Source organism: Miniopterus natalensis, chromosome 8 (assembly GCF_054644295.1).
Source record: "Miniopterus natalensis isolate mMinNat1 chromosome 8, mMinNat1.hap1, whole genome shotgun sequence".
In the NCBI taxonomy this organism is placed as follows: domain Eukaryota; kingdom Metazoa; phylum Chordata; class Mammalia; order Chiroptera; family Miniopteridae; genus Miniopterus; species Miniopterus natalensis.
Window position 1 is genome coordinate 60,424,600 of NC_142088.1, and position 72,089 is coordinate 60,496,688.

General features: G+C 36.8%; 2 pseudogenes; one reads left to right on the top strand and one right to left on the bottom strand.

Annotated features, from left to right (window-relative positions):
• Nucleotides 1-36,105: 36,105 nt before the first annotated feature.
• On the bottom strand, nucleotides 36,106-37,316 carry LOC107524584 (AN1-type zinc finger protein 6 pseudogene; annotated as a pseudogene).
• An 898-nt stretch (nucleotides 37,317-38,214) lies between these two features.
• On the top strand, nucleotides 38,215-38,853 carry LOC107524583 (dnaJ homolog subfamily A member 1 pseudogene; annotated as a pseudogene).
• Nucleotides 38,854-72,089: the final 33,236 nt, after the last annotated feature.

A 72,089-nucleotide genomic window follows, 5' to 3' on the forward strand; every position in this document is an offset into this window, starting at 1 on the left:
CCCCAAGTTATAAAATTGTGCAGCCAGGACTAGGAACCACTGGAATTTGGACCAAATTGCTAGTATTACTAATTTCCAGCTTATGATCATCACCTGTAAGCAGAAGGTAGTCATCATCAAGCATCCCTTTCCAGCAATAATCCAAGTAGACCAAATATTTCGGTCACACTAACTTTACAAGAGTGGGCATATTTATTAGGATAGACTTAATAAAGACTCGCCATCTGAGTCAGCTTATTTAACAAACACACATTGAGGCCCACTTTGTGTAGGCAATATCCTCTCACTGAGAATGTGGGGAAGAGCAAGGTAGAGGTCCCTACTGTAATGGAAGAGAGACTATTCTCCCCATGCCAAAGTGCTCAAGACTGACACACAAATCAGTGTGTAAGGGGAATATCTGATCTAGATTAGGGACTCAGGACAAGCTTCCTTGAGGGAAAATTGTAAATTGGAGGGACAGGGTCAGAGAGAGCATCGTAGGCAGAGGGAATGTATATGAAAAAGACCAAGAGTGACAGAGCTTTTGAGGTTGAGGAACTGAAAGCAGGTCATTGTGGTTGGAGCATAATGAGTAGAGGGGCAGACTGGTTTCAGCTGAAACTGGTGAGGCACGTTTGCTCAGATCATTAGAATGGGGATCTATTATATTCGAAAGATTTAACCTCCTGAACAATGTCAATTCTGTCCAATTTTCCCATTCTCTCCATTCAATTAGCTCTATATCCCCTGTCACCAGACTAGTCAAAGCCAATACATTTTTATCTTTGTTGCTCCGTTTTGTCCTTACTGAAACCAACATAATTCTTTAAAAGTAAATAAAATCCTGATTGTCATGCTAGTACTTAAAACTTTGAAAAAATTTCTCATTGACCATGAAAATGTCCCCAGCTCACACTCACACTCTCTTGTATGCTCTCTCTCTCAGATCATGTCATTGTTTGTCTCTCTCCCACCTTGCTTAAGCCCCATTAAATTTCCTTTTTTACTTCTTCCAGTTTGCAAGACCCTGCCATAGGTTTTTAATCCTTTGCCTGTTTGTCACCTGTGATTTAACCTGGTTATCTGAGAACTCAGATATATAACTGTTTATTTTTTGGTCCCTAATTAGATGATAATCCAACTTGTATGCTAAGCCCCTAGAACACAGCCTGGTTCATATTTATTGAATTAATCTATAAGAGAAAGGGTAATTACACTGAGATCCTCTACTAAAAAGTTCTGTGCCCATCAAATAAGTTTTCTTCAAATAGTTTCCATCAGAAAACTGTAGTTTATAATAGCAGCACATGGTAGTTTTTATTCCACATGTAACAATCATTTTTTAATAAAATAGCTGGTGATATTGTTGAGTCAAAAAAATGAGGGACTTTTTCTAAGCTTCAGAGGAGATCAGAAACAGATGGGTAAAAAGTGGAGCACCCTTCACACAGCTCTGTGAGCACAGAACTAGTCATTTACCACTCGCAACACTTAGCCACTTCCACAACTCACTCTGACAAATCTTACCACAAAACCACATGCTCCTCCAATTGCTTGACAGAAGTTCAACTTGAAAGGTTTCCTTCAGTGTAGATTTTCTTTATGTTTCCAGTTAGAGAAAAAAGTAAAGCCTGTCACAACCTGTGCGGGCTTGGCACTCAAGATACTTGGGGACCCAAATAAAGGACCACTGGAGACTTGGGAGATGGGAATAAAAGAAACCATCAGGAGCCAGAAAATAGAATAGCCCCTCTGGCTGTTCCCTGTGATGCAGTTTCAGTTATCCTTGGAGAACCTATTAGCATCCTATATGGTCTCTTTTCCAAGGGGAACGATCTGGTAGGTTGGACAGGAAATTTGCTAAGCTGCAGAAATGCTCAAAACTTTTGATTTGAGGTGGACCATGTTCTGAGGTGGTTAGTTTGGAGCTAGATTGGATTCCTGGTAGCTGTAATCTATGGGAAGAGGTGAGGGAGCAGAAAAAGGCTGTGTGAACCTTTGAAAGATATCTGGACCAGTTAAGTGGGGAAGTTCTTCAAAGCAATGCTTCATTTCCACAGGGATGAGAGGACTGGAATGTGGTTGGAAATCAGCTGCAATCCTAAAGAATGTGCGAGCCTAGTAGGGAAGGGTGGTGTCAGGTGAAGATCCAGCTCCATAGGCTGACATTCTCTGCACATAACAACTAATATTCTTAGGGATAAAAACTCAAGTTTTCCTCCAGTTGGTGATACAGGTGAAGCTGCGCTCAATTACCAGGCTAGCTTGGGATTGTAGCATAGAACCAGAGATGACCGTCTGTTGCCTGGAAGAATTTCAACAGGCGTTAAGGCCAATCATGGAAGTAACAATGGGTTAGGGAAAGACCTTTATCAGTGCTTCTCATTTGATTTTGCTGCCTCAGTGCATTATTCTGGCTGCCTAGCTTGACTTCCCTCAAGTCAGTCGGTTCTCCACCATAGCACATCGTATGTCTCATGCATCCTCTCTACTGAAATAGGCATTCAACAGATGTCTCTTGGCCATATTTTTAAAGTGATGACACTAAAAAAAATGCAGTTTCTCTGACAAGTAACACAGAAGGAAAAGCTTTGGAAAAGAGGTAGCATCATGGTAAGAACACAGCTTCTGCAGTAAGATTGCCTAGGTGTGTATGCTTACTAACTGTAGTATCCTGTTAACCTCCATGTTAACTTCTTTTTCTGTAAAATGGGAACAATAAAAATATTTCTTACAGGATGCACTTCTCTTTAGATAGAGCTAAGCCTACAATAATGACCTGAAGATAAAAGCAGTTATTCCTAAAGCCTAGAGGAATCTATCTTGTCTCTTGTCTTCCCTTTGACTTTATAGTACTTGAAAAAAAAAAATTTATAATTTATTTTTCTTAATTTGGTCAGCATTTTTTCTCTTCCCTTCCCATCTCCCCAAGTGATAGCTTGAATGGGACTTTCTCTATGTGTGTGATGAATTCAAATTATAATTCGATAAGATGTGCCCAGTAAAAGGTAAAGGGTTTTCATAATTAGACTTAAATAAAACAGAATAAGCAATAAGTAGATGAATAAAAGAACCCAGCTTTTTAATTGTTTTCACTAGGTATTTGCACAATAAGATCTGAAATAATTTTAAAACCAATCACATCTTAAAACTGCAGCCTGCTCATTTTTGCATTGATATAATATGCCAAATGTTTTTTCTTTCCTTTTCTTTTTTTTTTGAACATGGATTCTGGAATCAAATCTCACATCTATCATTTACTGTGTGATAGGCAAATCACTTAAGTTCTCTGTGCAGTAGTTACACCAGGAGTCTTGAGAGGAAAATAAAATTACTTCCCTTTTAGGTCATTTTAAATAGAATGTGAATTAATGTTAATAAAACACTTAGAAGAGTATTTCACATACAGTAAGAGCTATATAAATGTTTGGTTATTATACAGTAATCAGGTAAATTTAAATAATGTATGCTTTATACAGTAAAGACAAACTGATAAAATTGTAAATTTGTTTTCTGAGTTACCATGGACTCAAAAGAGAGAGCCAGAGATGATAGTGTGTTTCTGTGCAAGCCTAGATGTATGCATGTGTGTATGTGTGTCTATTTTGGCTTCTTATTTAATATAGCAACTCTAGTTCACACTCCATTTAGCTAAATGAAAGATGTTTACACTTCTTTTAAGGCTGTTTCTCTTCCAGTCCCTCTGGCAGCAGATATAAGAGAATAACATCCTGCTTTGTGTGGCCAAAGGTACCTCAGCTGCAAAAACCTTCTACTGAATGAGTCTGAGGAAATAAATGGTAGGCTGCTCTCACAGAGACTGCCATGTTCAAGAACAGCTTAGTCTTTACCTTTCAATCTTCCGTGCAGTTAGGTACTATCCTGAAACATTCCTGGACTTCCAGAGTGCAGCCAACAGCATCATTAGGAACTGAAAAAAAAGGTGTAAGCTCCAACTGAGGGGTTTCATCCTGTGGATCCCTGGTTCCAGAAGACACATGTAGGTTTGGGTGACAACTGGGAAATTTTGATTTTGTATTTTAAATGAAAATCTCATTAGTCATTTTAATGTATATGTAGATTGTAACAATTTCACAGAAGAGATATCTAAGAGGGTTTTGTAAAATTATAAACTCACTAGTTGACTTATCCCAACTTTTTTCCGTTCCTCAGTGATTTAGCATTAAGGACAGTAAAACTTCTAGTATTTTCAGTAGGGATATAGAAGTCAAGCTTCCCTGGTCTGGTCTCAACTTTTTGCACAATTTTTGTGAAGGAGAGAAGGGAAAAGGAAAGCTATATCTACCAGTTAGTTCTTTCCCCAGTAATTCTGTATTAAAACCATCTCTAACCCAGCAACTTATTTCTCAGTCACAATCTGTAGGTCTGTAAAATTGGGCTGATTTCAGCCAAGCTCAGTTGGACTTGGCTGCAGTATATGGGTTGGGTTCAGATCTCCACATCTTTTTCTTTGGACCAGCAGTAATTCATAGTTAAGGCATGTTCTTCTCATACTGAAATACATGAGTGAAAAACCACAAGCCTGACAATGTAAGCATATTTCAAGGATCACAGCATGCTGTCCTCTAATATCTAATTTGTCAAACAAGTCAAGGATTGGGAAAGTATATTCTGTCTACCATGAGACCATAGAACCAAGTTGGGGGTGGGGATACGAAGGAAGTGAATATTTGCTGAAAAATGATTTAAATGACTATATGAGAAAAACCTGTGGACAACCAATTCAATTTTTAAAATAAGTGCCAAGGTGATTGTTTCAGGGGACTTGATATTGGTCTTTAAGAAGCATAGACACATGTACTTAGGGTCCTTTTGTGCATTCAGACAGAAAATGAGAAAATCATTTCTCACAGGGCCCTTGGCCCACTCCCTCTTTGCCTAAATAGAAGCATCTTTTTTTTTTTGCCAGAAAAATCATCCTTGATTCGTGCCTCAGGTCATATAAACTGAAAGGCTACAGTTTCTGCTCTTCTCTACATATATACTCTTCCATCTTCTGGCTTCTTTTCACCATCCTTATACCATGAAACCACAATTCATATGATTACCAGGAATTTCTAAATTGCCAAATCTAAAGTAATAGTGCTGTTCTAAATCTGTAAAGTCAAGAAAGTTTTAATAACTATTACTTTGTGAACCATAAACTGTGATAGATGGTCAAGATGCAAGACTGACAAAACCATCATGATCCCTGTTCTTGTGGGAAATAAATATAGTTGGGCACACAAACAGACTATTATATAACACCTTATGAAAACTTCTGTGATAACAAATGAACAGAGCATGATAAATAATGGAAGAGAGGCATCTAAGAGGAGAATTGCGGTTCTGGCTTTAGAAAGTGGTATCTAAATTGGTAGCCAAAAGATGGGTGAGACAAAGGATGGGGTGTATATGTGAGTGGTTAGGGTTCTGTAAGCCAGAGACCTTCACATGTATTGAAGTCAATAAATATTGAATGCTTGAATAGATGAAAAATATAATGAATTTATTAAATCAACTTATTCTTTATTTAACAAATATTTTCTGGGTTTCTACAATGTTCTAGACATGTTTCTAGGTGCTGGTATTCAGACAGACAAAACACAAAACAAAATATTGAGTGTGTGAGATAGTAACACATCCTTCAGAGAAAATTCAAATAGGAAGGGTAGTTTAAAATGTCAGGGTGAAAGATTTCATTTTAAACACATTGGTCAAGGAAAGCCACACCAAGAAAGTGACAAAAAAAGATGAGGGAACAGGCATACAAAGAATTAGGAGAGAAGCACTCCAGGTATTGGAAAGAGCAATAGAAAGGATTGAAGGAATAATGGCTGGTGCTTTTCCAGAATAGCTAAGAGACTAATTGTGTGACTGCAGTAAAGTAAGTGAGCAAAAGAATGATGTAATCTGACCTATGTTTTAACAGGATCACTCTGATACTTTGGTGGAGAAATGTATCAGGTAGTACAAATGTTGTAACAAACAACCTTCAAATCTCAGGGGTTAATAAAATATTTATTGGTTGTTCACACAAAACCCAATGTGGATGGGCAGCTCTCTTGGATTATTCTCGTCTAATTAGTGACACATGGTCCACACTCCCTCCATCCTGTGTCTTCCACAACAGGTGTCCATGGTTCTGGGGAAAAGGAAGAGAGCATGAGAAATGAGTGCTGCATAATTAACAACATCAGCCTAAAAATGTCATCCAGCCATCTTCCTCCCATTGGTTATAATCATCCACATGGCTCTTCCTATACGCTGGGTGGGTGGTGTGGGAATTTAGTCCTTGGCTGGGAATTCACCATCAAGTAAAGCCACACACATAAATCTAGCAATTTCTACCATAGAAAACAAGAACAAAGGCAGGAAAACTAGTTTGGATTCTTTTGCAATAATATATATGAGAACAGATAGGGGTTAGAAGTCTAATAATGGAAATGACTGTAATCTGAACATATTTTGAATATGGTACTGATAGGGTATATTGATGGATTAAATGTGGAGAAAAAAGGGGGTGGGAGTGGGGGAAAGAAGCAAGATTGACTGCAAGATATTTGGCCTAGGCAATAGGAAGAACTAAATGCCCATGACAGAAATGAGGAATAGGGTTGAAGAAGGTTTTGTGGTGACCATGAGGAATTCTATTTGGGTATGTTAAATTTGATTTGTCAATTAGATATTTAAGAACAGATAACCACTATGCAGTTGGACTTATGAGTCTGCACTGCAGTACATTGACAGGTCTTGAATGAATATTAACACTTGGTGAAATATAGCTTGCTTATTGGTATTAGAAGCCCTATCCTTGAGAAAGCCACTAGAGAAGTTTAAAAAGTCTGGGATGCCCGGCTGGCATGGCTAAGTGGTTGAGCATCGACTTATGATCCAGGAGATCACCGTTGGATTCCCGGTCAGGGCACATGCCCAGATTGTGGGCCCTATCCAATCAATGACTCTCATCATTGATGTTTCTATCTCTCCCTCTCCCTTCCTCTCTCTCTGAAATCAATATATATATATTAAAAAGTCTAGGAGAAGATGAAGAAAAACATAGTAAACAGAAGAAAAATAACTATTGAGGTAGGAGAAAAACTAGGAAATCTGATGTTCTTGGATCCAAGTGAAAGTGCTTCAAGGAAAACATACTCAGTCATGTTCATTGCCACAGATTGGCTCAAAAAAATGAGCTCTGGGAATTAGATGACAGATTTAGCTATGCGAAGGTGATTGATGTCAAATTCTGGTAGAATGGGGGATGTAAAAACCTATACAATGTGGGTTCAAAAGAAAAAGAGGAACACTGGAGACAGTGAATATAAACAACTGTTTTGATGAGTTTTGCTGTAAAGGGAAATAGCAAAAGGTACTAGTGGTTAGAGGACCAAAAAAAGTGTTTCCTTGTTCTTAGGTATAGGGCAAATAAGTGCATGTTTGTATGTTGTTAGAAATGATCCAGAATGTGGAAGAAAAGTTAATGATTGAAAAGAGTGAGGAGAAATTGATGAAGTGAGACCTTTCATTACACTAGGGGGTATGAGATCTGATACATAAGCAAAGGGTTTGACCTTAGCCAAGAGCACAAAAAGTTCATTCATAGAAAGACAGGGAAAGGTTGAGGCTGAGTGAATGAATATGGCAGTGGAGTCCATAGAAGTTCTTCTCTTATTGCTCCAGTTTCACAATAAAATAGGAAGAAAGTGTATTATATATGAGTGATGATGGGAGATCAGGTGTTGAAAGGTGAGCAAAAAGGAGGTCATAAACAGTCACTGAGGAATGTGAGAGAATGGAAACACTGGAGGAAAGTAGTGTGATTGCCTGACAATATTGGAGTTTAAATTTGAGGCTTTGCCAAGTAAGTGCCATGAGAAGAGAAAAGGGCAAGAGAAATGAGGGTGTATGTAAGGGAATGATTTTGATAATGGGACATGGAATTAACCTGGATAAGATAATAAGTTAGGATTTAGGGGAGTGTGGAAAAGTAAAAACATGGTGAGATGTTTGAATGTGTGTCTGAAGAACTGTTGGAATTGAGAAGCTAGCTATAAGCCTAGGTCGCAGTGCTACAGAGAGGCTTTACAATGATATTATGGAAGGAAATGAGTTATTGGTAATGACAAGGTCCAGCATCTGACATTGAGAGTGGGTGACTGAAGAAAGGCAGAGGCCAAAATCGTGAAGATAGAAGGCCAAGGAGTGGAGAGGCTAGGGTAGCAGAAGGACCCGTGACTGTGGATATTGATATCCTCAGGAAAGTTTTTAGGACTATTGTTGAAGAACATTACAGGAAGCTTACAAAATCAACTTTCAAGCAATAAGGGAGAGAGACCCAGGACATCTATAAAGGACTACAACTGAGATGGGTACTGGGTGGGATAGTCACATGACCTGAGACTCAAAGTTGGGGGATTTCTGGGAGGGAGAAAGGGAAAACAGGCCAGTAGTAGAACAAGGAAAATATGTACCATACCTCATGCCCAGCGATGGAAGGAATATGGGAGAGAAATCAGGTACCACTTGAGAAGGCTAAAGAGGAGAATGGCCCTTAGGAGAGCCCTGAAGTTTCTTCATAACAAGAAGGGAGGAGGGTCATTTAGAGAAGATTAGGGTAGATCTATAGGAAGGGTTACACAAGACTGTCCATGAGTTAAAGAGGGCCCAGTAGAAGGATTTCAGGAGTCAGGGAGGTAGAAATGGGGCAGATATGCAGGCATATATAGAAAGGAGAGCATCAAAACCTGGCCTTATTATGGTAACTGACATAAACATGATTAAGGAGTACAAGTAGATTAGTCCTGGTGGTCTCAAGGTACAATGTAGTGGTGAGCCCCTCAGGGGTGAAGGTTATGAAGGGTCACAGGTCTTTCTAGAACAGTCAGTGTACTGAGGCTCCTTGACTCCTGCCAGTGGCTGGGAAGAAGTGGAGAACCTGAAGACCAATTAGCAAAAATGAAGAGGGGAAAAAGTAGAGAAAACCTACCACATTCTAGAAGGGAATTCACTCAATTCTCATTTCTAAGGGAAGCAACTGAACTCTCTTCCTTCTGATGAATCTAGGAGCCACAGAGAATGTTAGTCTCTTTTGCCACTAATTTTTAATTTTTTCATGTTAGTATGTTGCTATGTATGCCTGTGTCAACATAATCACATGAGCATAACACCACAGTTGAGGGAGTAAGACATCATGCCCTCAAAGACCAGTCCTATTAGTGGCCAGCAACTGACTTAACCACTCATGTTTCAGCCCCCCTTGCAAGTAAAAGTGAGGTAATAATAATAGTACAGAGCTCAAGGTTGTTGTGAGGACTTTGTTAATTATGTAAAGCCAGTGAAACAAATGCAATGCAATGCAAATTAACATACACAATATTATTTAAGGGTTCTCAAACATTTTAATAGTTTAACATACATTGTGAGTTTTCAAGAGGGAGATGTATTACCCATAAAGATTTAAATTTACACAGATACACAATTGAATTCTACCTCAGCTTCTTACCAGTTATGCAATATTGGATAAGTTAATTAACCTTTTAAAAATAGGTGCACATATATTTTATAGAGATGATGTGAGGAGGCCTAGAACACAGATGCTAGTTCTTGTTTTATATGTAAGATCAGTAAATTTGTCACTTAATGATGTTTATTATAACATATAAAGCATGTGTTTTAATTATTAGATACTACAATACAATTATTAAAAGAATAATATAGCAGCTTACATGGGACCCCCAGTGGGAACATACATGGCCATGGTGGAACATAAAAATAGTGATTAAACATGATTGTTTTGAATGTTATCACAAAAGCATTTGAAGCTAAAATCATTCTTATCTAAATTAGATGAGCCATAAGTCCGGTCCTTTTCTGCTTGGGATCTTACTACCGAAAAGAAAAAAATATCTATCTACTGTGAAACTCCTTTTTTTATATTCCTTTATTCATGTGCCTCAATAGTTAATGACATAATACAGAAAACAAAACTTATTTTAATAAATGTAAATTCATCTTTTGTCTGGATTAAATCCTTGTGGACTCTGAGATGAACTGTTTTCTTTCTTCTGAAAAAGAGCTTTGTCCTAAAAGTGTCCATCAGTCTGTTTGCCTTGTAGCCACTCCTCCATCTCCTCTGAGCAGTGCTTCTGACCCCGAACATGACAGAAACACTTTCTTATTTGGGAATCAACTGTTATGGCTTTGAAGGCTCCAGCGTCCAGGGATGTTTATGAGGAGATATTTGACAGGACACTCAGCCTTGGCCCCTAGTGTGGCAGAGTTGTATGAATCTGTCCTTGTTTTTGTATGGAAACTTCACCAACACTCTGTATTTGAGGGAAGACTGGGAACTCTTTAGTTTTATTTCATGAAGTAACAGGAATAATTGTCATGACAAAAATATAATGGCTACAAAAAACAACTTGAAGCCATTCTGAAGAAAGAGTTTTCCTCTTCAATAAAATAATCCTAGAAAGATGAGAGGTGAATCCTTTAAGGACACAGATGTTTCTCGCTCTTATTATCGCTTTGTAATTTAACTATCCTCCTTGGAACCACACAAAGATGATTTGCAATATGGGTAATGTATATCTTTAGTGTTCAATAATCACATTTATTATCAGATAATACATAATATTATTTGTGCTTTATATTTTAATGTGGCATAGAAAGTACTGAGTAAAGAAATTTATCAGAAGTGTTGACAAGATTTTTAATTCCTTCTGTTTCCTTTGATATTTTTCTTTAATAGAATATGTAAGCAATGCAACCCATACATAAAACACATCTCAGTTTGTTTATTCTGCGTTTTTATTGCACATTTGAAAATTAATAATTCAATGTTCTAATATTAGCTGTCATCTTAGCTGTGATAAAATTAATAATTCATCAAAGTGATATCAAACAAATGATGCCTTTTTTGTTCTAGATGAGAAATAGTCTTTTCAGCTTTGAGAAACTACAATTGGTGAATTTATTTCTTTTATTTTAGGTCAAATAATATTTAAACATTCAAGTTATGATTTTAATGTCTTCATTTTAAATACAGAAATCTGTATATATCACAATTGGTGCTAAGAAAGCCACCTTCCTCTTGTTATAGTTGGTTGTTCCTACTGTTGCTCATTTCCTGGCAGATGTGTGTCCTTCAGAAAAACCACAATTAAAGAGTCACATTTTGGAAAAGTGGAATATAAATAAAATGATTTCTTCTTTGCTTCTCGTCAATCTTCTATTCTTCCTTTTACAGGTTAGAATTCGCCATCATGAATGATGGGTGCAATTGCCAGAGACTGAAAAATGTTTCTGAGAATAATATATTTTCCTTAAAACTATTTGAATGCATTTTAAGTTAAAATAATGTGATCCTAAATAGTTATTTTCAGTTAAAAATGTGACCTTAAAACACCTGTTTTCAATAGTCTTTATATTTTCCCTTATTTTTTTAAGGACAAAAGCTTTGTCTCTTTTTGATTTATAGTTATTGTTTCAGAGTTCCCAGGGTTGGGAGTGGGAGTGATACCAAAGCAGTTTATTTAAATTCCACAATTTCATTCTCATATTTTTTCTTGGATGAGTCACTGGGAGGCATTTCTGGTATAGAGCAAAAGTACTGCAGTTTGTATGAAGGCCCCAGCTCTCATCTATACTCAGCCGTATTTTATGGCCCATATTTATAAAATAGGGGATTTATAAAACACCAATATGTTTGAGGCCCATTATAAAATTCTGCATCATAAATCTGGCAAATCTTACTGAATCATGAGTCTGCCATGTCCAGGTATAGTAAGGAGTATAATTGTTCTGGGCAAGTACAAAGTTTTACGACCTGCCTCCATGTTGAGTTCACTCTTTCCTGACCTATTGCTTCAACTCCAATTTTCCCAGCATGAATGTACATCAGTACCATCTGGGGTATCTGTTAAAATGCCGAATCGAGCCCAGTCTTACTATTTTATTTTTTTAATTGATTTTTGAGAGAGGGAGAGGGAGAGAAAGAGAGAAACATTAATCAGTTGCTTCCTTCACACACCCCGACTGGGGATCAAGCTTGTAACCAGGGTAGGTGCCTTGACCAGGAATCGAATCGGTGACCTTTTGGTGTACAAGATGCTCAACCAACTGAGCCACACCAGCCAGAGTCCTGTCCAGTTTTAAAGATTCTGTCTGATGATGCAGGAATATTAGAGCCCAGAATTCACATTTTAAAATAAGGATACCAGAAAATTCTAATACAAGTGGTCCACTCAGGGTAATGATCCAAGATCTTCCCAGCATTACTCTTAATACTAACAGTAAACACATTAAGAGTACCTCATTTATCTCTTGAAAGTGTTTAGGTTTGAATGATAGATGGTTTGGTCGCCCTTCCCATAGACCACACTTTGAGCACAATCTTTGCCTCCCAGTGAAGCATAATTTCCAAGTTTGAAAAAAGCACTTTGACATTGTGCACTAGAATTAGTTGTCAGGTTAACAATGAACATCTATACCATGAAATACTTGCCTTCTTCCTGGCCCTTCTTTTCCCTGATGAAACTTACCAGTGTCTAATTGTGTTCCTTTTTAAAATGTTTTAGAGAGAGAGAGAAACATCAATATGAGAGAGGAACATCGATCAGCTGCCTCCTGTATGCACCCAGATGGCATAGAACCTGCAACCTGGGCATGTGCCCCGAGGGGGAATTGAGCGGGTGACCTTTGAGTACACGGGACCACGCTCCACCCCACACCAGCCAGGGCTGTGTTCCTTCTTTTTAAATATGCATTCAAACACCACTAGTTTGTGTTTGGATTATTCAAATAAGCATATCTTTCAAAGTTACTAGTATTCACACTGAAGTGTAGATTGTTTCACTGAGCCTGTAAATCTAAAATAATTTTGTTTATGGACCTGACAGTAAATCAGCTGTGTACAAAAGACCCTGATGAATTTGTCAATAGGAACAAAATAAAAGAGAACATATTAAAAGCAGAGGAGTTTATAGTCTTCTATTTTTTCCTCCTACTTTTCACAATTTAAGTAGGTGTCTTCAGAGCAAAGAGAAACAGTCCTAAAAGTTTTCTCTCCTCATTTAACTGAATTTGTTTCATTACAATAACTCATTTATCATAGCTTCTATTTACGGATTCTATTTCAATGGAGATAGTCCCCACTATATCAAGCCCTACAGATGCCATCTTGCTCATGGTTTCCTTCACAGTGCAGAATCTTTATAATTTGAGGAAGCCCGTGTTTATTTTTGCTTATGTTGTTTTCCTGCAGGGGCATATCCAAAAAGACATTGCTAAGAGCCATGACAAAGAGTTTACTGCCTAAGTTGATTTTTTCCCCCCTAGGAGTTTTATGGTTCCAGGCCTTACATATAAGTCTTTAATTCATTTGAGTTTATTTTTGTATATGGTCTAAGAGTGGTGCAGTTTTCATCTTTTTATATGTATTTGTCCAGTTTTCTCAACACCATTTATTAAGAAGACTGTCTTTACCCCATTGTATATTCTTACCTTCTTTGTCATAGATTAATTGACCATATAAGCAAGGGTTTACTTCTGGGCTCTCTAGTCTATTCCATTGAACTATGCATGTGCTTTTGTGCCAGTACTATGCTGTTTTGACTGTTATAGCTTCTTAGCATAGATTGAAATCAGAGAGCATTATATCTCTTTGGTCTTCTTTCTCAATATTGGTTTGGCTATGGGAGGTCTTGTGTGTTTTCATATAAATTTAATATTCTAGTTCTGAGAAGAATGGCATTATTTTGATACATATTGCATTGAATCTATAGGTTGCTTTGGATAGTATAGACATTTTAATAATATTAATGCTTCTAATCCATGAATACAGTATAACTTTCTATTTGTGCCCTCTTCAATTTCTTTAATGTCTTACAGTTTCCAGAGTATAGATCTTTCAACTTCTTGGTTAAATTTACTTCTTGGTACTTTATTTTTTTAATCTTCATTGATTTCAGAGAGAAGAAGGGAGAGGGAGAGGGAAAGGGAGAAACATCAATGATGAGAGAGTTGTCAGCGATGGGCTGTGTCCTGCATGCTCCTGACCGGGGATGGAGCCTGCAACCCGGGCATATGCCGGTACTTTATTCTTTTTGATGCAATTGTAAATGGGACTGTATTTTTAATTTCTCCTGATAACTTGCTATAAGTGTATAGAAACACAACAGAAATCTGTATAGGGATTGTGTATCCTGCAACTATACTGCGTTCATTCTAATGGGTTTTTTTACCTTTTTTATAAATTATATATTGGTTTTGGGTGTTCAGCTTAGTGGTTAGACAATCATATACTTTACGTACTGTTTCGCTTGATATTTCCAGTGCCCCATTGGGCCCCTTATATAGTTATCCCAATATTATTGACTATATTTCCTATGCTTTTGTTACTTCACCATGACTTTTATAGCTGCCAATATGTGCTGCTTAATCCCTTCACCTCTTTCACCTGGCTCTGCAACCACCAGTCCTCTGTGTCTGTTTTAATTCTGTGTGTTCATTTATTTTGTTCTTTAGATTCCACATATAAGTAAAATCACATGATATTTGTCTTTCTCTGACTGACTTAGAGCATAAGAGTTTTGGTGGAGTCTAGGCTTTTCTTTATATAGCATCATGTCATTTGCAAATAGTGACACTTTTACTTTTCAAATATAGATGATTTTTCTTTTTCTTGTGTGACTGCTGTGGCTAGTACTCCCATTACTATGTTGAACAAAAGTGGTGAGGGGACACATCCTTGTCTTGTTCCTAATCTGAGAGGAAAGGCTTTGTTTTTCACCATTGAGTACAATGCCAGCCATAGGTTTGTCATATAGAGCCTTTATTATGTTGATGTATATTCCATCTATGTTCACTTTGTTGAGAGTTCTTATCATAAATGAAAGTTGAACTTTGTGAAAACCTCATTCTGCATCTATTGAGATGATCATATGATTTTTATCCTCAGTTTTGTTGATGTGATATATCATGTTGATTGATTTTTGGACATTAAGCCACCCTTGCATCTTTGGAATAAATTCCATTTAATCATGATGTATAATTCTTTAAATGTATTGTTTAATTTAGTTTGCTAATATTTTGTGAAGATTTTGCATCTGTGGTCATCAGAGATATTGTCCTGTAATTTTTTTTATTTTTTGTTGTCTTTGGGTTTGGTATCAGTTAATGCCGGCCTTGTAGAATGAGTTTGGAAGCATTCCTTCCTCTTAAATTTTTCAAATAGCTTGAGTAGGGTAGGTATTAATTCTTCTTTTTATGTTTGGTAGAATTTACTTTTGAAGCTGTGTGGTCCTGGACGTTTGTTTGTTGGGAGTTTTTAAAATTTTATTACTGTTACATTTTTGTTGCTGGTTACTTGTCTGTTCAGATTTTCTGTTTCTTGTTGTCTTAGAAGGTTGTATGTTTCTAGAAATTCATTTTTTCAAATTTGTTCAATGTTTTTGCATATAATTGTTTATACTATTCTTTAATGACCATTTGTATTTCTGTGGTGTCAGCTGTAACCCTTTTTTATTCCTGATTTTATTTAGTTGGGTTCACTTTTTATCTTGATGAGTCTGACAAAAGGTTTGTCAATTCTATCTTTTATCTTTTCAAAAAAAAACAGCTCTTAGTTTCATCTATGTGTCCTATTTTTCAGTCTCTTAAAAACAAAGCACCCTGACCCCACTTCACTCCCAGACAACCAGGGCACCACAACACATGCACTGGGCCACCCCACCTGGAGCCCACTCCAGCATAAATAACCAGAATAGGCACTGCAGCATGCATGCAGTTTGTCTTCCTGTGTTTGTGTTTCCTCCAGTTTTCTTTTTCCTTTGGATAAAATATTATTACATTTATTTATTATTTTTTTAAGTTTATCTTTGTTGAAAATATTAGATGTCCCCTTTTTATCCCCACTGATCCCCTCCACCCTGCATCCATCCCACCCCCAGGCTTTCCCTAGACCAGTGTCTGTGTCCATGGGTTATGCTTATAAACATGTAACTGCTTTGATTAATCTTTCCCCACCTCCTCCCCCTCCCCTTTCCCCACCTTCCCTCTGAGATCCCTCGGTCTGTTCCATGCTTCTATGTCTCTGGATCTATTTTGTTCGTTTATTTTGTTTATTGTATTCCACATATAAGTGAGGTCATGTGGTACTTGTCTTTCTTTGACTGGCTTATTTCACTTAGTATAATACTCTCCAGTTCCATCCACGCTGTGCCAAAGGATAAAATATCTTTCTTCTTTACAGCTGCGTAGTATTCCATGGTATAAATGTGCCACAATTTTTTTACCCACTAATCTACTGATGGGCACTTGGGCTGTTTCCAGATCTTAGCTATTACAAATTGTGCTGCTATGAACATAGGGGTGCATAAGTTCTTTGTGATTGGCGTTTCGGGTTCCTTAGGATATATTCCTAGAAGTGGGATCACTGGGTCAAATGGCAGGTAGATTTTTAATCTTTTAAGGAACCTCCATACTATTTTCCATAGTGGCTGCACCAGTTTGCATTCCCATCAGCAGTGTGCTAGGGTCCCCCTTTCTCCACACCCTCGCCAGCACTTGTCATTTGTTGATTTGTTGATGGTGTCATTCTGACAGGTGTGAAGTGATACCTCATTGTGGTTTTAATTTGCATCTCTCTGATGATTAGCGATGTTGAGCATTTTTTCATGTCTCTTAGTCATCTGTATGTCCTCTTTGGAGAAGTGTCTGTTTAGGTCCTTTGCCCATTTTTTTAATTTTGAGTTTTCTTTTTGTATTTGATTTTTAAGTTTATACCCTTGTTGGAAAATGTGCTTGATATGATTTCAAACTTCTTGAACTTATTGAGCTGTTATGTGTACTTGTAAAGAACGCCTATGCTGCCATTATTGGATAAAATGTTCTGCAAATATCTACTAATTCGATCTGGTCTAACTTGATGGGGAAGGCCATTGTTTCCATATTCAGATTCTGCCTGGGTGATCTATCCATTGATGTTAAAGGAACATTAATTTTCCCTATTATTGTATTTCTGTAAATTTATCCCTTTGTCTGTTACTATTTTCTTTATATATTTACGTAATCCTATGTTGGGTGCATAGATATTTATGTTTGCTATATGTTCTTCTTGGTTTTTCCCCTTTATCTTTATATGATGTTCTTTTTGTCTCTTTATGGTTTTTGTTTTAAAGTCTATTTTGTCTGATAGGAGTATTGCTACCCCAGCTTCCTTTTTCTTTCTTTTGCATGAAATGCCTTTTTCTATCTATTGACTTTCAGTCTATGTTTTCTTTTGATCTGAAGGGTATCTGTCTCCTGTAGATGATACATGGATGGGTCTTTTTTTGTTTAAATCCATTCAGCCATCCTGTCTTTTGATTAGAGCATTTTGTCCATTTACATTTAAAGTAATTATTGATAGGTATGTAATTTATAGCTATTTTGTTAATTGCTTTTTTTGGTGGTTTTTATAGTTCTTTCTTCTCCTACCAATTTCTTTCCTTGTGGTTTGCTTGTTTACTTCAGTGTTTGTAGGTTTTGGTTATAACCATGAGGTTCATATGCCTATATCTATAGTAGTCTCTTTTCAGCTGATAAGTGTTTAAGTTCTAACACCTTCTAAAAACACTACATTTTTATTCCCCCTCCATGTTTTGTTTTTGATGTCATATTTTAAATCTTTTTGTTTTGTATACCCCTACTTATTGCAGTTATAGTTAATTTTAGTATGTTTGTCCTTTCCCAACCATATTAACTTTTTAGTTGTCTGAGTCACTGTATTCATTATATATTTCTTTACCAGTGAGATTTTTTGTAATATTTATTTATTTAAATTTCTGGTTGTGACCTTTTCTGCTTAAAGAAGACTCTTTAACACTTACTTTAAAGCTGGTTCAGTGGTAATGAACTCCTTTAGTTTCTGCTTGTCTGGGAAATTCTTCATCTCTCCTTCAATTCTGAATGATACTCTTACTGGGCAGAGTATTCTAGGTAGTAAGTTCCTTTCTTTCAGAACTTTAAATATAGCCTGCCTTCCCTCTGGCCCAATAGTCTCATGGGGTTTCCATTGTAATGAGACTAATTGTTTTCTTCTTACTGCTTTTAAGATTGTCTCTTTATCTTAACTTTTGCCATCTTAATTACAATATGTTTTCATTTTGGCTTCTTTGGGTTCATCTTGTTTGGAACTCTCTGTGCTTCCTGAACCTAGAAGTCTGTTTTTGTCCCCAGTTTAGGAAAGTTTTCAACCATTATTTCTTCAAACAAACTTTCTGCCCTTTCCTCTCTCATCTGTGCACCTGAGATCCCTATAATGTGAATGCTAGTGTGCTTAATGTTGTTCCAGAGATCCCTTAAACTATTCTTGTTTTTCTGATTGTGTGATTGCCACCCTTCTGTCCCCCTAATTTAGTCTTCTGTATTATCTAATCTGCTGTTGATGACTTATAGTGCATTTTTAATTACAAACTCTTTGTTGATGTTCTCCAAGTTCCCTTATGCTACTCTCAAGTGTGGTGACCATCCTTATCACCATTTTTCTTCTTTATCAAGAGAATAATTTATCTACATTTATTTTGTGTTTTTTTCTGAGTTTTTCTTGTTCCTTCATTTGGAATATATTTCATTGTCTTCTCATTTTGCTTGACTTTCCACATATGTTCCTATGAATTAGATGAAATAGCTATGTCCCTCAATCTTAAAAATGAGGCCTTGTGTAGAAATGACCTCTGTGTAGACTGTGTGGTAGGCTGGTTGGTGTTGGGGTGGGCATGTACCGTACCTGGGGTTAACTGGCTGGTGCCGAAGTGGGCTCAGGGTATAGCAACCTGGTGCATGTCCACTCGGGCTTCCTATTGGGCTGGCTTTCAGGGACCAGAGTAGATTCCAGGTGGGCCATCTGGTGCATGCATGCTGCAATACCTTGTTGTTCCAGTTATTTGTGCTGGATTTGGATTCAGGTGGTATGGCCTAGTGCATGTGTGGTGGTGCCCTGGTTGTCTGGGGTTGAAGAGGGCTCAGGGTTGTGGCCAGGAATATGCTATAACAGCTTTGTGTGTCAACCAGAGCACCTTGATAGAGCTCTCACCTATACAATCTAGGTGGATGGGGGGTCTAAATTATGATTTTCACTAATGCCTGGGATCCCAAGGAGTTCTTAGAGCTCTGTTTTTCCAGCATTCTCTCTGCAGTCTCTCTCTCATTTCTTGTGCAGAAGCTTCTCAATTAGCATTCAGTTTTCTCTCCGGAGGAATTGTTCTATATATGTAGGTGTATATTCTTTTAAGTGGGATAGTTTAGCATCCTCCACTGTTGCCATCTTGAACCCCCTCTCTGATTTACACCTCAGCTTAGATTTTTAAAATAAGATCTTGCAGATTTGTCTGCAAGCATTTTTCTATAATAATTTCTAACCAAAATATTTATTTCATAAAAGTGTTCTGACAAAGATAATATGACTCATTAATCTCTGTACTCTTGGGTTTTGTTTGTTCATTTGTCAGAGACTGAAATATAGGTCTACTCCCTATTCAGTAATTCATTTTATTTAAAACCCCCAAAATCTTTCCTGATATGACCACATTTCATATCTCTGGGTCTCATACACTTATTTTTCAATGTAACAGTTCCTATTGAACTACACAATGCTTTCTAAACACTGTTTAATGTCTGGTAGGCCCTGTTATCCCACATTAGATGAGGCAAGAACCTAGAAAGCAGAGACCGTATGTTTGTGAATTTTTCTTCTATATATCCTTATAGATATTGGGCCAACTTTCTGTTATCTGGAACTGATTTGAGGGATTAAGGAGTCTCAAGAATCTGATGTCAGGAATTATGGAAAAATAAAAAATCTGTTCACTAATTACAGACGTTTGTGTTACAGTATGCCAATGCTATGTTTTTATGTTTATGTTCCCTCCAAATTCATATGTTGAAAGACTAATGCCCAATGTGATGACATTAGTAGATAGAGCTTTGGGAGATGATTAATGTCCTTATAAAAGATACCACAGAAAGCCCCCTTGCCCACTTCCACCATGTAAGGATACAATGAAAAGGCACTCACCCAACCATGCTGGCATTTGGATAGCAGACCTCTAGCCTCCAGGACTGTGAGAAATAATTTATGTTCTTTATAAGCTTCCCAGCCTGTGCCATTTTGTTATAGCAGCCTGAACAGGACAAGACAGTCAGATATCTTGGGGCACACAGAGCTATAAAGAAGAACAGGATACAAGTAGGCCGAGCAATTATATCTCATTCTTAGGAACCACATCTCAAGTGGCACTGGGTTAAAAATTAAACAAAATTTTGCTTCTGTATAAAACATTCTCTCATTTGTTTCTTTCTCTTCTCAGACAGATAAATAATAGCTAAAATGGGGAAAGAACTTTAATAACTAATAATACAATATCATTGAAAAACATTTGTCTTATGGAGACAGGAAAATTGCACACGTCTATTACATAGTTTAGGTTCTCAAGACTATTATTCAGAATTATTTTTTCCTGTATACCCTTAGGGTATGTAATATTCCATAATATTTTAAACTGCCAAGTCAAATTTGCTTAAGAAATTTCAAAATTACAAACTTTTGATCAGATTTTTTTCTCTTCCTCTCAATCACATACATTTATTGAGCTTCATTTTTTGTTAGTATCAAAATTCATTGATTCACAAGATAAATATTGACCTGACCTTGCCTTCACCTCAGTTTATATCTACTTCTTAAGTCAATAAATTTAGAAACTGATCTGACAGCAGTCAATATTAGTTTAAAAGTCTTAAAATAGCAGCTTTGCTGTAAGGTAATAATAATTCAGTATTTTATAGATTCTGCCAAAAAAAAAAAGCAGTGTAATTTACCAATTTGCTAGATAAAACTATCTCTGTCATTTGGTTTCAAATATAAGGATCCCACTCATGTCAAAAGACATCTCTAATTCCAATATGTTTTCTAATCACTGGCCCAAAGTATTTCAAATGCTTCCTCCCTTTTGCTGGTGGCAATTGAACACCAGTGTCTTGCTTTGATTCTAATTGTTATATTATACACGATTATATAATGAATATTTTTGTCCAAATTACTGGTGCTTCTACTGGGCTCAGTACCCTCTGGACTGAATTTTACCTGCAGGTATAATAAATATAGTCAACAGCCATACTAAACTTTGGAAGTTAGAGGCAATAATAGATTTGTTACCTCATTAATCAGCTTGTTTTTATCTTTTCAAAGTCTAGGAGGTATAAAACTACAGGTCAAGATTTGCATATATTTACTATAGATAAAAGAGGTAAGCTTAGGGGCTTGGTCATAATCAAAGCAATGTATTGTACAATTTATTGCTTTTTTTAAGGCCATAGCACTCATCTTTTACTCACATTATTTCATAGTGCTTTGGGGGATGGATGACATAGTCATACTTCTGAATTCTATAATGAAATCTCTGAAAAATGCATTTAAAAAAACTTTAATTTTCTTGTAAGTAACTAATAAGAAAATTTTGGTTTTGAAAATAACCTGTACCCAGTTATGTTCTAGAGAAATGATAATTAAAGTGTATTTAATCAGACAACCATTTAGAGGTTAAGTCAAAATGTCATGAAAATAGATAACTGCATAACATGTTTTGTTTTGTTTGTTTTGACTTATTTCATCAATTAATAGCATCCTGCTTATAGGATATTTCAAGGTGTAATGTGCAACAAGAGTTATTAATATTATTAAACATTTAATGCATTTCTTAGTAAATGTCCATCTAACTAGAGAGCAATGCAAATTGGCTAACCCATGCTAAGGAGATACAAATGCTTCAGGAAGCTGCCCAGTTGTCCATCGGTAGATAAGTGATAAAAAAGCTGGTTTGTTTACACAATGGAATACTATTTGGCTGTAAAAAATAAGGAAATCTTACCTTTTTGACAGCATGGAACTGGAGAGCATTATGCTAAGTGAAATAAGCCAGTCAGAGAAAGACAAGTACCTAATGAACAAAATAAACAAAAAAAAACAGAAACTGACTCCTAGAGAACAGACTGACAGCTGTCAGAGGGGAGGGGCTGAGTGAAAAATGTGAATAAATTAAGAAGAAAAAAAACTCAGACACAGATAACAGTATGGCGATTACCAGAGGAAAAGGGATGGGGGAGGATATAGGGGGGTAAAACTGATAGAAGGAGACTTGACAGGGCGGTGACCACACAATACAATATACAGATGATACATCATAGAACTGTACACCTGAAACCTATATATTAAAAGAATGCTTCAGGAAATACTGTTACCTCACTTGAAATCACTTTAGAAAACTTTGAGTACAAAGTTAATAATCCTTCAGGTATATTTTAAAGTTTTTGAGGGCAGTTTCCATACATCGTTTATATTCACATGTTTACATGTATGTATGTGTAACATGCTTTACATATACGTGGATCCCAAATTCATATGCTTGCTGTAAACTTATGCAAATGGTTTTTATTCTGTCTTTATTAACCATATTTCATATTACTTAGTCTCTTCTAAATCTAGGTTTAGTATTTAACTTAGTAAATATATAGTTAACTGTAAGTCTTGACCATGATATGACATGTTTTGCCACATAATATGGTCAGAGCCAGGGCCATGAAGAAAAACCCCACAGGTAAATATTAGAATGGCAAGGTTAGTATTTTTCATTCATTAACTTCTAATCCCACTGCTTTTACAAGTTGCTATTTCTTTTTATCCTGTACTATTTCTTATAATCTATTCCACATCCATGATTGCATTTTTATACTGAATTTAGCATTATAAGATATATTATATTGCCTAATTGAAGAGTTTAGACAATGTATTCTGAAATTATCAAAATGCAATTCATAATGATTATGTAACTAAGTTTTGATAAGATTATTTTATATTTTCTTTACTTTTTATATGACTAACTCTTGTCCAAAAGGATTAAAGAGAAGTTCAAGGGAACTCCTCATCCAATTATTGAGCTCTCTCTCTCTTCCTATATATCTAAGAAACTGAAAATGGTTAGAAGAGATATTCCCAGAGAACTGGCATTTGAAATTCAACAAAATGAATTCTCCTCTTACCTCAAATTTTTTATATTTTTTGTACTTAGTTTTGGTTAAGAGAGAGTGCTGCTTACAGTATCTCTCATTTGTGTAAGTGAAAAATAACTATGTTTTTATTACTTAAAATATTACAAAAAGGGACAATATGCTAAAAATATGCAGTGAACAAATATCATCTGTACAGACTGGAAGAGAACCTTCATAAATTAACCTTATTAGTGCATTACTGTAAGCGAATGCCAAAAAAGCTCCTAATTTGCATTAAGATAGATTTTTCAGGTTGGCTGCATGATTTAATTAAAGAAAAGATTAAGAATCATTAAACAAGCTGCTCTACCTTGCAATAACAGAATTCATATCTGATTCAGGTTAACAAAAACACAGATGGTGATTCAGTAACTGTTGAGTTGCTGTAACAGAATGAAAATGATCCCATTAGTTCTCTGGAAATGTGAGGGAATTTGGAAATTAGTATGCAGATACATTGTATGGTGCTAGACAGCTTGGTCTGCTCGGATCATCGCTGATTATACTTTGTTTGGGTTGGCAACACTGAACTTAATAAATGAAAAAATGTTCCAGTGTACCACAGTTGGAAACTGTTCAAGGTTGAAATAGGTGTGCAGGCTTTCAAAAGGAGAGAGTTAAGTAAACAAATGTCAATCAATTTAGAGCTGGCAACTTTTTCCCCCCCTTTAAAGAATATGTCTGTTCTTGAGAAGCAAGTGTCATAAAAATGGAAACCGTTTACTGGATACATATGTCCTTGTGGTATTTATTATTACAAAAGTATTTTAAATGCATGGTATCAGTTTGAGGAAGACAGGCAAGTGTTTTAATAGCTTTTTTTTTCCCTGGCAGAAATAGAAAAATTCAGTCTCTATGAGGATGATTATATTTTTCACAAAAAGAAATCAATATAATTCTGATGGAAAATGCTATGACAGGATAAAAAAAAAGTGTAAGTATAATGGCTATTGAAAGTTTAAAGGTGTCACTAAGAACCACAAAGTAATCCTCAAGGAGCCTTCTGGGAAAGAACAACTTAAACAAGTAGCATAGTCAATCAAGGCAGTTGACAGAAATAGCCGTCGTGTTCAGGGGCTCAGCTCCACAAGCAGCCTCCGTTTTTAACACCTGGTTCATGCCATGGGTCTGAGTGCTCAGCGTCTGACCCTTTGGAGGGAATTTTAGTGGCTGTGCAAAAGATCCATCTGGACAGAGGTCCTCAAAGGCAGCCGGTAAATGACCCTGTTCAGTTGTCACAATAAAGCAGATACAATGCACAGTTTAAAGTTGATTTTGGTCCTGTAATTTCCTAGCAACTATTGAAGGCCAGAATATTGTTCATGTGGAGTACAATATAAATGGAGGAGAGACATTCTAGATTAAAATGTTCCCTGTTTATCATGTGTGTGTCTTTCCAGAATATTGTGCTACATCAAGGATTTTATCCACATGCAAACCACCTTATAACATGAAAAAACTGACATGCATATTGTCTTGGACAACCTACACATTCAACGTGATCATACTAATCTCATAGAAAACATAACCCCCTATTAAGAATTAGCACCAAAAGGATTTAAGCAGGTTGGCTTTTCTATGGCCATTACTAATCATTTTACTAAACTTTTATGCAGAGATCTATATAACCTTTTTTCTAAAACACTGAAGATTGCAGTCTACAGTGCATACGAGCTTTAACACCTGGCAACATTTAAAAGTATACATTATTTTATACATTAATGTCTTACTTACAAATGACAGCCCGGAGTTCCTCTATTATAAGACCTTTTTATGGTTTTCAAACTGCATAGATCTCTAAGGAAATTAAACTATTGAGAAGAAATGCTACAAAACACTTTCTACACAGTACAGGATAGACACAGTATCATTATAAAAGTCTTGGTATACCTCCATTCCTTTTAACCACAACTTTATGTGCTCTGTCTTCTTAAAAAAAAAAAAAAATGTTTTTCATTAATTTCCCTAAGCACTGTATCATCAAGAAAGACACTGGGTGTTTGAATTGTACATGCAATATACAGTACTATTTTAAGTTGAGATGCTTAAGAAATTAAATCAAGTTATTTGCCATTACAGTATAGCATTGCCTCTGCTACAGAACCAATGGAGCCACCTTCACACTAAATGCTCAGTGACCTTTTTTAACTACATTTAATTGTGATTATCTGAAGATCTGCCGCTATTCTCCTACCCCAATGTTCAGTGATTTCAACTAGACATTTTTCATTTTGTATGCCAGTTTTATTTATTATTTCTGTCTAAATATTCTCTAGAAAGGTTTGAACCAATAGAATCAAAATATTGGAAAGAGTAATGATACAGAGAATTTTAATGCTTAGTTACTTAACCCATTTTCTTTAAAACAAGAAATCATGCTGTGGCAAATTTGTAGTTTACTGTGGTGCAGTTGTTTGTATGTCTTGCAGTATTAGCTATGCATTAACTTGGAGAAAAGTTGATCCATAAAAGTAAATTATATATATATACACACATATATGTATGAAAGAAATGGATAATGGGCTTATTTATTTTATAAAAAGCTTCACCATATAATTCTTTACTATAAAAGGTAAATTCCTGGTGGCTATAGCTTACTTTACAGAGTAACTTTCCTATATATAAAGTTGGGCAAATATAGAATAAACCAAATTTCACAATGTTACATTATGTATAAAAAGGCCATTACATTTAAGACACAATTCTAATATATATCAAATATGTGAAAAAGAATGTAGGCTTGATATTGCCTTTAGTTGATTTGCATTTACCTATCATTCCTTAAGTCAATATTTTAAAATTGTCTACTATATTCCACATGATGCATTATCAAATATAACAAGATTTACATTACTTATCAGTACTACCCAATAATTTTTCATTTCAGATTATGAAATTGAAATTTAAGTTTAAACTCTTCATAGCTAAATGGGATTTGAACAAGGTGTTTCTAATGTCAAATTTAGTTACCTTTCCTTCAATAAATGTTAACCCTAACAATTGCAACTCTTACAACCCTTGCTATAGTTCTGATTCAAAACTGCCATTTAGTGGTAAGCACTACAGGTAGGGGGCAGTTCTGGGTTCAATTTGATTTTCATTGGGCCAAATTGATTTCTGCGTGTTGACATTGTTGCTTTGCAAAATGTTCTGTAACTTGTCTCTCACTTGTGTGGTCTGTTTCAGCCATGCAGAGGACTGACCTGGATCACCACTGTGCCCAGGATGGGGAATGAGTGCCTCTGCCACAAGCATTTAAATCCACACACAAGACTAACTCAAGTCTCCATTGGAGAGAGCCTTTGTTTACTTATTTACAACCAATACATTAAATGTTTGTTTATCATTCACTTATTTGAACAAACTGTTTCCATAAATCTGTGGGGAAGAATAATTACCCCAAATTCCTGGAGGAAAGCCAAGTCTCTATTCAGAGAAAAGAAGTTCCTGAGCTGCCAGCTATTCAGCAACCAAGTTCTTCTGCCTACCTGCCTTCGAAGGCATGCTGTTCTCCACGCTCTGCTTAAGGCTGACTGGCTCTTAAAAAGGAATTACATCTACTGAGTGGGCAAAGTTTAAAAATAAGCTAGTGAAGCCCTGCCAGGCATGACTCAGCGGTTGAGCATCAACCTAGGATCTGGGAGATCATGGTTCAGTTCGGGGTGGGGGCACATGCCCGGTGCAGGCCCCATCCCCAGTCAGGGGCATGCAGGAGGCAGCTGATCAATGACTCTCCCATTGATGTTTCTATCTCCCTCCCTCCCTCTGAAATCAAAGATATATTTAATAAATAAATTAGTGGGTTAGGGAGAGAAAGTGTTCAAAATACGAATTATGCTATGTTTTATATTAGATAAATTGAAGCAGGGGAAGGGAAGGAGCTTAAGGGGAAGGGGGGAGGAACGCTAAGGGGGAAAAGAGGGAAAACAAGAAAGATCAAGGTGAAAACAAAAAACTGAAAACAGGGAGGGGGAAAACTGATGATTCATATGCCAAAACTAAGTTGTAAATGCAGAGGTTGAGTTTTCTCCCCAGTCAATATCCTGCCCCTTTCACCTACCTTCTCATGGGCACTCCATCCCTGACAGGCTCTCAGTTACTCTCCTGGCCCCTGTGACAACAGCCTTGGTCCATGACATTGTCCAGTAGACAAGGGACAATGAAAAAAGTGGCAGTAAACCTTATAAACAGATTACATTAGAGGTACATCAAGGTGGTTCTGTGAAATCTGGATATCTAAACTCAACAAAGTTAACAAATTTCTCAGTATTTGTTATTTAGGTCACTCTAACCTTCATAACTATAGTTCAGAGGTCAAAACTATGTAAACTGAAGGCAACTCCAGCAAAAGTGAGTTTTTCTTTTCGCAAGTATTTTAGGTTTCTTCTGTGGGTAGCATCCCACAGGGCCTACCAAAGCTTCAGTAGCCCTATCCCCTGCTGTATTACGTGTCTTTCTCACAGCTACTGACCAGTAACTCCTGGCTGCCACAACTTTCTTTAAAATAGAGAATCCATAGATGCAGTTTCTCGGTGAAAATAAGATGGGTTGCAATCTCACAGCCCAATGCTGTGCTGATTGCTTTGCCATACATACTGGTTAGGTTGTATAAATGTGGCATCAAACTGAGAAAAACAAGAATGAGTTTAAACACAGTGTGGAATTAATAAAATCCACTGTAATATCTCCCTTAAAATGCTATTGTAAGAATTAAAAATATTAAGCACTCAATACCTATTAGGTATCATTAGTTTTATTATGAAATTTGTTAGACAGGTGCATGATATGAGGAATTTCATGTGGATCAGTGTGTTAAAAAGGAAATTTTAGACATGAAAAACCCTTTCTGTAACAACAGCCATCTTTATAATCTCCCAAGAGTACATCTGAATAGCAAGTGGAGAATTTTCAAAATATAAAGTGGGAAAACGGTTATATCCCCTAAGGCATGCTTTACACTGGAGAGAATAGAGGTGAATTTAACTGGATCAGTCATATTCCTAGGATGGAAATGGAGATAGTGTTTGTTGAAAATGAATCCTAATTTCAAACTATTTCATTATTTGGTTCTCCTTACTATGTACCATGGCAATACATACAAGATTTAAAAAATTGGGAAAGTTGGAAAAATACTTCCTAGAGATATTGATTGAATTGGAGAATTACTGTTTTAAGTTCATAGGCACCTTTATAAATCTAAGATACACCTGAAAAAAAAAAAAAGAATTAGCAACTTCTAGTGACATCTATAGTTACTGAAGACAATTGTATGCATGTCCTAAAGGTTTTCAGAGACTTTTGGGAATCTGATCGTTACACTTCCAAGTGAGATGTATCCTACTAGTGCCAGATGCTTTAAGAGCAGGTTAATTTGTTCTAATACACACATGGGAATGTAGAAATTGATAGGTTTAAAAAAAAAAAAAAAAGATTGAAAGAGGTAGATTAAGCTGTACAGTGCCACTCACATGCTCTAATATCGCTAGGTCTATGGCAGGTACTCAGTAAATATTAAAATACTACACATACTTTAAAATTCCTAAATGAGCCTAATAAGAAAATGAATTTTTTTAAAAAAATTTTATTGATTTCAGGGAGGGGGAGAGAAAAACATCAATGATGAGAGTCATTGATCAACTGCCTCCTGCACGCCCCATGCTGGGGATCAGGCCCAAAACTAGTGCATATGCCCCGACCAGGAATTGAACTGTGACCTTCTGGTTCATAAGTCAATGCTCAACCACCCAGCCATGCCAGCCAGGCTATAATTCTCTTAATTAATAGAAAAAATACCGGAGGGTGTCAATGCCTGTGGACAACGGCACCTGCCACAGGAGGCTGTAATCTTTCCCACAATCTCTTACACCCTTGAGCCTGGCCTATAGGGAGTGAGAAGTCACTGAGGGATAGAGAAAAGGAAATGGAGAGCAGGGAAAACCAGAAAAGTCCACACTGCCCTGCCTTCTCAGACTGCCCCAAGTAGACCCCAGTCTGGCGGGGGGGGGACTTAGTCCCAGATCAAGTTGGGAATTAGGATTATTACAAAGGTAAATGTTCTGTTTCTGAAGTTAGACTGAGTTTGTAACTTAAAGCAGCCTGAGGGCTTTTATTATCAATGAATGCCCAGAAGAGAGATGGACCTGCTGAAGCTTCATCTAGTGTTTGGGAATAGTGGCAGCCAAAAATAAAATTGTATTTTGCTTGTGTTTCAAAAATCCTGCATGAGCTTACAGAACTATTCACTAATGCAGAAACTAAGTGTATAGAAAGCACATATATAACACATTGATATTATGGTATTAAATCATAAAATGTTTCCAAAATAATTAAATACATTTTGCTATGCGACTAGACACCTATTTTTAGGTTCTTCTATCCTTATAGCCTGTAGAAATAGATATATCCATGGTTATATTTATTTCTAATTTTCATTTTGGACTATGAAGCTCTTTTGAATTATAGTTGCTAGGAGGGGGTCAAAATGCTTGCATAGATAAATGCAGTATGGGCATTCTACTTCAAAATTACAATTAAACTACAGAACCACCGCCAGAACCACCTGAAATCTAGGTGAACAGAGGTCCTAAACTATGGGTATAAAGAAGCCATATTCAGACTAGTAGGAAGGACAGAGACGTGGAACAGACTGGCCCCATACCCCTGTGCAGCAGATCAAAATCAGGAGGAATATCTCAGATGTGGAGGTACCCCCTAAAGAGCAAGTGTCCCAGCCCCACACCAAGGCCCCTAGTTCAGGGTTCTAGTACCAGGAAGAGAAGTCCCCATACCTTCTGGCTGTAAAAACTGGTGGGGACTGTGGTTCAGGGAGTCTGAGGGCTGCTGGAGTCCCAGGCAGTTCCTGTTAAAGGACCCACATGTGGCTTTATTTGAACTCACTCTAAGCTCCAGCACTGGAACAGCAGCTCAAAAGGCACCAGGGACATACAGGGAGGGACAGAATATTATGGCATCAGGGTAAGAGCTGGAGAGGAACCTTTCTCCCAAACAGAAGTGCTGGCAGAAGCCACTGTTCCTTTTCTGAGTCCTCCTGCCACAGAGTCATCAGGTGGACACCATATTTGAGTCTCCATTAACCTGGCTAATACTGGCCCCAACCTGGTGATTCCCTGAGCTCCAGCAAAATTTCAGGACCATCCAAGTTCTAATGGCTTTTCCATATGAATTGTCTGTCTTGGTTCATGCTTCAGACCTTCCTAAAATCTCTCAAGTAGCATCTGGCCTCAGCATGATCTGCACCTCTTGCTGAGTGACCCCAGGCCTGGCATTAGCAACAGTTGGCCTTGGTTCACAGTTTGACTTGTCCTGGGCATCTCCAAGCCCAACACAAGGAATAGCCATCTGAAGATCACTCTGTAGCTCATTCCCAGTGGCCCCAGGCAGAACACAGGTCAAGTGGTGGCTGACCTTGGCCTGCACCTCCTGGCATCCTCAGAGCCAGTGCACCTGGTAGACAGCTTAAGACCATATTGAAGCACCACCCAACAATCTCCATTAGCAACACACTCAAGGGGCAGACTCAGCAGGCACTAGAGCCCTGCTGAAGTAAGTCCTGCTCCTTTGGGTGGTCTTCTTCACAGCTAATCCTTCACAGTGGTTGCAACCAGTCCTCCTAAACAATCAGCTTGGAGTAAATCCCTCCCATTGATGTCCCAACAGCAATCAAGGCTCATCTACAACAGGTGGGTGCACCTGGAGTGCCCAGCTTGGGTGATAGAGAAGGCCATGCCACTGGACCTTACAGAACCCCTACTACATAAGGTCAGCCTACCAAGACCTGGACATGTAGCAGCTGTTCCTAATACATAGTAACAGACACAGTGAACCTGCCAAAATGAGGAGACAAAGAAACATGCCCCAAATAAAAGGACAGAACAAAACTCCAGAAATAGAACTAAACAAAATGGAGATAAACAATCTATTAGATGCAGGGTTCAAAACACTGGTTGTAAGGATGTTTGATGAACTTAGCTGATGAGTAGGTGAACTTACTGAGAACTTCCACAAAAAGATAGGAAACAAACACAGAACTAGAAAACAGAAGAAAGAACGAGTAAGAAATGAATATATTAACTAAAGTGAAGACTACATTACAAGAACTCAGTAGTAGAGGAGATGAAGCAGAAGATAAAATCAGAAATTTGGAAGGTAATGGAGCAGAAAACAATCAGAACAGCAAACAATTAAAATTTAAAAAAACGATAATGTTAGGAGCTTCTGGGACAACTTCAAGTGTACCAATACTCCCATCACAGGGATGCCAGAAAGAGGAGAGCAAGGAATTGAAAAACTATCTGAAAAAATGAGAAATGTCCCTAACCTGGTGAGGTAGATAGATGTACAAGTCCAGGAATCATAGACTCGAACAAGAGGAACCCAAAGAGGCCCACACCAAGACACATTGCAATTAAAATGCCAAAGTTTAAAGACAAAGAGAACCTTAAAAGCAGCAAGAGGAAAGCAATTTTCTACAAGGGAGCTCCCATAAAACTGTCAGCTGATTTCTCAACAGAAACTCTGTAGGCCAGAAGGGAGTGGCAAGAAATATTCAAAGTGATGAAAAGCAAGGACGTATGACCAAGATGACTCTACCCAACAAAGCTATCATTTAGAATCAAAGGACAGATAAAGAGCTTCCCAGAAAAGAAAAAGCTAACGGAGCTCATCACCACATGAAATGTTAAAGGGTCTTCTTTAAGAAGAAAAAAAGATAAATATATGAACAATAAAACGGCAATAAATACATATCTATCAACAACTGAATCTAAAAAAAACAAAAACCACAATGAACAAGCAGAACAGAAACAGACTCATAGATACAGAGAACATTTTGATAGTCGCCAGATAAGAGGAGGGGATTGGGGTGATGGGTGAAAAAGGTGAAAGGATTTAGTAGTAAAATTTTATAGTTACAGAATAGTCACAGGGATGTCAAGTACAACATAGGGAATATAGTCAATAATATTCTAATAACTGTAAGAAGTCAGATGGGTACTAGATTTATGGGATGATCACTTAGTAAGTTATATAATGTTTAATCACTGAGTTGTACACCTGAGACTAATATGTCAACTATAATTTAAAAAATACTTAAAGAAAAAAAGCATAGTTGGCATACATCCACAGATTTAAATTTGGCTAGAGAAATGACTCTCAATCAGGGTGATTTTGTCCTCGGGGGAGATTTAGCAATGTCTGAAGACATTTTTGGTTGTCACATCCGAGTGTTGCTGCTGGTGTTGAGTGGGTAGGGACCAGGGATTCTGCCAAACATCCTAAAATGCAGCCCCCAACAAATAATTATGGGGTTTAAGATGTCAATAGTTTCATGATTGAGAAGCCCCTACTTACAGGCATAATTAGATAAGTATTGTAAGTTAGCCAGCAACACTGATAAGACAACATGCACAGCTTGCAGATTTAACAAATTAAATCTGGATACTCCATAAACTATGGTCCCACATTCTCACTAGTTACTTCTTGTCAGTTCCACCTTCTACCGCTCTCTTCTCTGATACATTCTTGGAGTACCTCAGACTTCAATGCAACTTTTTCTACTCTTGTCTCCCAAGTAAGAGCCTTCTCTTAACCAATTTGCTAAATAAACATACTAGATCAATGATCATTTGGGTGCCTTCTACCTCTGACATTGCAAGATTCATGTGTTTACCAACAGTTTTTTTGCTAGAAATTCACAGGGTAAGCAGAAAGAAATAATGAAAGTCAACTAGAAAATAAAGATAAATAATGTACATAAATAATTTGAATGATACACAAAACAACTGATAAACTATTAGTATGGGATTTTGAATATATATATATATATTTTTTACAATTTTTTAATTTTTTTATTTTAGTTTTGTTTAAAATATTACAGATGTTCCTTTTTCTCCCCAATGACTCCCCCCCCCCCCCCCGGACTTAATGATATGAAAGCAATGATAAGTTCTACCTTTTATTCTAATATTCCAATCTCTTGATGACACAAGGATACTTGATATGGTACCTAAAAACTAAAAGGGTTTTAGTTTGTAACAAAAGAAAAAATATTTCAGATCATTATTGGGGAATCGCCTTCTGTGATTCTTTCTACATGATACAAGTACATTTTTATTGGCAGGTGGGTAAAGTATTCTCCCTTCACTCTGGATATATTTTTAAGCAAGTAGAATTGTTTGCATGTAAACTCAACTCTGAAATATTAATGGGGGCAGATCGGTCAGGAAAGTCAGTGGCTACTCTCATGCAATAATTGCTGGAACTACCTATCTACTTGATAATAGTAGCTTGGCTATATTGAGTAGATGGTCCACAAGATAGCAACTCTTCCATTTAGAGAAGAAAATAATTTGGAAGATGAGCAGGAGGAACAATCAAGTCTATTTCAAAAAATACTTTGTTTTTACATAAAATCTATTAAAAAAAATCTATTCTCATCCTTTGCCTGCTTTTTTAGAAACATAGGGAGATTTATGATTCTTCTACTTTAAATATACAATTTTATTAGGAAGTTTACAACATGAATAGAGATCCAAACCATTTAATGTATAAAAATCCATTCCGACAAAACTGAAAAATACTTTTATTTTTTAATATTCTTGAGAGGGAACCAGAGGAAAAAATGTTAGCAAAATATCCCCTCTAATTCTAAAATTGAAAATCCAATGTTTGACAAATTGAACTTAATACAGAGAGGTAACAGTGTAAGAACAATTTGATTCAAAAATGTGAATTTTTCATAAATTATTTGTACTCAAGTAGACTTTGATCATTCAATCAAATAAGCTTTGAAAATGCTCATCTTCCACATCTCTTCTTCTCCCCTCCCCTTCCCCCCCTTCCCTTTCCCTCTTGTCTCCTTTTCCTGCTCTCACTTCTTTTATATTTTAAAAAGCATTGTCTTCCTAACCAATTGACTAAGAACATATCTACCAGCTCCTTGATGTTATCCTGAGTTGCTACAATTCTTCATAAATGCTAGGTCTACAGTGTAGAGCCGGCGGGCCCTTTCCGCCCCCATACGTAACGGTAATTTCTTATTTGCCCTTTCCTGTTCTGTTACTCCACATTATAAGTATAGAGGCACATTACTGACTTGCACCATTCCAGTCAGATCACACATAATACAGCACAATTCAGCAGGAGCGATCATAAAAACAGAATTATCTTTCACCCTGGGAGGTTTGCCCTTTCTGATAAAGGTTGAAAGAAATGCATGGAAGCTCCCACAAATACTGCTCACAGCTTACCAGGCCGTGCGTTCAACACGGCGTTAGTAAGGGGGCTCGACGGGCACTTCTGAGCAGGCCGAGAGGAGCGAAGGGAGGAAGTGCAAGTGCAAGGTACCTACCAGCAAAACCCACAGCGACGGAGTGCCATCCATACGTGAGCCTTAAAATCCCAGCGTTATCCAATTAACAAAGTACTATATGATAAAACACGTAAGATTTATTTCAGTGATCCTTGGGAAGAAGACAAAATTTACAAACATTCATTTGCCTTAATAAGATTGCATTGCCGTAAAAACCTCATTAATTCTAAAATACATTTAGGTGGGACCTAAGGGTAAAGATAGCAGAGTAAAACTAAAACACAATATCTCTTTCCCACAATATCTTCTCTCTGCTCCAGGAAAAAAAGGAAAACAAAACTGCTATCACGATTGCCTCAACAGTGATATATAAAAGGCAAGTACAACATGGCAGCCAAGAATAGGAAAGGGAAGACTCTGGTGTAGCTGGTCTTTTTGCTGGGCTGTTATGCCACCCTTTTCATTACCTAGGTATAGTGCTGGAGAGACAATGTGAATAAGCATAATAATAATAATAAAACTACTCAGTTAAAGAGAAACAGATTAGCTACCTGGGGGTGGGGAGAGGGGGTCACAGGAAAAGCTACTGGGAGAAGTTCCTACTTGCAATGGCAGGATCTCAGGAGGCAAGGTCGAAAGAACCACGTGGGCTTCCCACATTATATAGACTCAGATGAGGAAGACCTGAAGCCCGAAAGGTAGGGGCCAATAACCAGAATCAAATGAAGTCAACTATCACAGGCAATAAAATGGAAATTACTAAATTAAATACAACGAGAAAAATATCATCTGTGGGAGTCAAAAAAATAGGAACACATAAAACACCCAGATGATAAGTGACCTCCCTTCACCCAGCTGTCAACACTGAAGCCACAGGCACCCAGTTATGTTCCCTATTTTTTTTAAGTCCTCACCTGATATGTTTTTTTTAATTCTTATTTTTATGGTTTTCCTTTTTATTTAATCAAAAGCTGGTGGATAAACACCAATACAGCACAATTCAGATCATTCTTCACATTGTGTACGCACAGACGGATGGGCATCATCTGAAACAAACCTGCAGTCAGCAGTGAAATGCATACAGCTTTTCCTTCCCTCGCTCAAAAAAAAACAACCACACACAAACTTAGAATCTCATCAGCACACTCTCTCCCACGACAAATGATTCAGACATAAATAGTGGGTGCAAAGAAACTATATGCTAACGTATGTATAACCTTTGTTAATGAAAAAACAGAAACAGCCATAATGATTAAGATACATTCAGTTACCGATAACTAGCTATGCCCTAGAGGGCATTACCAAAAGAGAAATCATGCTGCAGAGAAAAGCTATATATACATACACAATGAGAAAATAAACCACAAGATTAACGCATGCATGCTTAATACTGGGGGGGAAAATCACAGCCCTCCAAAATTTCTCCACATTTGTTACAAAAGCCCTCTGCACTCAACTAAAATTAAAATGATCTTAAAAGTATAATACTTGTAAAGTTTACTTAAGTCTTCTCAGCCACAGAAGCTGTAATGAAAATAAATGTTCAGAGTCATTTTCAAAACAAAAAATATATATTCTGCTGACACGCTTGATTAAAAGGTCTATGCAAGATACAATGCTCTACATTCCCAATGACAAGGGAAAAAAAAAAACAACTCGTCAATTTTTGGTTTGCAGATGGTCAGAGGATTTTGTATTCTAGGGGGAGTTCAGATCTTCTGGATCTTTTCACTGACAACTACTGGATTTTCTTTTCTGATTTTCTCAGCAGCATCCGCTTTGTAATTGTAAGAGCAATTGTGTGCATCTGAGTAACGGTGTACACCACAGTGAACATTTCCACACCGGCGTTCAAACCCAGGAAGTCCCACTTTCTTCCTGCACATGAAACAGCGATTCTTTTTCTGTTTTTGGTTTTTCGAGAGACTTGCTTTGCTCTTCAGATGGCTGCCGTGCCCTCTCTGATACTGAAGCTCGCAGGTCTTCTGTTTCAGGTATTGCTTTGTCCACAGATGTACTGTCCACTTGGGAAGATGCTACAGATTCTGAGAAAAGTGACCGATTTGACACAGGCCTTGGCTGTACAGATGAAGACATAGAGTCTAGCGAGGACGGAGCTTTGGGGACACCGTTGTTTGTGCACTGAACCGATAAAGAGTCAGACAGACTACTGACAGAAGTCGCAGGTGGGCTTATTCTGTCATTACTGCTGCTCTGGTGCTGAAGATGTTCTTCGTGGCCCACCGAGCACATGCCATTTGTTCGAGGGTTTCCGTAAAACCCGCAGCCAGTGGAACACAGCACGGGCGCTCGGCTGTGGTTAGTTTCCTGAGCCGTGTCCCCCACCTGGCAGCCCTCCCCCCGGACACGCTGCCTGCCGCCCGTGGCCGCAGGCGAGAGAGGACAGGTGGGCTCAAGTTTGTCTTTTAGAGAGAGGAAGGGAGAGACAGAAAGAGAAACATTGACGTGAGAGAGAAACATTGATCAGTTGCCTCTCATAAGCACCAGGTCCCTATTTTCTTTTTATTGGTTTATTGGTTAATAAAATTATGTAGGCTTCAGGTGAACAGTTCTATAATACATCATCTGTACACTGTACTGTGTTCACTACCCAAAGTCAAGTCTCCTTCCATCACCACTATTCCCCCCTTTACCATCTTCTACCTCCTCTGGTAATCACCATGATATTGTCTGTGTCTATGAGTTTGTTGTGGTGGTTGTTTCATCCCTTTACTTTTTTACCCAGCCCCCCCAAACCTCCTCCCCTCTAACAGCTATTAGTCTGTTTTCTGTATATATGAGTCTCTATTTTGTTCATTTGTGTCTTTTATTCATTAAATCCCACATATCAGCGAAATCATATGGTATTTGTCTTTCTCTGACTGGCTTATTTCATTAACACAGTACTCTCCAGGTCCATCACGCTGTTGCAGAAGGTTAAGATTTCCGTCTTTTTTTTTTTTTTTTTTTTACAGCTCAGTAGTATTCCATTGTATAAATGCACCATAGCTTTTTATGTACTCATCTACTGATGGGCACTTGGGCTGCTTCCAAATTTTGGCTATTGCCAGTAAAGCTGCAATGAGCATAGAAGTGTATATATTTTTTTGAATTTGTGTTGAAACATGAAAATGAACACACAACAACCCAAATACATGACACAGTGAAAGCAATTGTAAGAGGGAAATTCATAGCGTTACGGGCCTACTTCAAGAAACAACAAAAACCTTGCCCTGGTGAGTGGCTCAGTTGGTTGGAGTGTCATCCTGTACACCAAAAGGTTTCAAGTTCGATTCCCAATCAGGGCACATACCTGTGTTTCATGTTCGATCCCCAGTCAAGGCACATACGAGAGGCAACCGATCGATGTTTCTCTCTCACATCAATGTTTCTCTCTCCCCCCTCTCCCCTCACTTCCTCTTTCTCAAAATATCAATTCAAAAACATACTCAGTGAGAATTTAACAAAAGAAATTAGAAAAATCTCAAACAATCTAACTTACACTTAAAGGACCTAGATAAAGAACAATGAACAAAGCCCATAGTAAGTAAAAGAAAAGAAAGAACAAAGACCAGAGAAGAAGTAAACAAAATAGTGTCCAAAAACAAAAACAAAAACAAACAGAGTACAAAAGATTAATGAAACCAAGAGCTGGTTCTTTGAAAGATAAACAAAGAACCTTTAACTGGACTCATCAAGAAAAAAGAGAGGACCTAAATAAATAAAATCAGAAATGAAAGAAGAGAAGTAACAAGTGATACAGAAATACAAAGGACTGTAAAAAAAAATTGTCCAACAAAATGGACAATCTTTAAGAAATGGGTAGATGCAAAGATAGATGTAAAAGCTGCAATTGAAGGAAGATAGTTCGAGAGAAGAAGATTCTAGAAGTTCATATTGATAAAAGCATGAAAGATGGCCAGAAGATAACATTCCACGGTGAAGGAGACCAAGAACCAGGACTGGAGCCAGGAGATATTATCATTGTTTTAGATCAGAAGGACCATATGGTTTTCACTCAACGAGGAGAAGACCTTTTCATGTGTATGGGCATACAGCTGGTTGAAGCATTGTGTGGCTCCCAAAAGCCAACAGCGACTCTTGACAACCGAACCCTAGTCATCACCTCTCATCCAGGTCAGATTGTCAAGCATGAAGATATCAAATGTGTGCTAATTGAAGGCATGCTGATGTATCATAGACTGTATGAAAAGGGTCACCAAATCATCGAATTTAAGGTAAACTTTCCTGAGAATGACTTTCTCTCTCCTGATAAACTCTCTTTGCTGGAAAAACTCCTATCTGAAAGGAAGAGAGTAGAAGAGACTGATGAAATGGACCAGGCAGAACTGGTGAACTTTGATCCAAATCAAGAAAGACGGTGCCATTACAAGGGAGAAGCACATGGGGATCATGAACCTCATCCTAGGGGTGGTGTTCAGTGTCAGGCCTCTTAATGGGGCCAGGGAATAACACTTGCTGCTGGCATTTTATACACAGTAGTGAATGAGTGAAGAACTATAATCATAATATGCTCACTACTTGCTATTGTTTTGTTTTAATATTCAACTATAATAGTGTTTTAAAAGCTAAATGAAGAATAAACTAAAAAAAAAATAAATGGATACATTTCTAGAAACATAATCTTCCCATTTGAATCAACAGGAAGAATCAGAAAATCTGAATAGCCTGATGAAACTGAAGCATAATTAAAAAACAAACAAAAAAACCCCAACAGATAAAAGTCCTAGACTGCATGACTCCACAGGTGAATTTTACCCAACACTCAAAGATCTAACACACATTCTTCTCAAACTATTCAAAAAATTCAAAAGGAAGGAAGCTTCCCAAGCTCATTTTACAAGACCAACATTATCCTAATTTCAAAACCACGTCGGGACACTACGAAGAAAGATTATATATAAGCTTATATCCCTGATGAACGTAGATGTTCCCTATTTTAATGCAGATTCTGATTCAGGAAATCTAGGGTGAGGCCTTAAATTCTGTCTTTCTTAATGGCTCCCACTTGATGCTTGTGCCCCTAGTGCACAAATACTTCAGTTAGCAAGGAAAAAGCAGAAATTAACAGGTGAGCCTGGCTCCAGGGCAAAAATGCATAGGTTATGGGAGAGAGAGGAAGAGGGAGGGAGGGAGGGAGGGAGGGAGGGAAGAAGAGAGGGACAGGGAAGCAAGAGAGGCGTTGGGGAGAGAGGAAATTTATTGATTCAAAATCCTATATCATTTTTCCCATGTCCTCAACTATTGACAGATCCAAATCTCAGAAAAGAGAGGATCTACAACCTCCAAGACAGTACATACATAGTTCAACTGAGCTCTGCCCTCATTCTTTCACTCCCCTACTCACCCTGCTACACACACACACACACACACACACACACACACACGCCTTCTCCCAACACCTCAGACTATACAGAAAGCATATTATAGTTCTAAGGTGAGGACAATCTATCCTTAAGCGAGATGGAAAAAGTCTATATGAGAACTCACCAATATTATATTAGAACAAAATAAAAGCTGGAGTAAAGACTCTGATAACTTAAAGCAATAAAAATTAAAACTGCAAAGACAAGTATGCAAACATACTTTGGAGAAAATAAAGGAATATAGCATGCATAAATTTGACAAAGCCCACAGTCTAAAAGAAAATGTGACACAAGTATCGAAAGAACAGTTCCATTAGTGCATCCACTATGGGGGGATTTAAACTGGAGCCACATAATGGTTCAAAAATAAATGCTTAAAAAAATGAGCTGAAAGTGGATTTTGCCTAGCGAAGAGACCATCACTACAAACAAGTGCAAATGTGGTAGGCCTGGGGGCAGGGGTGGAGAGGATCAGTGTGGGGAAAAATGGGACATTTGTAATACTTTCAACAATAAAGATAAATTTTTAAAAAAATGCAAAAATAAAAACGTGCACAAGAACCATATTGATAACAGTGAGGGTGGCTTCATAAAATATAAGTGATTGCAAAGAAAAGAGATAAAGATATTGAAGAAATTAATAATATTAATAAAATTAGGAGCATATAGACAATATAAGAATACCCAGTATTAGCAAATTAAGTATTGGAATATATGGAAAAGTGCTCAATGAGCTAATAGACGCTTCCGGTTGACAATACATATGGATTTACCTCTGGTGTTATCAACTCAATAAAAAGACAAACTGGGACAAATGAAATGCATACAAATGGATGTAGCTAGATTACCCTAAATATAAATTAAATATAACTGTAAACAACTACAACTGAACAACTTACAAGCATAAACCATTAACGATAAATGGAAAACAAAGCAAAGTGAAAAATGCCATTTTGAACAATCAGAGCAGATGCTATATCCATGAAACAAGAACAGTATACTACTTAAAAACAAATATTAACAAGAAAAACCCAGAACTTTTGGAAACTGAGTATATTATAGCAGAAAAAAATGCAGTAGAATAGGAAAATAAATTTGATATATTTCCCAGACGTGAAATAATTGAACTGAAATCACTGAATTATACTATTCCCTGCTCAGGAGGCTGCTAGAAGATGGGCGAACAGGAGAGTAATAAAAAAAACACACAAAACACATAGCCATAGAATCTAAGAAAAGACAGGCAAATTAAATTCTCAGGCATATGATGAAGGTGATGCTGGGGTGATACCTGTGTAGCAGGCAGGGGGAGCAAGCATCCAGCCCACGTTAGACCAGGTGAGCAGGCTCAGGGAGGGATGTCCCAAAGAGTGCAGACCACAGATGTGTTTGGACATTTTGAAATGAGGTTTCCACTAGGTAAAGTTTAGCAGAAGAATTAGTAATGAATAAAAGGAAAGTTAAACAAAAAGCAAGATAATTGTTAACTCTATAGAAAACCATAAATTGTAATTATAGGCCCCTATCTGGGTCTTTGGTAAAAAGCATTTACATAGTAAAACTAATGGGACATTGAGATAGAACTGTATTGGGAGGATGGGTCAGATCAAGTAACACCTATGCCCATGTAATACTTCACTTGCATTAACTCATTGAACTACTCATGGCAGAAACTGTTATCATCTTCATTTTTTTAAGAGAGAACTTGTCTGATATTTTTAACAAAAAATAAGGAACGTTTTTATTGCAATACAGAAAGTTCCATCCATGTTGCAATAAGTGTATAAGGAAAGTCAATGCCAGAATACATCCTGGTTAAGCTATTGAACTTTAAGAATTATGAAAGAATTTTTTACACACTTAAGAGAAAAAGCCAGGGTGCTATTAGAATTGTTTCCACAATATTCATTCATTCATTTCACAAATGTTTTTGGAGCACTCCCTATGTGTAAAACTTTGTCTCAGGCTACACCACCACCAAAGCTTGTCCTTCCTCATGGAGTTTACTTTCTCACTAATTTAATAGCAGAGGACAGTGGAACAATGTAAAAGTTCTGACAATATTAAAGGCAAATCATAACTCAGAAATAGGGAAGTCATGATAAAAGTACCAGATGTAATCATTTAATAAATTAAAAATAAATCTCATTCTGTTTAAATAACTATGAGAACTTTATTATGAAGTTCTTTATAATGTAATTATTTATAATTGTAAAAAATAAAGAGCCAAAAGAGATAGGTGGAAATTGTGCATCTTCATTTTTTTTCTTTTCGTAATGTGGCTAAAAAACTATTGACCTTAACCTCCTACTTTTTGTGATAGTCTTTTTTATGAATTGAAAGGATAATTTAATAATTGACTATTGTCTAGGAGTTATTTAAAATGTATTTGGATTTCAGCAAATTTTTCAATATTATTTTAGGTTTCCTTTATTCTTATTTTAGATTTAAGTGAAATTGTATTTGAAACTTTGTTTTATACATATATACCTACTAGGGTGGGCAAAATAGGTTTACAGTTGTTTCTATGAAAAAATATATAAGAAAAATAATTCAAGAATAAATTCTGTGTTTCTGTTTCTCAGACTCATAACTATAAGTCTACTTTTGCCCACTCCTGTATATATAATTTAATGTTTATATTTTTCTTTTTCTAAACCCATGTACTGTGTTCACCTTTAATAATGGCCATTTCTGTCAGGCCGGTGTGGCTCAGTGGCTGAGCACTGACCTATGAACCAGGAGGTTATGGTTTGATTCCCTGGTCCAGGCACATACCCGGGTTTCAGGCTCGATCCCCAGTAGGGGGCGTGCAAGAGGCAGCCCATCAGTGACTCTCATTGTTGATATTTCTCTCTCTCTCCCCCGCTCCCTTCCTCTCTCTGAAATCAATAGAAACATAATTTAAAAATAAAATAAAATAATGGCCATTTCTAGATGACAGTTTGGGGGTATGCTTTTATTTTTTTATTCATTATTTGTTTAACTTCTTGAATTTATAATAAAATGCATCAGTTATAAAGAAAGAGGAATTTTTAAATATAAAAATATTTTTGCAGGGTTTTTTGGTTTTTACTCTTCTTTTTCTACATATTTTTTACATAATATTTAGACAATTGCTAAAGTAATTTCACCATTAAGCTTCAATCAGGAAATTGTCCTGTCATGAAAAGGGTCAAGATTTAACTACTCCTTCCCTGTGCTGCAGCACAACCAGAGTGCTGGGGAAGGTGTGATAATCGCACAGATTCCAGGTGGAGGCTGCACTTTCAGAGAAACAAATGTATCATTTCCAAGAAAACAAAGGACTGATGGAAATCATGTTGCAGAGCAGTGGAGAGAAAGATGCCTTGGAAGTTCAGGATGGTTCTAAAAATAAGCTTTGAGCAATTACTAAAACGTGGAAAGTCTATAAATAATGGGCAATGACCCCTCCCTGAACCAGAAATAGAATCAGTAATTTCTCAAAAACACACTAAGCAGAGGAATTCAGATGGGTCCAAACTAAATACCATTCTCTTAACCACACCTGAGGAGGAACTGGTGACACAACTGTGAGTCACTCAATTGTAGTTTACAGTGACATTTTATTTTTTTAAATATTTTTTATTATTAATATATCTTTATTGATTTCAGAGAGAGGAAAGGAGAGGGGAGAGAGATAGAAACATCAATGATGAGAGTCATTGATCAGCTGACTCCTGCATGCCCCCCGACTGGGGATGGAGCTTGCAACCCAGGCATGTGCCCTGACCGGGAATCGAACCCCTATCGCCTGGATCCTAGGTCGATGCTCAACCGCTGAGCCACACCCAGCCGGGCTACAGTGACATTTAATTTACATGAAGCGTAACCCAGCTATATCCATTATATACAGTAATTATATACAGTAATTTGTCTCAATTCATCTTTATATTGACTTGATTGCAACTCTGAATTAAAGAATCACATCAGTTGTTTTCCTAGGTTAATTCAGGCAACAGGTACCTAGTGAGCACTGAGCACTGAGCATGTGGTAGGCCTTCTGCCAGATGCTGGGGTTACAATACTGAAGACAGTTCCTACTTTGGGGAGTTTAGAACCTGGTGGAGAGATGGTCAAATAAACAGGCCAGGGTAATGCACGGTGCTCCCTCCGGCTCCCACAGTCACAACACTGGCACACGTGTTAGCAAAACCAGAAAAGGAGCCTACTTCCAGAGCACTGGCTTTCACAGGGCCCGTTTATAGGCAGGTGTTCTAGATGCTACTCACACAACTTGGGTTATTTTCCCACAAAACAGATGCCTCTGATCTCACCAGTTCACCTGGTCTCACTCAGTTCCCTTTGTAACTAACATTTTATGTAGTTGACTGATGAAGATTAGGGTTTAGCACATACTTAGAAAGCCTAAATTACGATTCCACATTTAGCTTTAATCACATTAACAGTCACCTTTAACCAACTAAAAAAAGTACAGAGGAAACAGTAACGTCATGTTACATGAGCCCATCTTTGTAACCCTTTCCTGCATGTTTCACAAACATTTCTTCACTAATTCTCAGTGGTAGGCAGTCAACTTGCTTTACACCTGTGTGAGCCCTTTAGCTAAACTTAATCTTTCAGTTTTCCCATACCTGCCCTTCAACCTCCCGACTGAAATCTTGCTCATGTCACCCTCTTACCTGGGATCTCCTCCTTTCTGCTTCTGAAATAGTGATTTCTACTCTCTTCATAGCCTGCTTTAGATGCCAGGCTTTTTTTTTTTTTTTTTTTTTTTTAATATATCTTTATTGATTTCAGAGAGAGGAAGGGAGAAGGAGAGGGAGGGAGACAGAAACATCAATGATGAGAGTCACTGATCGGCTGCCTCCCGCAACCGGGAATCGAACCCCGGTCTCCTGGATCCTAGGTCGACTCTCAACCGCTGAGCCACGCCCGGCCGGGCTAGATGCCAGGTTTTTTAAGCATCCTCTGATTACTTCAAGCCACAACAATCCACCTTACTTTCTAAACTTTCACAGACCTAGTTTCCTCTAGAATAGCAATTTTCAACCGGTGTATCACAAAAAGTTTTACAACAGGCACTATCTATTTAGTCAGGAGCGCTGACTTTTTCCTTAGATTGTCAAGTAAAACGATGACAACAGTCAACACAATATCTGACTGAATCAAAATTATACCTATTTTTTGTCAGATAAGCCAGAAGAAATATATTTTTTGATGCGCCACAGAATTTTAGTAATTAGCTTATGTGTGCCATGAGGTGAGAAAGGTTGAAAATCACTGCTCTAGAACGAAGTTGGTGCTTTGTACACCATGTTTAGTGTTTCCAGTTAGCTTACACTATGCCGAGATTCCCCAAACTGACTGAAATTCTGAAATCTGAGGGCTTTATCTTAGACAGTGGTCCCTCGGTTTTCGAATGTCACCCATTCTGGAAGCCCGTTCGGGCTCTGAAACGTTAGAAAACCGAGGGGTCAGCAGCCGACAGCTGGGCCTCAGGGGCTTGCCCCCAGCCGAGGCCGCGTGGCGCGTTCGACTTCCGAGGCGGGTTCGAAAATCGAAGCGTTCCCGGGTTTAGGGCGTTCTACACCGAAATGTTCAACGGAGACGTTCAAAAACTGAGGTACCATAGCACTTGGTATCTTTCGTGTTTTCTAACCCACAACTCTACACCGGGCCAGCATTTAATAAAGCTCAGTGACCCTTTGTCTGAGTGTCATAGTCTCATCTTATGTGTTCCATCCTGTAAGGATGAAAGCCACTGTGACTTCTCAGGATAATGCCTTCAGGTACAAAGAAGCCGAATAAAGCTCGTGTGTGTTCTAGATGTGCATTTCCACCATCGCAGGTAGCCCGAACTATTAGGATGAAAAATAAAATTACAGGAATCAACTATTCTGCATTGACATGTGGGGCACAGGGCATCAGTAACTGCAGCTCAGGAGATAACAGACTAGCAAAACAAGAGAAAGAAAAATTTGAATGAGACATTTAAACCAGAAAAATAAAACCCTAGTCAAGATTTTCCACATTTTAGGTTTAATATTTTCTAAATAGTTATGCCAAGTTCTGTCTACATTTCCAAACAGAACACAGCCTCCACTGCACTCTTTTTTTTTAAAGTAGCTTCTTTAAAAGACTTATCAGGCTTCAGTTAGAAATTTCAGCGTGTCTAACAATGTAAGGGGTCGTGCAGAGAGAATGTGAGAAAGTAGACTGAGTGTAGAATGGGGGATGGAGATGGCATAAACAGGCTCAGATGAGCTTTCACATCATGGTGTCACAATGTGAGGGAGACTCCCTTTCCTACCCAGGAGGGGTGCGTAGCCATTTGAGAACACCCAAGATCAATCCATGACTATCAGAGCCCCATGCTGCATCATCACATCGCTGGTGGCCAAGAGCCAGCGCTGTCATCACTTGGTTTTGTGCTGCTTAGGGCAGAAAATCTGATTGTTCAGCAACATGTAATCAGCTTACAAACAAATCTGGAAGATGTTACCCAAAGACTAGATGATATCCAGGCCCTGGAATTTGGTGCAGGCAAAGAAAATGAAGGATTTGCTTTAAGATAAAAACTGTATCTGTGGCAAGAAACTTGAGACATTGGGACAAATTTCAAGTAAATAAGTTTAATAAGACTTTAAGAAACTGGGGCTTATAGCCCAAACAAGTCCTATAAAGTAGTGAGAGAAGCCAGGACCAATTTCTAGAACCAAAATCTTCTGTCTTCAATGCTCACATATTACTTTTAATATATTCTTCAGAAAAGGAACACTACCATGAGAGGTACAAGTATATTAGCAACACTCCAAGATGACGGAAGTCTTAAGAGCTGAACTGAGTTGATTTAACAATTTATCATTTGACCTATGAACTTGAACATGTCATTCTGCCTCCATTAACTTTTTTTTTTTTTAATTTGAAAAAAAGTAGGGAGAGTAATACCAGTTCTACTAATAATTCGGTACAAATCTTTTTGTCTTCCTTCCACAGTCACTCCCCTACCAGTGCTCCTGGTGTGCGAATGTAGCAGAAGTGGGGTTGGAGAAGAAAACTCATTTGACATAAAAAGCTGCAGCTTACAGATTAATAAGAGGTTACTCCGCAAAAATGTAAAAGTCTGCTCTCCTCTGAAAAAAAGCACACTAAGCTCCTTGCAGTCAGTACTCTGAACACGTTTGTCCACCCTCAGGGGGTGAAGTACAGCTTCTGCCCCTATAGATGACAAGTGGCAGCAGAAAGAGAGGTTAACATGAGGAATTATGAGACCTCAAAAGCCGAGTCCTGAGTCCAGTCCAAACCATTCACTAAAGAAACGTTGAATGAGTCTTGAAAGGTAAGTAAAAATATCAGTGCTTATCGAGTACTTACTATTCACTAGATACCATTCTAAGTACTTTATACAAATTACTTTTTAATCTTCATGTCAAACCTTGGAGAGTGACATTCTTATTATTCCTGTTTTACAGATGAAGAGGCTGGGGCAGAGAGACCTTAAGTAATTTGTCCATCACCTAATATGGAAGAAGTGGTTTTAGTGGAACCTATGAGATCTGGACCCAGAGACCACACTCTTTCCCTTCATGATTTACTCGGTGTGAATTACCCAGACTGAGAGAGAGAAGGCGGCAATTTGGGACAGAAGTCACATGAGCAAAAGTCGAGCGGCATAGAAGAGGGTTTGTGTTCAGAGATCTAAAAACTTGGGGAAGTACATATATAGGGGAAATTATTTAAAAAGTCAGCTATAGTCAGGTCCAGAAATGTTATGATTTGCTAATTTACAAATAATTGGATAAACATTTACTATTAACTAATAAGCTTTCAATGGTACCTCCTGTTATCCTGATATCTCCCTTATCTGCTGGGCCATGAAGCATCAGTTGTCCCAAGAGAAGATTGATAAATCAAAAACAGAATATATCTTCAGTTTTCAAAGAGTTTTGAGATGCCAGAGAACCTCAGGTTATTGTGCTTCTAAACACTAAAGTACTTGTGTCAAAAAATTTTGACCAGAAAATAACTGAACAATTCCTAATAAATAAAAGAAGGTCTCATTAGATACCAAAAATTCTACAGGTTGAGGGAGGTAGAGCTCACATAAACCTTGGGCTGGGGTATCTGAGAGAAAAGGTCAATGCACCACAAAATCTGGATAATGCCTAGGGTGCCAGCAAGCTCCAGAGTTCCTCCCTACCCAGCACTGTAAATGGCTTCATGGGCCATCTCTAGATAGAAAGACCTTGCCTGCATCACATTTTCATGAAACCCATAGCAGGAAAGGTTGTGTGCCAGAGAAGAACATGACATCTCTTGTGATCCAGCTGGCCTAAAGAGGCCTTGAGTTTGTCATAAGAAAACAGCAATGCACATGTGCTCAGGAGCAGAGGTCACATGGGGGGAAATCTGAGTCATAATAGATGTCAGTGTGGATGGATGCTGACAACCTGGACCAGATTCTTCTCACTCCACCCATCTCTTACCCATATGGTCTTAACACTAGATATTGCTTTCTCAAGGATTGAGTTTAGGGATGGAAGACTGTTCAATGAGGATCTTTTTAATACATAGTGAAGGGAAGCGTAAGAGAGAAACTAAGTTAGGTTCTAGAAAATTAAACTGTTTATACACCAACATTTTTGACTTGCATTCATGCCTACTACTTATCAAAGTTTCTCCCTTTCTCTCTCTCACATACATATAAATGTGTATACACATATATATGTATATATACACACACAACATATAAGCAAATGAAAGAAGTGGACTCTGAGATGGATTTCAAAGAGCAATCAATTGGGGAACAATAGGTAAAGCTAGACTAGTGAGGAAGCCGTAAGACTGTCATAGGGAGTAGTACAAACTTCTAGCTGATAAGCAAGTATTTCTCATAAATGAACCATATAGCAATTTTACAAATATATACTCATTTTTCCAATTAATCTCCAAACAAATGTGCTTTTATCTTTTTTTTGGTAGTATCTCTTTTTTAATTGAATTTATTAGGGTGACATTAATAAAATTATATAGGCTTCAGGTGTACAATTCGAGAATACATCACCTGTATGTTATATTGTGTGTTCACCACCCCAAGTTAAGTCTCCTTCCATCACTTTTTATCCCCCCACCCCCTTCCCTCTGGTAATCTCCACACTGTGGTCTGTGTCTGTGAGTTGTTTTTCATTTGTTTGTTTGTTTTGCTTAACCTTCACCCTTCACCTTTTTCACTCAGGTCCCCACCTTCCCCCCTCTGACAGCGTCAGTCTGTGCTTGTTTCTTTGCCGCGCTTTCTGTGTATACAGATGAAGGATACTCTTCATTTGTGGACTCCTCATTCTATGTATGAATTTGCTCCCAACAATTATTCCAACCTGTTCTTGGACTGGTCCTGCTGATGCCATCCTTGGGGTGATTTAAATATTAAGATCTTCATTCCTCCACTGACCTCTAGCATTTCAGGAGGAGGCATTTTACTTTGTAATTTCTTCTAAACTCTTTGCAAAAGTGTCTCATGCACTAATGTAAAACCCTGTTGCTATAATTCAATTTTATAAGATACTTATCTGAGAGAGAGAAACTAAGTTATCTGAGGTTTTCAATTATATTTACTTCATTTAAATTTTCCAATCTTGAAAATATTAATCAGGTAGTTTGATTTGACTCTGAATTGCAAAAATGGTACCATATTTGTCAATATTGAGTATTCCATTTAATTGGAATCATTATTTCAAGTAACTATAACTTTGTGCAACTCTAAATTTTCTTTACCCTGCCTTTTCATGTTAATATATACCAAGTATGATAGCACCTTGCAATGATCATAAATACTTTTATGTAATTCTTAACTCCTCACTTCAAACTCCATTTTTATTGTATCCATATACTTTTAGTAGTATTTGAATAATTATCTTCTTTTTTGTGTAGTAAGTGTTCTAAATCTTGTCCTATTGTGACCTTGCTAAGAAGGGTATCTAAGATACTTAACTTGCTGAGACTCAATTTCCTTGTCTCCAAAGTATGAATGCTAAGAATAATTATTTGTTTAGCTAATACTTACATGGCACTTACAGTGTGCCCGATTCTGTTCTAAGCACTTTGCAAATATTAATTTTATTGATCCTCATAAGAACTCAATGATTAGGTATTTCTAGTACCTACTTTATAAAGAAAAGAAAGCACAAGGAGGTTAAGTAACTTGCCCAAGGACAAAAAACTAATGAGTCATGAACCAAGAGTTGACCATTACGCAGTGCTGCTTCTTGGGTTAAAAATGCTTATACTCAACCTGTGTGTACATCAAGTTAAACGGACATGGTCTCTCCTCTGCAAGTTCTGACAATTTAACTTTTTACTTAAAGTACAAACAATTAAAGTACTGACAATTTAGTACAGATGCTTCCATTTAAATGATCAATAATACCCAACAGCTTCAAACGACCACTGATGATATGCCTTCAAAACACAGACAATATATTTAGCAGAAGTTGAGCCTTATTATTATATGTGGGATTATTAAGCTACACACTAAAGACACACTAATAGGCTTGCTAATCATGTTAGTTCACAGGAAATTTATTACTGGTCACAATAGCCCATAGGCACACACCAGAGGTCTCAAAGTGATCTGGATCTGGATAAAACTAAATGATAAGATTGTCTTTGTCAACTTCTCCATCTTTCAATTCCCCTCCATAGTGTCTACCCTTGTGGACACCTCAGACAAGCACAAGTAATTGTCTTAAGTGACATTTACCACTTAAAGTAATAATTTACATCTGCACAGCACCTGACTACTTTTAAATCCAAGCTTTCTGACTTCCAACGTGAATATCTGCTAACTGAAACCCACAACGGTCATGCTAAAAAGCAGAAGGTAACAGCTAGGACCACCTCAAGGAACTTTGCATCTCTACATAAAAGTGACTTGGACACTCTGGATTAAGAATTTTCCTACATATTCTATTTCTTTGCAGAGCCCTGAATAATAGTTATAATGGTTACAAATTTTGAGGGCTAATATGTATTAGGTACTGTTCTGAAAACTTCACATGTTTTAATTCTCAAAACAATCCTTGGAGGTAGATTATATCATCAACACTCCATTTTTGAGATGTGAAAACTGAGGCTAACTAATTTTATGAAATTCACATACTTGTTTAGTAGCTAAATCTGTATTATTTCTTGAAGCAAGTTATGTTTATTTATTGCTTCATAATACTCTTCCACAAAAATTAGTGGCTAAAAATAACCATTTTGTTTTACTCACAAATCTGTGGGTCAGGGACATGAGAAGGGCTTGGCTGGGTCCATCTCCCATCAATGCAACACTGTCCAGAGCAGCAGAATCCACTTCGAAGATGGCTTCTTTACTTACATATATGCTGCCTCAGAGCTCTGCCCCCTGCCCCACCATGGTTCGTCATCCAGAGCCTCCCAACGTGACTTCTCAGGGCACAGTGAGTTGAAGAGTCTCGCCTTTTACGTTGAACCTGGCTTTTAAGTGAAAGTATTTCCAGAAAGAAGGAGGAAAACTGGCAGTCCTCCTACCAGTAGACCTGGAACTGCCGTATCACCACTTCTTCTGGATTCTAATAGCCCAACACCAGCCCAAATTCACAAACAGGGAAAATACACTCCACCTCTCAGTGGGAGGAGTGTCAAAGTATTTGCAGCCACATTAAATCAATGACGAATTTGCAGCCATATTTAATCAATTAAGATCTGCAGTCAGGTGGTGGTTGGAGCTGGAGACAATTAGAAAGCTCATTTGGGTTGGGCAGTCAAGTTTGCTCTCTCATGTGATTATGAACTGGTGTTGGCAATTGGCTGAGAGCTCAGATGAGGCTGTTGACTAGGGTCCCTAATCTACACACAGTCTTACTATATAGATCCTCAAGAACGGTTGCTAAGTTCTTAGAGAAAGAGTCCTAAGAGCTATTATTACAAGACACACAGGCAGAAGCTGCAAAGCTCTGCCTCAGTCTATTGGTCAAACAAGTCATTGAAACAGCTGATTCACGGGGAGAGTAGATTCCACCCCTTGGTATAAGATGGGACATGAACAAACTTCTACCATGGTTGCAAGGCCTTCTCATAAAGTGATTGCTGAACATGTTTTATACTTTGTCTCTGAATTTCTTTCTATCAGAAACCATTGCTTTTCTTATTATAATGGTTTATCATATTCAAGAATAAGTGATGCCTCCAACTGAGGGACCCTTAAGAGAAAAAGATTGAACTATCTGAAATATCTACTATTCAACTAGTTTTGACCAACAAAAATTGCATTTTCGTATGATTCAACTTAATATTTGCTGTGTCCATCAGCATTGAGATGTGTAGTAAAAAATAGATTTTATATAAATATTTATCAGATTCAGAAAGAAAGTTTTGTTATCTTAAGGTTTAGAGAAAGGGGTCTGTTTATGCTAGCTCAGGATTGCCAAACCAACATTTCTATCTTCTGGTTACTTATATGCTTCAGTCCAGATCCCTGAAGCCCTTGCTGGCATTGAGTCTCTACGTTTATGAGGCCAACACTTATATTTGGTGGGTACTTGTAAAGGCCTGCTCTCCAATCTTATCCCCATGGGAGGAAATGAGGTCAATTCACTGTGTCAGTAGCAGTGAAAGTGTTCTTCATACCAAATCTTCTATTTTTCTGTGTGTGACTTTTCCCAGTGTTGCTCCCCACATGAAGGACTGATCTTACAACTTACTTCTAACTGAAAAGCTTTTCAATAATAGATTCCCCTGTGAAGCTCCCCACAGCTCTTAAAATGAGGGAAGGGAGCCAAACCTCAAAGCTCAAAGCTGACAACTTGCTGAGGTGGTACATTTTTAGGAAGGGATTGTTATGTGTCAATAACTCTCTTACACTATCGTTTATATGGTATGAAACACTCAACAAATGTAAATTAGTAACAGCGATGTGAGTATAATTCTTTCTCCTTTGTCTTTCCATTATTTATATAGTATTAATTGAAGCAAATATGTTTTCTATCTCTCACACCTCAGAAATTTTAAATATTTAATGATATGTGGTTTGAGACACCACAGTGTGTTTGGTATCCAAGAGAACAAGTCTGTAAGAGACCAAGTCTCATGTCTTCTTAGTGAGGTTATAAAACTTAATATTGGGAGCTCAGGGATTTTACTTGCTATTTGAAGCACAGTATTCTGATAATAACACTTCTGACTCCAGAAAACCAGGGTAGACGAAATCTGAGGAGGGAATTGGAGCAAAAGAGAGTCTCTCAGTGGTATCCTACAGTGAATTACAAGAGGGTATGAACTCATGATATCCAAGTAGAAGAGCTGGGCTGTTGACTAACATCAGTTCTATCTTTAAGGAAGTCTGGGCTCTGCTTGGTGTTTGGGCTGAGATACAAAACAACTTCTCTATTTTCCCAAATAGTTCACCACTCCCTAATTATAGCTCTCAGATGAATGTTTTGTTACCATCAGAAAGCAGGCAAAGCAGGAAGGAAATAATCAGGCATTTTCATTTAGAACATTGCATTTTAATACCGTTTTTCCTCTTGCTAACAGACCTTTCAATTTTACTCCTTACATGTTTTAAGTATGATCAATTTTACCTTTCAAGATAGTATTCCTCATCCATAAAATTATGCAAAAATTGCCATAAACAAGCTGACTCAAAAGGAACAATTGTTGTACATTTTTAAAAAATAACCTTCATGTTTATAGAAATAATAAAACCCATACAGCACTTCTTTTAAAGATCTTGCTCTAAACAAACTGAATTATTCATGCATAGAATGGTACAGCATTAGAACACCTGTTTTCAATCATGCATAATGTAAAATCACTCATTACCTCACAAGAGCCTCTACATCTCCAGCAATCAAATGGCATTGAAACAGTGAAACAGGTGCCTGGCAGGTGGATGCAAGCAGATGTTTCAGGCTTGCATGCCTTTTCTTGTACAGGTGTTATGATCTTGTTTTCAACAGCATAATTGCTATTTAAATAGGTAATATTTAATTCTTATGTACTTTAATATTTATTTTTGCTTCTTCATTTCCTCTCTCAGTTTGCCACTGTCTGGGCTTGAGGTGGATTTGAAAGCCTTTGGGATCCTGTAAGGTGGAGAGATGCCAGCTGAAGGTGCAGTTCCACTGTCTTAGACTGTTGTGAAGGAACCCTCTGTCAAAAGTCCAGTTTCTGCGTGAGTGTGAGGAGTTTCAGCAGCATGGCTAACTACTGAACAGAAAAAAAAAAAAGTTACTTTCCCTTGTTAGGTATCATCCAAAAGTCACATTTAACTATTTCTACTGTGCATACTATGAATTTTAAATTAAGCCAATGCAAATCTACGTGTGCAAATCAGAAAGAAACATCTTCCTTCAGCCGCCAATACACAATTTATTGAACTTCTACAAAGATAACTCCATGTGTTTCTTCCTTGTGAGACATCAAAATGCATTTGCTTAAGCATGTTTTAGTAAAACATCTTTAAGTCTCAGCTGGAAATAGGGTTTTCACTCCATACTAGATTTATTCAATATAAATTCATTCAAGCGGAATAAGTAATGCAGCTTTCAACAGGGGGTGTTGCAAGCACCTTATTTCCCTATCTGTTTGTATAGTTCTTCCATTTTTAAAAATAATCAACAAATTTAGTACCAGTGGAAGGTGCTATATTGAAAGCTGTGAAGACAGAAAACTTTATTTTTGAGATCAAGTGCAGAATGAAATTCCATGGTGTCCCATCAAAGCTGTCATTCTCTAAGTCTTTGTGCCTGTTTTAGCCGTGGGTTTGCAGTGAGTCAGGAAGCCAGAGAGAAATTACAAGTCCATGCTGCTGACATAGCTAGGGGTTTGGGAACACATACATCTAACACATACATCTAACACACAGATCTACTCACTGTCATGCCAGGCAAGCAGACACATGGAACATATCAATAATAAAGTATACCTTTGATGTGTTACATTATATCATCGATATTTGGGATAACCTATGCAAAATATACAAGTATTTCTAGGTGAAAAGAAGAATGTTTTCAGTCATCCAAATCTTGCATTAGTCCCATTCAAGTATCCCTGTATTTCTATGTACCTGAATATGTGGGATCATTCACCAAAGGCCTGGCCAGAGATGACCACCTCTCCTTCCCCTTTGCCCAAGATGGTTTGGCTCTGTGTGGATGTGGTCATTATATCAATTGCCCATGCAATGCTCTTTAAAATCAAAATATTATGACCAGCCAGGCTTGGCTCAGCGGTTGAGCATTGACCTAGGATCCAGGCGATTGGTGTTCAATTCCTGGTCAGGGCACATGCCCGGGTTGCGGGCTGCAGCTGATTAATGACTCTCTTATCATTGATGTTTCTATCTCTCTCTCTCCCTCTCCTTTCCTCTCTCTGAAATCAGTGAAGATATATTTAAAAATAAATAAATAAATAAAATAAAATCAAAATATTATAAGATAAATGCAGAAATAATCATATTATAGCTATTTTACCACCTAAAATGTTAAAATTATTTAAACTAAGTCAATGGATTTTTAAAATCATATTAGAAAGTTAACTCACAGATCTTTTCTTTTTGCCTAAGTATTACTGATTACTGCTATATTAGTCATGATTTTCTCTTGATGGACCTTGATCTTAAATAAAATGAGAATAAAATGTCTGTTGTGCTACATGTTAAGCAAATATATCCCAGCCTTTCATATATATATATACACACACATATATATATCTGTTCTACTTCAACATTAGTTATTGATATATTACTATACATTATTTTAACTATTAGTTATGCATTAATTAAGATATGACTTCATTAATAATAATCATTATCATAACAAATCACAATCACAATTACCACCACACCATTACCACCATTTATTGAACACTAATAATGGGCCAAACATGATATTAGAAACTTTACATGTATTTAAATACTACACTATACTATACATAATACATATTATGTTATCTTTACCATTTTCATTGTTTGGGTGTGATAAAAAAGGCTCAGACCTACCAAAGGCAGGGAATATTAAATTTATCACTAAATCTTGGTTTCAAGTTCTCTCTCAGTATACACCATTTTGGCTTGTGAGGTAAGGTTCTGAAACTTCACGACCTGAGGGGTTAGATATGAATATGATATGACACTCCCTCATATACAGTATGTTGCACTGCTAGAATAAACTAGCTCTAAAGAATATATTTTAAAAACATTTCCAAAAGACTTCTCAAATGTAAATGTTTTCTAAGATATGGAACCACTCTATTCCTAAGTGTGTGGGTGTGTATCTCACATTCTCACCATTAATAATCAATTTTTATTCTTCAAACTGCAAATGCATACTTTAATGTTTGATTAACCCAATGAAAGAATTTAAAGGTGTATTTTCCGTTGACTAACTTGTACTTTTTAATACAAAAACAAATAACATTCTATGTTATTTATAATAAAGTAGCAATAGCAACTAAAAACACTAAATGAAGGAATTAATTATAACTTAACAAAGCATCTACAATAATGAAGTAGAAGGCAAGGACATTTTTAAATTGAAAAACACCAATATTTGCTTATAAGTCAATTAAAATAGAAGTAGAATAGATAAAACTTATCAAGAAAGCTCATGAGGATAATGGAGTTCAGTAAAACTGAAATTTAGGACAACAAAAGGCTAAATGGCTACACTGTGATTTTAACAATAACTTGCTTTTGATTTGGGGGGGAATGCCAATTTGTGTTTCCTGGATTTTTCTTGATCTTTTCCACTATAAAACAATTTTATTATTCTGTCATCTACACCGAAAGCAAAGCAAAAATAAATTAGGAGTTCAGTAATGAAATATTTTAAATTGGATATTGCATTGTATTTTCTAGAAACAGATAAACAAATAAACAAATGAAACATTTAACAAAATACTAATAACTTGTTTCATTCACAAAACACAGTGTCCTAGAATCTGTTTGGAGATATAAGGATTGTGGTCAGTAGCTTCCACAAAATACCAAGTCTTCAAAGATTAGAAAGTAATTTCCATTCTCCACTCGTCATTCTTTTTACCAGAGCTTAAAACAAATAAATTGCAGAATAATTGCCTGCTTGCTATAGTTCCTTTGAGTCTCAAGGACACCCTTTCTCCACTGAGGTAGAGAATGACAGGAGAAATAAATAGCCAAGTGTATATTGAGATGTAAAAAATCACATCAACATCACTTAGAAGGAAACCAGTTTCTAAAAGCATGTCTTATCTTAGAAAACTAGACAATACGATAAAATACAAAGAGCATTGAGGAAAATGAGAAAAACAGGCACAGGAATATTCAAAGAAATCGATTCCAATTTTTCAACTCAGTCACACTCTCCAAACCCAAAATATCTCAGCATATTACATAAAAAAGAGCATTTCCTGAGATCCACCCACCAAATGGTCCATCTCAAACAAGACCTTTGTTAACAGCACAATGTTAATTTTAATATAATTCTGCTCCCAAGTAAAATTTCCTCACAAATCTACTATAAAAGGCATGGAATGTTTAAAGAACAAATTTATTACGTATACGTGTCATTTAAAATATTAAAAAGTAGTATTTTATAGTTGAGAACATTTGGGGGAAGTAGAAGTTGATGGAGCCACTATATTAGATACATACGTAAGCTGGTTCCCTTTCCTCAGCATCATTGGCTTCTGTTGCCATGGAGAATCTCGCTGTGACAACTGCATTACTGGGTTTGTTTCCCAGTTCTCCCCAGTTCTCCCCCTGGTAACTCCATATAGATTCTCTGAGTTTCCCAAAGTTGAGAACCATCTTCCTGTATATGGCTTTAAGCATAAGCTTCCACAGGATCTCCTGCTTCATTAAGCTTCTCACCTCCAAATTTTGCTTTTATCATGATCTATCTCATGAGTCAGTGTCCCCAAACCAGTGCTAGTTTTAGGTGTTTTATCTTTCTTGACATATAATGGGTGTCTACAAAGTTGTGCTGTTGGAAAGGAGTGATTTTTTATATGTATAGAGTGCTGAAGTTGTTGATTTTCTCCTACAGAGACAGGGTCATCATCTTCTCCACATAATTCACATAAAAATATCTTGAACCACTGAAAAAGATTAATAATTTTCTGCAATTTTTCTTTTATTTATTTTTATAAGAATTATTATTATTATTGGCCTGGCTGGGGGGCTCAGTTGGTTGGAGCATCGTCCCATACACCAAAAGTTTTCAGGTTCAATTCCCAGTCAGGGTGTATACTCAGGTTGTAGGATTGATTCCTGCTGTCTATCTCTCTCTCTCTCCTCTCCCTCTTGGTGAGAATTAAAAAAAAAAAAGAATTATTTTTCAACACCCATTCTCTAAAAATCTGCTTTTTTAGATTCTTTAAGTTCTAGGTGAATCAATTTCCAACTTGGGGAAGGTTTGCTTTCTTCAGAGTTACAGGACCTAGAAAAATCTGTACATAAACTGAAATAAGCTCCAGGCCACAGGTTTTCAGCATTAGCCAGAAAGCCAATGTACTAGGACAGCACATCATGTCAATTTAATTTATTACCAATATCTGAAGTTAAATGCACACTAAATATAATATTTAGCTTACCTGGACCTACTTCTTTAAGATTTCAATCCCTTTCCAGTTCACCGAATGAGTCGCTCTCTTCCCCGTGCCACATTTCTATCATGCCTGGATGTCAGGTGCCATTTAACTGTGTGCACATGATTTGATCATTCATGGCGGGCTATTTGAATGGCAGCAAGAATAGATTATTATGAATCCACAAACATGTGGTAAATGATTGATAAGATCTGTGTAATATGAATGTATCTTCTATTTTACTCACATTAGTAGGGATTCTATCTAAAACATTTTTATTTATTCCAAAGTAGATACCTAAATTTCAAGTGAAGAGAATGAAATAAAATTTACAAAGGTAATAAAAATAAACTGCAAATGATATGATTCAAATGGTCTTTTAGCGTTTTCAAGTTTCTCAGGGTTAACATTTTGAATATCAAATCTCATTCTGTTATATATGGGCAGACACGAGTTTATAGTGATTTTTCACATGGTAGAATGCCACAGCTATATTTTTCTGCTTTTAACATTTTAGCAAATAATTAAATTAATATAATTTGTATTTTCTGTCCTAGGATTTCTTGTTCAAAGATATTGTTCAAGTTCTGACATAAACCATGTTTCTGTATGCAGTTATCAGTCATTTTTACTATTTTGCATGATAATTTTTTGCTCATTTTGAATTATTTTTGGCAGCATTCAGTGAAAATAGTCAAATTAATTAAATTTATTTTAAAAAGCTAAGATTTTCACTTAAAATCTTATTTCATATTATATTGAGCTAAATGTTTAAATCCAATTGGGGCAAAATTAAATTTAAAAACTTTACATAGGCAATGAAGTAAATGTTATTTTAGAAAACCTTTTTTTTTTCTTTCCAAAGTGCTTTTTAAAATTTTATTTAAAATAAATCATACATTGTTTAGTCATTACTTATCATTTTTAAATTTTTGTTAATATGAGCATCTACAATGCTATGCAAAAATATCTATGAATAATTTGTTAACATTAATCCTCATAACAAAATACTTATATTGTTTAAATATTTCTAACAATCTTATTTCTCACATAAAAGACATTAAAGTAATTGTATATACAACTCAAAACTATAATAGCATTAATTATCAGGCATATTCACATGTTTAAGATTTCAAAGTTGTTCCAAATTTTTTTTTCCAGTAAGGCAATAAAAATATGAGTTTCTTCTTGGCAAAGTAAGAATGGTGTTTAATACTCCTCTAATCAATTTACTTAGCTAACTATATAATTAAGTACATTTTCCTTTGAGTATAATGAACCTGAACAAAAATATTAAATCAAAATGTCAGGTCTAGTGAGGTGCCAGAGGTCAAACATTAAAATACTTTGCTTAGCAAGGGTAATATAATATCACACTCAACAGTCAACATATAATGAGCGTGATTGTTTTTAAGGCAATCGTCTAGGCACTTAAAATATTTCACTGAACAAAACAGACAAACATCTCTGCCCTCATGGGGCTTATATTCTAGCAAGAAGAGACAGAAAATAAAAATCAAACATAATAAGTAAGTGCATCACATGGCCTGTTAGAAGGGGGTAAGGGCTGTGAAAGAGGAGAAAAAACAGAGCAATTTAAGGGAGGATGAGGCTACAGAGCGGAGGCTGCACATTGCAGCATTACCTGGAGCGCTCGGCGCAGGCCGTCCCAACCGGCGGGTAAAATCAGGAAGAGGTAAAGGGAGTCGGCAAGGCGCGGGCCTAGCAGAAGCGTGCTCTAGGAAGGGGAAACAGTGAGTGCAAAGGCCCCGCGGCACGAGTGGAAAGGCCAGCGCAGCTACAGCACAGCAAGCGGCAGGCTGCAAGATATGAGGTCACGGGGGTAACAAGGGCTGGACTTTTTTAGGTCAAATTCAGCAAACTTCGGTAAAGGGCCCAGTGGTATTTTAGGCTTTGCAAACTACACGGCCTTTGTCGCAACTACTCAGTTCTGCCTACGCAGTGCCAAAGCACCCATAGGCAAACCATATACGGGCGGGAGTGGGTATGTTCCAATTCACTTTATTTATGGACACTGGAAGTTAAATTTCATATAATTTGCACACATCATACAGTAAAAAAGACTTTTTAAAACCACTTAAAAATGTAAATCATCCTTAGCTCATGGGCTATTAAAATAGGGCAGTGGGCAGACTTGTCATGCAGGCCATAGTGTACTGACCCTTTATGTGACATGGTTGACCATGGCAAGGACAGGGGTTCTTAGTCTCAGTGAAAAGGGTTTCGGTGGGGGATTTTCAGCAGAACAACAACATGATGGGCCTTACACTTCCCGTAGATAGCTTGGGTGGTTGTGTTGAGAACAGAAGCTAAGGGGCAAGGATAGAAGTAGAAAGACCTGTTAAGAGGTGAATAAAGAATTCCAGGCAAGAGATGGTGTAAGCTGGGACCCAGATGGTAGCAGTGGAAGTGGAGATAAGTGGTCAGATTCTGGATCTGTTTTAAAGGGGAAACAGTGGCCTCACTGACCATATATTTAAAAGGGGTGTGAAATAAAAGAGAGGCGTGAATGTTGCCTCCTGAGCAACTGGCAGAAAAAAATAAAGGCATGAGAATCAGATTCACCCAGATCATCATTAATGTGACATCAGAAAAATTATTTAACTCTTTCAGGGCTTAGTTTCCTAAGAATAAAATGGATATGATAATATTCAATTTACGAGAGCAATTCAAAGTTGTAGAGCAAATATCAGGCATTTGGTGGTAGCACTGAACAATATGACAGGTGCTTCCTACACTTGTCAGGATTAATTCTTCCACAACCCAGCAAGGCAGGTTGTGTCCTGTTCTCACTGTGGAAAACCTAGGGACACACTACAGTGCTGCCCAATATCGTGGCTGCCATTTGCTGCAGGCTGTGTCTGTAACTCATCTTACCTAAATCCAGAATCTGTGCTTTTAACCACTATGTTATGCTGCCTTCCTGAAAAAATATATGATTCATTTTTCATAAAACCAGATAACCAACCAACCAATAACTTCTGATATAAAATATGTTTCTGTACGCAGTTATCAGTCATTTTTACTACTGGTGCATGTGAATTTTCAATGCAAATAGATGGAAATAGATGAATTGAATTTACAGAATAAAAGCTAAAATTTTCACTTAAAATCTTATTGAATTAACTTTTAATCCCAATCAAGCCAAAATTAAATTTCAAACTTTATGTAGGCATTAAAGTAAATGGTATTTTGGAAAAACCTTTCTCCCAATGTTCTTTATAAACATTAACTTGATTATGCAGTGTTTTATCAACTATCAGAGCCTACTTTTAAGCTATACACAGTAGATAAAGGGTTAGAAAAAGGAAGCAAATACCTAACTAAGCTCAGCATAATATTGAGAAAGAAACTAAACAAGGAGTATGAAGAATTGTAACAATTGTGCATGGGAAGGAAATTTAGGAAAGAAAAAACTTAAGTAAAACTTCACATTGGACCTTGACTATCGATAAAGACAATAATAGAAATTCATTTATCCCTTGGATAAATATTTTGGAGTACCAGGAACCATCGCTAAACTTAGAAATACCAGCAAATAACTTAGATATGGCATCTGCCCTCCCTTAGAAGCCATCATTTATGATCAACTGGGACTGTTTTTAGTGGTTAAAAGAAAAAAGAAAAGAAAATCAGAGTCATGGGAATGTAATTCAGTGTGTTAGAAGAAGTGTGCAGTTTTTAGTTGCAATAGGGATTTTGTGTTTGCTAATTTCTTAAAGGGAAGGTACACCTAAGGGAAGAAAGGAACACTAAATATTGAAGTGATTGGATTCTTACTAGTCACTTAAACTAAAATGACGACCTGTGATAGGGTGCTGCTATCTCCCAGACGGTTAGAGCCACAGAGGTCAGCAGACACCAAGGGGGTGGGGAGCCAGAGGGGAAGAGAAAAGAGCTAACAAGCGCAGGGATGATAAAGTTTTCTCTCCGAGGGCATGTACTGACCCAGCTAAATGTGTAATCCTAGAAAATATAAATACCAATGCAAGTGAACATATGGCAAAGGATTGGAGAATCATCTGAAGTACGAATATACGTGTGAATATTATACATTTTGTCTGATTCATGTTGAAAATATATTGCTCTCTACATGAATACTGAAAATATCTTGAAGGAGAGAATATCACATCCGAGCAGCTCTATTGTAGAGATATCCGTAATTTCAGCCAAATTCTTTATTTATTTTTCCTTAAAATCTCAAATCCCAAGCCAGGCTTATCTCCCTGCTTTGGGCAGTGCTGTCACCCGGTGCACCTAGCATTGCCTGCTGGCTGGTGACAGTGTCTCCTTGACGAGCAGGCCGGGCCAGTCCCAGGCAGCTCCCCTTTCAGCCTGACAGCTGCGTATCCCAGGTGGTCTGACATTTGAGATGGAGGCTGCGGATAAGATTGAAGGTGTTTTAGGGGAGAAGTAGGCTGTGAATAACACCAAGACTTCATCCAGATGGAATCACTCATGAGACAACCTGAGATACTCTATTACTGTCCATATGTCTTCCAGGTCTCCAAAGGCCAGGCGCCATTGATTTATTAGAAACTCACTATTTATGCTTTTGGCTCATCTCACAACAGACTACAGTAAAGGATTTATCAGAGATGTTGCTGTTTCTGGCGGTTATTGTAATTTTATAAGTTCTTTAAATAAAACAGCCTCCATAAATATCCTAGTAAACATCAGACAATAAAGTAAATATTTGGGGGTGAGATTCAGTTTATTTCCTCTTAATATACACCGCCTTTTTACAAGTTTCCTTCTGAGGGCAGCCCCCCGGCAAAACCTTTAAACAGAACATACCTATTTTAGGTAAATAAATAAATGACTCTATGGAAATCAAAATTATTAGATATAACTATGCTAACAGTACTGCTTAAACATTATTTCTCCCTTGCAGATAAACCTCAAAAGAATTATTTCATTGTTTTACCAGCACAAACAGTTGTTATTAGTGTGTCTTATTTATAGATGGTTCTTTGAGGGATTATAGTAATATAGCAAAATATCAGTTATTTCATCACACTGGTGAATTTAATGAACCTGAAGGTGTGTGTTATTTTAGCACTTGCTGTAGCTCCTGTGAAAACCCAGTGGTGCTAAAATCTGTAAACCTGTCATTGCTTAAGTAATAACCTTGTTAAAAGCATCTTCATTTAACTTACTTTAGCTTCTACAGGATGTAGGTTTTATTTTATCGGCACAGAAAGTAGGTGTTTCAAACCTAAACCACTTATTGTAAATATAATTAATTGTAGCTCATTAATTTATCCTCAGTGTTATTGCTTTAATTTTAACACTTAGGTTAAATTAAATATTGTCTGGAATCTAGTACCTATTTTCAATTTTTTACAAACTCTTAATTTATATTGAATTTCTGTGGTTACAGGAGTAAATTTTAGTCTGCACCAATGAAAATGTTCATTTTAATCTTTAATACTCCTTTATGTGAGGCACAACAGACTCTTCCCTTCTCCCCTTTAGACAATGTAAATGAAAAAAACTGAAGTGCATTTTTGTTAATCTACTTGGAATGGATTTGAGTTTATTCTTGCCTTTTAAAAATATGGAGAAAATTAGATATTGATGGTAGGTGTTCGGAATTATCAATTGATTTCTTCAAGAGCACATCTACAATTATTGAGATGTTTGCAATGAAAATGGGAACTCCCTCCTATTTAGAATTATTCATGAAAAGACAGAGGGAGAAAGGGAGAGGGACAGACAGAGACAAAGACGAAGACAGAGACAAAGAGAATGAAATAGGATGAAAACGGTAATTTGGACAATTACAGCCTTGAAGCAAAACAAACTTTCTATAATTACCTCCACAGGCCAACAGCAAGGTGTGTGATACAACCTAAATGTCATCAACCACTTTGAAATCCTTGGCTAATTGCAATAATGTAGTCAATAAATGCTTACGCATGGTACATAATCACATCTATAACAACATTATTAAAAGTGTTGGTGGCCAACCACTGTTTCATTACTGAGTAAAATCAGTTAAACAGCCACTAGTCTGTTAGGTAGATTAAAATTTATACCAATTATTTTTCCCCAAAAGGTATCAATAAAAATACATGATAGAAATAGTATAAGAGGCCCATTTGGCAATAAAGTGAACCTGTCAAGGTAGTTTTGTTTCTGAATCCATTAATTTTATTATAATTTTTATAAGGTCATGAAATTTCTTGTTTGATTTATGTTAAAGTCTTGGAAAACTGATTAGGCAGTGTTACTCATCTCTACAAAAGACGAAACAGAAACTTCCAATTTAACCTGAATTTCAGTACTTTAAAATATAATAATGGTCAAACAGATTCATTATTATAATTTTCAAGATATTTTGTACAATCCAAAAATATTGTCACCCTGATATTGATCATTTTTTCCTGCTTCTCTAATTATAAATGTTGATTTTAAATTTGGGCTAGAGAGAATGAAGAGAAGAAATATAAGGCATTTGGGGGCTTATCTTCAATGTTAACTTTAAACATTGTTTTTTATTTAATGATTTTTGTCTTTTATACAAATATATTTAGATTTATTTATGTTCATATTGTTTGAAATATGGGTCATTCAAATAATTGTGTATTTAAATATGTCGTGAAATAACTTGTTTTAAAGTTGCATATATACAATTGAATATAATATAGGATTTCAAAGTGGTTGATAACATTTAGCTTTTATCACATACCTTGCTGTTGGCCTGTTGAGGTAAGGATAGAAAATTTCTTTTGCTTCAATTATTCTTCTATGCAGTTGTAATTATAAATCACAATTCTTAAAATCTATTTTTGTCATATATTTCTAAAAACTTTTTTAGAAATTCAGTTAATGTATATATGCCTTGAATTAATGACATTTTAAATCAGAATATTAAGCAATAACAGGCAGAGGAGATTACACAACTGTTTCCTTCGATAAGATATTCTTTAAATGTACATTAAAGTTAGAAAAACTTAATGAAATTCACACTTATATCAAGGATTTTTTTAATTAAATCTATTGGTTGTTGGTATCTGTGAACTCTTAAGAATAAACACCTGCAGTGTTTTATTATGTAAAAAGGTGGTTTAATTGCATCATATTTATCACAGACAAATCAAGCCCTATTCAGAAGATAATAATGACACAGTAATTGGATCAGTAATTGGTTCAGGATGATTCAATATTGTACTAATAATCATAAATACTGCTGTCTTCTGCTTTGATACAGGGCTGACATGCTAATATAGATTGGATTTAGAGCAATAAATATTAGTGAACTGGATCTAGTATTAATGTCTAGATACTTAGTTTGGTTATGCCAGCCAGAAACAGGTATAAGACAGATGCACCACTTGGAAACATACATTTTAAATTGTAGTATGAACTTAGTTGATGTACTTTATTGGCTTTTCTTAACCATTCATTTCTGAAACCAAGACCTTCAATATATGGAAGTGGAAGGGAGTAAAGGTATTTCTTTTTTTTCTTGTAAAAGTGATCACTTTGAGGGAGCAATGTAGTTTTTACATTTGAGTAAGCTTGGTTACTATGGATGATGTGACGTGATGACCTGGTGGGCAAAATTATTCACGTGCCAGTCATGTAATGATGGATAAGAAAATCATTCCCATTACCACACTGTGTTCAGCTGACACTTGGCGGTTAAACAGGACTATTTCTTAGCCAGCGTCGTGGCAGCCTTTCACTGAGAGCCAAAGGAGGGGGAGGTTCATTATGTAGGAAACAACGATCCTTATTCAGTCAACATGGAAACTTGCCTTACAAGAGCACATTGGACAGCTCTGGGCTGGAACAAAAATGGCATATCCCCTTTTATCAATGGAACAGAAACCCAGGATCAACATGCCTGGCTTGGAACGCTGCCTACTGGTGACAGGAATGGATATATTCAGGCATTTGTTTATTTATGATAATTTCCGTGGAGGGGTGGGTGCTTACTGTCTACCCTTGCTGGAATAGGTCTGTTTCCTGGGAGAAGTGGAGAGGGCAGCTGACAGGTGCCAATAAAATATATCTGTGCAGTTTAACTCTAAAGTTATGAAACCGGTGGACACAACCAATTAGATATGTAATGTTTCCCAGGCAATGGGAGGATTTTAAAAATTTATTTTATCTAAACATAGGATGATGTGTGCACCAAATTGATGTACAGGACCAAAAGAATGTCATAAGTTATGAAATAAAAGCTTCCTGGTAAAGACCCAAACATCATAAACATTTCCTAAGAATTAACAAAGAGGCTGATGGGAACAACAAATCGATAGATTTTGATTCTTCCATTACCTATCTCTTGCCTTTGGGTTTTTGTGATTTACAAATTGGGAATTTGAAATGGAATTTACTCTCCAAAGATCATTATAAAGGAACATAAAGCTTATCAAATGTATTATTTATACAGATGGTCCAGGATGAATCCTGAGATTCTTGCACGTAATTAGCCTCTGTTCTAATTATTTAAAGAATCTGTGAAGGAAGGCATAGAATGGAGTGATTGCTTTCTCATTGCTGAATCAAACAGGAAGCACAAGTGGATGAACAGTGTGCTGGAAGAAAAAAGAGCCAGAAAATACGGTATCAGTGTCCTGGAAGAAATTCCGAGCAACCCAATGTAATGGGTTTCAACCTGGAGCAGTGTTCTCAGTCCTTCCTCTCCATGCAGGGTACAGAAGGAACGATTTTCGCAGCATCCACTCCGTTGAATCTTTCCAGTGGCATCCATGTTGGCACTGTTTTCTACGTAGGCATGGAGGGATGTCTTCATTGTTTCCAGGAGTCTGGGGTTACTGCCAAAGGCAATGATCCAACTCTACAGGCGAGGGAAATAGATAATTTCAGTTCCTGAATCAGCACTGCGGCCAGTAACACCTGAGCAGTGAAAATCCTGTGGCGTCTTCATTCAAGAGCCAGGAAATCCCATGTGTTTATGAAACCAAGTTTCCTCCTAAGTAGAGCGACTGTTCACTAAGTGCCCACGACAGGAAGCCTGTGGTCAAGCGGCAGCCAGCCAGCCCCACATGCACCATGCACCTACACCCCAGGGGCGCCGGTTCGGAACCAACTGCTCGGGACTCAGAGGACGACTAATTTACTGGGTGCTGTATCTCCCTGAAACTCTACATGTAGCTGTGGTTCACTGGGTTAGTGACGTGAATGAAGGGAATTCACTGCACTTCAAATCTCTCATTACACCTTAATTAGGACTTCAGCTAGAAATATCAATGTTTTAACAGCTGTAGCAGACAAGGTTTCTTTTCTTTCTTTAATCACATTATTGTAAAGCAGATTGAAGTAGTTTATCAATGTTTTCTTCTTTTGTTTTTCTCCCAATTGAGAATCCATGGCTAAGTAGACTAACATAAAAACTAGGACTGTGGTCTTTCAATTTTAATCCTCAGCTCAGTCAGCAACAGAGTAATAAATGAGGATATATATTATTTAGGACTAACAAATTCATGATTTTTAAGTTTTTGTTGTTGAATTTTGTTTTCTGTGTTTGTGGGTTATGTTTTTTAACAGAAATTTTGCCACTGAGGGAAATCATGCTTTGTTTTTGCTTGCTCTTTAGTAAATTTCCTAGTCATTTTTTAAAGAATTCCACATTCATTTTGATCCTAGAAACCCGTCTTGGGGCCACCAATTATCAGTGTCCTTAACTTGGGGCACCTGAGTAAACTCCCCTGTAAGGTGGAAGTTTATTGTAGAAAACTCATCTAAATGCTTATAACATCTGTATCATAAATAATAAAAAAGCCAGTTTTTAGATGTCAGTATAACAGTCATTATAGCAAAATTGGGAGAACATCTTGTTTTACCTATTTATAATTATTTAAATACTGACCTTCCCAGGGTTACAATACATTTCCAACTAAAAACAAAATACAATTAAAGCATAACTTTAAAAATCCACCTTTAAATCAAAGAAAAAAGACAAACAACACTAAAATTTAATCTGTCCTTTGGGGCAGAAGACAGCTTACAGGTTCTAGTCAGCCAGCTAAATGACAGTCAGAAAAGATCATGTGACTAGGATCTAAAAACTAATTAATCTCCATAAAGCTGTAAGTGAGGTAGGTAAGATGACTTGAAATCTGATTACATTACTGCATTTAAGGGGAGAAGAAGCAGCATGTATTTTTCATGTTGATTTTAACCACCTGAGCCCTTAATGACGTTTTATACCTTGGAAGAAAACTCATATTTCATCTATATTTAAAAAGAACTACAAAGATGCTACTGTCATTAGTGTATGATTTACGCATTTGGTGTAAATAATATGAAAATGAGTCATGTAGGATGTAAAGTTTTCAAAGAAAAATTCTTTGTAAAGTAGATTCATTATAAAACTGAAGCCATAAATCCTAAGATTAAAAGAAATTGACAAAGATATTTAAAGGAAATAATAATTTTACTATTCCCACCCCTACTTCCATAAAAACCAAATGATTAGATAGTATATTTTGGCTACTGGACATTTATGTGCTACATTTTTATTAGTTCTAAAGTTAAAGTCTCGTTCAAAATAATCCTGAAAATTGATTAAAATGTGATATTCTCTTCTGCTTCCTTTATTCTGGTCACACACAACATATGTGAACACTCAGAATGTTAGAAAGATCATCCAGAATCCCATTGAAACGTCTTGTATATTTCACAGCTAATTCTTTTTTGATTGTTTTTAACATTTAAATAAAAGAGTCTTCCAAGCAATGGTTCTTCAAATGTACCTTCCTTTTATCTGCAGCAGCAGAACAAGGATTATAGAATAATAATTTGGAACATTATGTCTGAAATGCCCTGAAAATAATCCTTATTAGACTGTAATAAACCCTGAAGAATAGGTGTGAATGTAAGAAAAAAAGAGATTTTGAGTTTTATTAATCAACATCCATCATGGATTATGTAGATCATAAACTGTCTACAAAAATTTTATTTAAAAAATTTGAAAGTGCCATATTTGAATAAAAATACAAGCCAGGGAATTTATTGTTATCAGGTGGTAATCCATTGTATACTGAGTACAGAGAGAAAGTAACAGGCAGAATATATTCTCTAGTTTGTTTCACTGAAATTATAAATTTTTTTTTCATCATACTACTAATGAATATATAAAGAGACTGGATTGTGAAAAGGAGTGCCTCTCATTGAGAATCTGAAAGCACTTTACATATGAAAGACTTTTTTACTGTATTTTCCATGAACAAAGTTTTTGTGAGTTAGTATATATTCACTATTTTAGAACAAAAGTATCATTATTCATCTTGGCAAATGGATTAAATGCTATGCAAGTTTTCCCAGGATGCAAACTTTAGAGAAGTCATAAAGTGTGGGTGTAATTTCAGACTCAGAAGACAAGAAATATCTTTTGCTCCTTCATTTTTCTTTTCCCTAAGCTTCTTAAGGTGAATGTGCTTGCATGCAGATAGATTTACACCCAGAGACATACATATACACAGAGTGAGAGGAGGAGTAGCTGGGAAACTCTAGGGCAGTCTGAACTAGAGAGATGGAAAAGCGACAGGATATGGTGTCAGGAAGGAGAGCTGCTCCATCTTTTCTGACCTGTGCTTTCACAGACATCTAATGTCCTCTGTATCTCTTCCTATTATCCTCTGTCTTTCCACTTTGCTCTGTAGATACGGAGTATGGAAAACATTTCCCTTGACCTGAATAAGCATTTATGAGCTGCTATTTCCTGAGTTCAGTGAATATTTTTAAACCTTAAAAAGCACCACAGTTGTACCTTTCTGACTAGGAATGATGACATCAGTTAAAATATTATCACAATTATTTAGGATTAAGTTCTTACTACTTAATATCCCAGGTCTATAGTTCCAATCACTGAAGATGTGAAGCATTGAAAACTCTTACTAATGGGAACTCTTACTAATGGGTAAATGGTAAGTAATTGTAGCTTAAACTGAATGGAGGTAAAAATGAAAACTATGACAAACCAGGGAATTTGTGGAGAATCCTAAAAGTTTGTGTCAAGAATTTGTAAAATGTTCTAAATGCAAAATAATTTTTAGAAAATATTTTAAATTATTTTAAAGAATATTTAGTGGAAGAAAAGGGTATACCTGAAGTATAAGGGTAACACACATCCTTCTGTTAAACTCTAAAGTCTAATCAGAATTCAGTTCTATCAAGTAATAATGCACAATTGACTGACGATTTCCACTAACTGTACAAAAAGAATCTTATGAGCCTATACACAGTCAACTCACTGACCTTATTACATAATTGAATAGAAAAAGTTTGCCACTAAAGGTTAAGTAAAAAGGTAGGAGAAAGAATTTAAAAAGTTGAGATGGAACATTCAAACAAAAAGCTGGTGCAATTCTCTACTCTGGTACCTTTCTCTGAACTTTTTCTTGTACTCTTTGTTGCTGTTTTTAAATAATTTTTTATTTTTCAATTACAGTTAACATATAATATTATATTAATTTCAGGTGTATACCTCAGTGATTAGACATTATATAATTTACTAAGTGATCATCCCAATAAATCTTGGACTCATCTGACACCACACATAGTTATTAGAATATTATTGACTATGTTCCCTGTGCTGTACTTTACATCCTCAAGACTATGCTGTAACTACCAATTTGTAATTCTTAATCCCTTCTCCTTTTTCACCCATCACCCCAACCCCTCTTCCATCTGGCAACTGTCAAAATGTTCTCTGTGTCTACGAGTCTGTTTCTGTTCTGTTTGTTCATTTATTTTGTTTTAGATTTAATTGTTTATAAATTCATATTTATTGCCATTTTATTGTTCATACTTTTTATTCCTTTTTTTTCTTCTTCTTCATAAAGAAGACCTTGTAACATTCCATGTAATACTGGTTCGGTGGTGATGCACTCCTTTAGCTTTTCCTTGTCTGGGAAGTTCTTTATCTGTGCTTTGATTCTAAATCATAGCTTTGCTCATAGAGCAATCTTGATGGTAGGTCCTTGCTTTTCATCGCTTTGAATATTTCTTGCCACTCCCTTCCAATCTACAAAGTTTCTGTTGAGAAATCAGCTGTCCTTTTGGAGTTTCCTTGTAGGTAACTGCCTGTTTTTCTCTTGCTGCTTTTAAGATTTTATCTTTAACCATTTGCATTTTAATTATGATGTGTCTTGATGCGGGCCTCTTTGGGTTCATCTTCTTTGGGACTCTCTGTGCTTCCTGAACTTTTATGTCTACTTACTTCACCAGGTTAGGGAAACTTTCTGTCATTATTTTTTTCAAATAGGTTTTCAGTTTTTGCTTTCTCTCTCTTCCCCTTCCAGCATCCCCATGAGGCAAATGTTAGCATACTTGAAGTTGTCCCAGAGGCTCCTTTCACTATTCTCATTTTTTTGGATTCTTTTTTCTTTTTGCTGCTCTGGTTGGGTGCTGTTCACATACTTATCTTTCAAATCTCTGATTTGATTCTCAGCTTCATCTACTCCACTGTTGATTCCCTGTAAATTATTATTCATTTCAGTTAGTGTATCCTTAATTTCTGACTGGTTTTTTCTTATGGTGTCCTTGTCCCTTTTTGTGCTGTAGAAGTTCTAAGTTCACTGAGCATCCTTATGACCAGTGTTTTGAACATCTAGCAGATTGCTTGTCTCCATTTTGTTTAGTTCTTTTCATCGAATTTTGTTCTGTTCTTTCATTTGGGACATGTTTCTTTGTCCCCTCATTTTGGCAGCTTCCCTGTGTTTGTTTCTATG